The sequence below is a fragment of the Ranitomeya imitator genome, chromosome 4 (assembly GCF_032444005.1).
Source record: "Ranitomeya imitator isolate aRanImi1 chromosome 4, aRanImi1.pri, whole genome shotgun sequence".
Classification (NCBI taxonomy): Eukaryota; Metazoa; Chordata; class Amphibia; order Anura; family Dendrobatidae; genus Ranitomeya; species Ranitomeya imitator.
This window is the reverse complement of record NC_091285.1, coordinates 291,295,273-291,367,361: the sequence shown is the minus strand read 5'-3', so window position 1 is coordinate 291,367,361 and position 72,089 is coordinate 291,295,273.

Genomic DNA, 72,089 nt, shown 5'->3' with positions numbered 1-72,089 from the left:
ACAAGCCTGCACATGTGGTTTCTTGAGAAGGGGGACCTTGCGGACACTACAGGACTTTAAACATTTACGGAGTAATGTGTTACCAATGGTTTTCTTGGTGACTGTGGTCCCAGCTGCCTTGAGATCATTAACTAGTTCCCTACGCGTAGTTTTAGGCTGATCTCTCACCTTCCTCATGATCAAGGATGCCCCACGAGGTGAGATTTTGCATTGTGCCCTAGATCGATGTTGATTGACAGTCATTTTGTATTTCTTACATTTTCTTACTATTGCACCAATAGTTGTCTCCTTCTCACCCAACGTCTTACGTATGGTTTTGTAGCTCATTCCAGCTTTGTGCAAGTCTATGATCTTGTCCCTGACATCCTTAGAAAGCTCTCTGGTCTTGCCCATGTTGTAGAGTTTAGAGTCTGACTGATTAATTGAGTCTGGGGATAGGAGTCTTTTTATAAAGGTGACTATGTAAGACAGATGTCTTTAATGCAGGTTACAAGTTGATTAGAAGCTTCTCACTGGTGTGTAGGAGCCATAATAACTCTTAATGGTTGGTAGGGGATCAAATACTTATTTCTCACTGCAAAATGCAAATAAATTTATATAATTTATACAATGTGATTTTCTGGATTTTATTTTTGATATTCTATCTCTCAATGTTAAAATTAACCTACCCTTAACATTATAGACTGTTCATGTCTTAGTCAGTGGGATCCAAAAAGTATGGTTTCTCCTAACGGAGAGTGACATGTTAAGCATGTCGAGATGAGGAGACTTAAAGCCACAATGCTCCTCTGGGAAATATGCAAATTGTCTCTTCAGAGAGGAAGAGGACTAGAACTCTAATGCCACCTATTGAAGTAGCAATTCTAACAGTCAATGTCGACTCTTTAACAAGCCTTGTCACATGACTTAGGATAAAAGCCAAACCAGAATCTCAATTTGTGTAGTTATGTGTTTCAAAAAATGTCAATTTTTTTCATGACTAAAATAATAGAAAAACTGGACAAAAGCCTTCTCTATGGCCATGTTGATGGAAAAACAAAAAGGTTATGGCATTTGGAACAAGGGAGCATGGGGAAATAAAACCACAGAAACCAAAACGTACTGAGCTTTTAACTGGTTAAATGAAGACTACATGCATGTAACCAATCAATCCTGGTTTGATGGCACGTTTAAACAGACCAACCACAATTCTATGTATGTAGAATAATTGTTAATATAATCGTTTTGGGCACGAGCTTATAACTCATATCCTCTGACGAACGAGCATGTTGCTCATTCGTTGGGTGACCGCCATCTTGTTTAGACATGCAGATAATCTTAGTCATGCCAAAAGACATCAGTCTGACTAGTAGTATTGTGGACATGTAAACTGTACATGTAATACCCTGGAGTTGTAATAATAAGAAACTCTGCGTAAAATATTTATAAGATGTAAGAATTTGTGTCACGTTGCTGCCGCTGTTATGACCTGGTGGTTAGGAGCACCCGGCACGACCTGATAGTTAAACTCACGCAGGACAAGCTCTGGGATGTGGGAGCTCTGCTGACCGCAGGCCCTAATCCTATCACAACAACTAGAAATAGCTGTGGAGCGTTCCTGACTCTCCCTAGAAGCCTCTTCACAGCCTAAGAGTTAGCTAGCCCTAGAGATAGAAAATAAAGCCTACCTTGCCTCAGAGAAATTCCCCAAAGGAAAAGGCAGCCCCCCACATATATTGACTGTGAGTAAAGATGAAAGTCACAAACGCAGAAATGAAACAGGTTTCAGCAAAGGGAGGCCAGACTTACTAAACAGACAGAGGATAGAAAAGGTATCTTTGCGGTCAGCACAAAAAACTACAAAAGACCACGCAGAGTGTGCAAAAAGACCTCTGCAGCGACTCACGGTGCGGAGGTGCCACTCTGCATCCCAGAGCTTCCAGCTAGCAAGACAAAATCATGATAACCAGCTGGACAAGGAAACAATGAACAAATAATAACTATCAGGAACTTAGCTTCTGCTGGAGAAGACAGGTCACCAGAAAGATCCAAGAGCGAACTGAACCAATGCAGGAACATTGACAGCTGGCATGGAGTAACGATTTGAGTGGAGTTAAATAGAGCAGCCAACCAAAGGATAAACCACGTCACCTGTGTAAGGAACCTCAGAAGCAGCAGCTTCACTCACAGCCACCAGAGGGATCCCATAGACAGAACTCGCCGAAGTACCATTCACGAACACAGGAGGGAGTTCAACAACAGAATTCACAACATGCCGCTCCCCAAGTCTTGCAGTACTTATCTTTCCTCGGTGTCCCGATGCACCTCCACAGCTCCTGATCCTCACCTGGCACATTTCTGAGTTCTTCCTGGCGTCTCTCTCTCTTGTCCTCTCTATCATCCTGGAAGACTCCAACCGGAAGTATCGCGCTGCGCTGGCCTTATCTACCTGCCTCTTCCACTTTGCCTTGCCTGACCCTTATTTGTATTTTCAAGTGATTCTGGCTCCACGCCTTGCCCGTGTTCCTAATATTTCTCTCTCCTTGTTTCTCTCCTAGATCCTGTTTGTGTTCTCGTCCAGTCTATTCCCCTGTGTCCTGCCTGCCTGCCTTTGTCCTTCGCCCTGTCCAAGTTTTCCTGTCTCCAGCCAGTCCTTTCCTCCTGTCCATGTTCCCGTGTGTTGCCTTCCAGTCTGTTATCTCTGTCCAGATCATCTGCCCAGGTTCCTGTCTCCAGCCTGTCAGCCCTTTTCCTCCCTCCGGTCTGTGTTCCCGTGTGTCGCCTTCCAGTCCGTTATCTCTGTCCAGATCATCTGCCCGGGTTCCTGTCTCCAGCCTGTCAGCCCTTATCCTTCGTCCGGTCCATGTTCTCCCTTCCTGACCATTTATCTTAATCTTGTCCTTCCCTGCTCACCAGCTGCCGTGACAATAGTCTCCCTTGGGTCTGCCCCTAAAGGTACCTTCACACTCAGCAACGCTGTAGCGATACCGACAACGATGTCGATCGCTGCAGCGTCGCTGTTTGGTCGCTGGAGAGCTGTCACACAGACAGCTCTCCAGCGACCAACGATCCCGAGGTCCCCGGGCACAGCGGCCGGAAAGCAGAGCGGTGACGTCACCGCTCTGCTTTCCGGCTGACCGACGCTCACAGCCAGTGCAGAGGAGTGCAGAGAAGCACAGCGCCGGGGACAGACAGCGGTAGGTAAGTATGTACTGTTTGTTTTTTTTACTTTTACGCTGGTAACCAGGGTAAACATCGGGTTACTAAGCGCGGCCCTGCGCTTAGTAACCCGATGTTTATCCTGGTTACCAGTGAAGACATCGCTGGATCGGTGTCACACATGCCGATCCAGCGATGTCTGCAGGGAGTCCAGCGACGAAATAAAGTTCTGGACTTTCCTCAGCGACCAACAATCTCCCAGCAGGGGCCTGATCGTTGGTCGCTGTCACACAGAACGATTTCCTTAACGATATCGTTGCTACATCACAAAAAGCAACGATATCGTTAATGATATCGTTATGTGTGAAGGTACCTTAACGCTCCCTGTATAGGGGGTGGTCCATCTGGCCAGCTCGCCCGTGGGAGGATTGTTGTCACGGTCCAGTGGGTCCACCCTCTAGTCTCCATAGTATAGTTCTCACAATTTGTATGATTTGCATTGCCTGTTACACCAAAGAAACAGTTAATCTCACCAAGCAGGTTGTTAAGTGACTAGTTGTGGGTGCAGTTATATACATAAAAAGTTATAGCAAGAATAATTCTCGTCAGAGTCCTGATTTCAGAGTCAAGGGCAAGAGTTAGAGTCAGACTCTACAGAGGAGCACCACAGCACCCAGGCAGCTGAAGAAAGCATGTGAGGAAATACATCCCCCTGTTCAAAAAGTCAGATAATGAAGTAGCTAATCAATGGGAAATGTGAGTGATTCTTTAAGACGTCTACTACTGCGATGGAGTTATGCCCTGATTCTCCTGAGCACACAGGTATATTTGCTGTTCAGTGCTTAGAATGCAGGAAGAAGATTCAGGGTGAAACTATGGGGAAAACGTTCTGCTACCGCATCTCACACGACATGAAGATTAGTGAGCCTGGGACCTGGTGGCTATCTAGGAATTGTAGCCCTGACAGGGTGGAAGATATTTCCACAGTGTCAGTATTGGACACCAGATCTAGACACTGGAGGAACTAACTGTCATGTGCTCCTCATGTGTTCCCGGCTGTCTCTGATACTATCTGCTGTCTATGAATTGGGACCTGTTACCATCTGCACGTGTTCCCATTTTACTGTCTATGGCTGTCATCCTTCTGGCTGTGTTGAAGTAAAGTTAACCTGTTCATCGTTATTCTGGCTCTGTGACTCTCCTGTCTCCCTCTGCACCTACATCATGGGGAATGCCACCACCATCATACACGGCGTTTAACAAATGCACATCCACAGCGATGTGCCTCCTTATTGTCTCTGAAGTGCCAGGCATGGCCACCACCGACCGTGTAATAGAAATCACAGGATCCGATCCATACCCGGTGCCCTGGTGGGTTCTGCTCTGCTTTCCAAATGTCACATACACATTAGGAGAACTCTCTAATACATTCACTAAATGCGTATCCTCTGATAGAGCCTAAAGCTTAAGTCACACTAAACGACTTACCAATGATCACGACCAGCGATACGACCTGGCCGTGATCGTTGGTAAGTCGTTGTGTGGTCGCTGGGGAGCTGTCACACAGACAGCTCTCTCCAGCGACCAACGATCAGGGGAATGACTTCGGCATCGTTGAAACTGTCTTCAACGATGCCGAAGTCCCCCTGCAGCACCCGGGTAACCAGGGTAAACATCGGGTTACTAAGTGCAGGGCCGCGCTTAGTAACCCGATATTTACCCTGGTTACCATTGTAAAAGTAAAAAAAACAAACACTACATACTCACATTCTGATGTCTGTCACGTCCCCCGCCGGCATCCACAGGGTTAAAACTGCTTTCGGTAAGAGCGCTGCTAATGCACGCGCTGCTGCCGAGAGCTTCCCTGCACTGACTGTGTCAGCGCCAGCAGTAACAGCGTGTGCTCTGCTTTACGGCCGGTGATGACACAGTCAGTGCAGGGAAGCTCTCGGCCGGAGCACGTGCATTAGCAGCGCTCCTGCCGAAAGCAGTTTTAACCCTGTGGACGCCGGGGGACGTGACAGACATCAGAATGTGAGTATGTGCTGTTTTTTTTTAAACTTTTACAATGGTAACCAGGGTAAATATTGGGTTACTAAGCGCAGCCCTGCGCTTAGTAACCCGATATTTACCCTGGTTACAAGTGAACACATCGCTGGATCGGCGTCACACACGCCGATCCAGCGATGACAGCGGGTGATCAGCGACCAAAAAAAGGTCCTGATCATTCCCCAACGACCAACGATCTCCCAGCTTGGGCCTGATCGTTGGTCGCTGTCACACATAATGAGATCGTTAGCGGGATCATTGCTACGTCACCAAAAGCGTGACGTTGCAACGATATCATTAACGATATCGTTATGTGTGACTCCAGCTTTACACTGTGCTTGACAATATTAAGCTGGGTGATAACCATCTTTTCTTGTCATTGGTCATTTTGTAGTCCAACTCATTAGGAATGCAGTCTCCAAAGTTGAGTTTTTGTTGAAATGCATTGTTTTCTTTGTGTTTGTCATAGAGCAAACTACAATGCTTTTTATTAAATTTTTTGCTATACAGTTAAAGGTTATGCAGTTATAGCAGTGTTTTTGAGTTGCGAGAAGATATTCGAGTAGAACTGAACTCGACAAAATGTAGATTTTGTTTTTATAATTCACTCCTATGCGGATTTGGCAAAATGATGGCCTGCCAGTCACTTTGTTGCTGAACCGTACAGGGCCATCAAAAGATTAAAAATAAAACAAAATACTCATTTCTCCTGCCTCACTGATCTTCACCATCTACATACTGTCCAGGTCACATATTCTTGTCTTGAGTACTAAAATCCTGGGCCTCTCCATGCTAGGCTGGGACTTCCAGCTCTAAGGCTATGTGCCCACAATCAGCATATAGGAGCGTTTAGGACACTGTATTTTCGCAGCATCCAAAATGCTGCATTCTAATCTAATCATGCAGGTACATCCGCATGTGAACCACGTGGATTTACTGCATCTACTGAATGGCTATGGGTGAGACTAGCGTCTCCACTGCAGATAATTGACATGCTGAGGCTCGTAAATTGGTACTCGCGGGCGAGTTTACGCAGCAGTAAATAGAAGCACAGTGGGCATGGGACTTCTATAAATCCCATCCACTGTGCTTGTAACCCAGAATGCAGCATTTTGGAGGCAGCGCATGTGAACCACGTGGATTTACTGCATCTACTGAATGGCTATGGGTGAGACTAGCGTCTCCACTGCAGATAATTGACATGCTGAGGCTCGTAAATTGGTACTCGCGGGCGAGTTTACGCAGCAGTAAATAGAAGCACAGTGGGCATGGGACTTCTATAAATCCCATCAACTGTGCTTGTAACCCAGAATGCAGCATTTTGGAGGCAGCGCAGGAGGGCACATACCCTTAGTTGGCCCAAGACATTTCTGCATATGCGTGTGTAACGCCTCTTATAGGGGTATTATCATCTCCAAGATTCTCTCCCAATATGTAGTAGGTGTAATAATAATAATATTAGCAAATGCCTCCAATTAGAAATGTAGATTCACAATATCGCTTACCCCATGTGAATGGAATATCCATGGTTACGACCACTAACAACCAACTAATTAACTAACTAACAAATTAACTGTTGCCATATTAGTGGTTGTAACCATAGATATGTAAACTACCACAATGCCCTGCACATGGAATAAGAACTATACTACATTTCTAATTGAAAATATTTGCTAATATAATTATTATTACACCTATGACATATTGGGATAGGATCTTGGAGATGGGGAACATCTGCAATCTTCTTTGGCTAAGTTCACATTTGCGTATGTGTCTGCAGCGAATCGTCTGCATGCGCAAATGCATGCAAAAATGCATGCAAATCCATGTGTACGCAGTGTTTTTATTTTAATTTTCCCCCGCCACAACCTCTTCCTAGCACTGAAGGACCGCCAATGCCATATGATATTGTTGGTGATGAACTCTTTCAAATGTCTGGCAACCTCCTAAAACCATAGTAAAGTCGGGACTTGAGTCACACAAAAAGGATTTTCAACTACCGACTGACAAGGGCACGAAGAACTGTGGAGTGTGCCTTTGGTTTGCTGGCATCTAAATGGCGCCTTTTGGGCACAGCCATAAATCTAAAAATAGAGACAATTGATGAGGTTGTGAAAGCATGTGTTGTTCTGCATAACTATATCCTGTCAAAACAGCAACCCTACTTTGAACTTGAGGAAACTGTTAATACCACATTGCACGATTACCAACATTACCCTCTGAGGACTAGAGTCGAAGTTTTCCAGATGAGGGCTAAATTTGCAGCCTATTTTGTTTCTAATAGTGGACGTGTGATATGGCAAGATGAAATGGTTTAACCTGTAAATAAAATGTACCTGTAATGTTTTCTCACTCTAATATTAACACCTTTAATATAACTTGTATAATAAACACCTTAACTGTTACACCTGTTCATACTTCACTCAACAATACACACATAGTTAAGTAAAGAGATAAAGAAAACATAATGAGACCAGTATGGTGAATCAAAACAATTTTTACTAACAGAAATAAAAAAAAATACGATTTTTTTTTAAAAAAGGAAAAATTATTAATTACTTTTGGGGTCTGTGTGAAGGAGTAACATGGTGGACCAGGGGGGTGTCGGGCTGTGATGGTAGGTTAGGAGTGGTTGGGGAAGTTGTTACAGGGGAAGTGTAAGACAATTGGAGGATTGGGTCAGACATATTGGAGGAAGACACATTGGGGGAAGAGGACACATTAGGAGTTTAAAACAAGTTGGAAGGGATTGACACATTGGAAGGGAAAGAACGAAGCAAAGGTGTGGACAGACTAGGAAACACAGACACATTAGAAGGTGAGGGTTGAGGGGGTGCATGTAATATTTTTTTCCTGGTTTTTCTCCTCCGGGACTTTTTTGCTGCTTTTTTCCACTGGTGCTGCATTGGTGCAGGAGAAGTGTGAGCTGCTGCACTCTGCAGGAACAGGATGGCTGGGCTGCTGCACTAGGCTGCTTGGTGATGGATGTGGATGGCTGGTCTTCTGCACTCGGCTGCATGGTGAAGCTTGGGATTCTTGGAAGTGTAATGTCCAGCGGTGGTAGTAGATAAGTCCCTTGGCGAGTCGGTGCAGGCAGATTCTGCCACAGCTGCTGTCCTGGAGCTTGTTGCCCTGTAGGGAAAGAACTTTGTGCCTGCTGATATTGGTACCGGTGCATGGCCTCGGTATAAGCATCCTGACAGGCCTTCATCACAAACACTTGGAGATCAGGACTAAAGTTTTCCATCAAGTCCCATTCTATAGTGGAAAAATAATGTCGCGCTGGTCTATTAAGGTCACCTTCCAGGCAGTGTAGGCTTTTGTGGACTTCCTGGAACAGTGTGTTCACATGAGTGAACCCACTGTCCATCCTATCCACAACCGCCTTCATCTCAGCCTGGAAGACTGAGCTTAAGTGAATAAACTTGGGCATGACTGACCTCTCCCAAGCCCTCTGCTGCTGCTGAGCAGACCCAAGTAAAGTAGTGGCAGAGGGCTGGGAGAGGGGAAAACCAGAAGGACCAGCTTCCTGCTCCCCAACCTGTGAAGCCTGCCTGGCTGCTGCATCACTGGTGGATGATTGGGATGGTGCCAGTTCGTTGGCTGGTTGATGAGGGACCACTCCAACAGAGGAAAATCCAGGTTCTACAGTGCTGCTCCAGGTTCTGTGTGGAAATGAAATAAAAAAAATTATTACAAAAAAGAAAAAATTAAATAATTTTGAAAGACAACACAAAAGATACTCACGTTTGCCGAGCAACCTCTGGCTTCAGAAAAGAAAGCTGGTTATGATACTTGTATTTTCTGGTTTTTCGAGCTGCACCACTTTGGTGCTGAACCCGAATCTCCGCTCTCATGTCCTTATTGAAGCGATCCTTCATCGATTGCCAGCAATCTTTTACTCTCTTCTCTGTGAAGGGGGAAGAACAATAAAATTGTTAAAAACAGCAAAATTTACAGAAAAACAGAGGCGGACAAAATAGCAATACTTACCAAAATCCTTTCTGACTTTTGGCGTTGCATGGTCCCAAGCATCCATCAGCGATCTGGTCACTTCTTCCCAGAGTGGGAGGATCAAGACTGAGACGGAATGATTACGATCACAGGGGTCCCACAACGCTGCTCGCTCTTGCTTCAGCTTCAGTAGGTCATTATCTATTTCACATTGTGGAACCTATAGATGAAATACAAAAAGGGAATTTGTTAGTAAAAATGACAACAAATTTAGTAAACACTCTGATAAAGGATACTTACACCCCGTCTTTCCTCCTCAGCAACTTGAGGCCAACGACCATGAGAAGAATCATTTCCACTTGACTACTCCTGCTCTTCTGCAGTGTCAGGTACCTGTAAAGAAAATATATGATTTAACACATGTCTAGTATTGACAGTAAATACATACCAATCAGTAATTCAAATTTGATTACATAATCGGTGTCATGGCCACATTTGGAACCTTCAGTGGAGGATATGTAAGAGAAGGCAGCAGTCAAGTGATACACTAGAGAGAAAAAAAATGTAACTTGGTAAAAGCAAAATACCATGTAGAAAAAAACCATAAAAATTTGGACAACAATGCTTACATTACAGGCAGTAGTCCAAGCACATAGCAGGCAGGCACCAGACATCAGGAACCGCAGCACTGGAGCGGGTCGGACTGAAGAACAGCACCAAGACAGCAGCATCGGGACCAAGACAGCAGTACTGGGACCAAGAGAGCAGCACCAGCACCAAGACAACAGAACTTAATTTACAAGGAATGGGAAAAAATTATGTACAGGGTACAGAGTGCAAAGACAGAAAGACATTTTCAATGCTTCTCTACTTACATAGACGGCAGCACCGGGTCCAAGACAGCAGCACCAGGACCAGGGCGGCAGCATCGGGACCAAGACGGCTGCACTGGGACCAAGACGGCGGTACTTAGACCAAGACGGAGGTACTGGGACAAAGATGTTGGTACTGGGACGAAGAAGGCAGTACTGTGACCAAGACGGAGGCACCACGGTGGCAGCAACAAACAGTCTAGAAGCAACAGAAAAAAAACATAAATACAGAGTACAGAATGCAGTGAGAGACAGACAGACTTTTCCAAAGCTTCTATACTTACATCCAGAGTCTTCTGCCTTCTTCCAATGTCCTGTGCCCACATCCAGAGTCTTCTGCCTTCTTCCAATTTCATGTGTCCGCATCAAGAGTCTTGAGAGTAATGGGCTTCCTGTCTCCAGGCCCCCTTTTATACAGCTGGCAATTTTCAGGTGGTTACATCATTTCCAAGGCAAAATTAGTCAGAAGTACGCATGCGTATCGAACACAAGCGTACGCATGTCCTTGCGTAACAATGCGTTCCCATAGACAGTAATGCATTTTTTTGATGCAATCATTTGCAATCGTATGCATGTGGATGATTGAGCAATATTTGCCGCCTCAAGAAATGCAACATGTTCCGTTTACTGGACCCCGACGCACACCTCCAAACGTCGCATGTTTAGGCATCTGCAAGTGAACACATGAAAAAACATGCGGATCGATGCGGATCATACGCTGCGCACACAGACGCAAATGTGAACCTGGCCTTAGAGCTTGAAGTCCTGGCATAGCGTGACTGGGCCCGGGTTTTCAGTTGTGATAAGAAGATGTGACCAGGACTGGATGGGTGTCCATAAGGAGTAAGGTGAGTGCAAGGATTATTTTTGTTTTTTACATCTTACATATTATATGCTCTAAGGTCTGGAGAGACCCCTAAGCATTATCAGGGACATTCAATTTGTGGAGAATAGTTTTGTTGTAAGTTGAATTTCACAGGAAAATCCATGCAATCTGGCAAATTTGATTTTGATCCGCTCATCTGCAGTAAGGAACATTATGCCACATTTATATGAACCACTTAAGATGATTAGAACAGTCATCACACATCTGCTGTCATTTTCAGACTACAATTTGGATTGTTGTGGACTATGTACTGTAAATGTCAGATGGGCGATATATATCAATATTACCAATAAGTATTTTGGGAAGTGTATTCACTGTGCCAGTAACTGTTATAGGCTGATGAGACACAAAATCTTTATGACTCACATAAAGTCAATGTTTTAGCATGTAGTCATATCCATATGTATCTCCTTAGCATCATGGTATTAAGTCTGAATAATAATCAGATGTTTTAGACATTGATACTATATCATGGAAGCAATATAGACTGTGTCAGTAAAAGTGATCTGTAGATGGGAAGTGAAAAGTGCATGATTCACGCTATGTAAATATTTTCGCTTCAGGCAGATTGACATGTTTCAGAAATATCTACCACATCAAAAGCAATGTATCTTAGAAAGAATGTGGAAAGTGGTATAAAATACTTGAAAGCCACTTAAAAGTAGTGAAAAATGGAAAAAAAATCAAAAGTATAATGTAAAGTGACATAATAGTAAGAAAGTAGTAATACAAATGATATCCCTTTAAAATGTCTTCTAATCCATGAACTCTGATCTGAGAGGTAAAGCTCATTAGTAATATCACTGACAGCTACTGTGTAATGGCAGAATACTCCGGAGAACTGTATCCAAAACAGCTGTGTAAATACGATTTATGCATTTTTCATTTTGTAGATACCATTGAAATTATGGCATCTTTACAAATGTCACCCAACTATAAGCAAATATAGTTAGCATATAAAAAAGAGCGTTTCTCGCACATTTAACCTCTTAAGGGCAGGGCTACTTTGCATTTTAGGATGCAATTGTTTTTCCCCCTTTAAATCTCTTTTTACTTAACACTTTTAAAGTTCTGCTTTTAGCTTGTATAGCTTTAGCATAGCTTTATTATGTCTTGTGTTCAGAAAAAGGTAAATATTTCATCATTTTTCAAGTTGCATGTAAATTTTCTATATTAGTTTATATTAGAAGGAAGCTAATTTGAGAAAAAAACTGTTTCCCAAAATGTTTATTTCTACATATAGTTTGCCATTTGTCACTAGAGGTGTAGCTCTATGATGCATTATCGGGGCCATTACATTACACACTAAGCCCGATGAGCAATCCCTCTGTGTTAATGTTGGTAATGCTTGTTTTGGTCATTTGAATCCCAAATATGTACACTACCGTTAAAAGTTTACGGTCATTTAGAAATGTCCTTATTTTTGAAAGAAAAGCACTGTTTTTTCAAATGAAGCTAACATTAAATTATTCAGAAATACACAATATACATTGCTAATGTGGTAAATGACTATTCTAGCTGCAAACATCTGGTTTGTAATGCAATATCTTCATAAGTGTATAGAGGCCCATTTCCAACAACCATCACTCCAGTGTTCTTATGGTACTTTGTGTTTGCTAACTGTGTAGGAAGGCTAATGGATGGTTAAGAATACCCTTGAAAACCCTTGTGCAAGTATGTTAGCACAGCTGAAAACAGTTTGGCTGATTAGAGAACCTATAAACCTGACCTTCCTTTGAGCTAGTTGAGAATCTGGAGCATTACATTTGTTGGTTCCATTAAACTCTCAAAATGGCCAGAAAAAAAAGAACTTTCATGTGAAACTCAACAGTCTATTCTTGTTCTTAGAAACAAAGGCTATTTCTTGCTAGAAATTGCCAAGAAACTGAAGATTTCCTACAACGGTGTGTACTACTCCCTTCAGAAGAGAGCACAAACAGGCTCTAACCAGAGTAGAAAGAGAAGTGGGAGGCCCCGCTGCACAACTGAGCAACAAGACAAGTACATTAGAGTCTATAGTTTGATAAATCGACGCCTCACAGGTCCCCAACTGGCAGCTTCACTAAATAGTACACGAAAAAAAGCCAGTGTCAACATCTACAGTGAAGAGGCGACTCCGGGATGCTGGCCTTCAGGGCAGAGTGGCAAAGAAAAAGCCATATCTGAGACTGGCTAATAAAAGGAAAAGATTAATATGGGCAAAAAAGCACATACATTGGACAGAGAAAGATTGGAAAAAAGTGTTATGGACAGACGAATCCAAGTTTGTGGTGTTTGGATCACACAGAAGAACATTTGTGAGATGCAGAACAGCTGAAAAGATGCTGGAAGAGTACCTGACACCATCTGTCAAGCATGGTGGAGGTAATGTGATGGTCTGGGGTTGCTTTGGTGCTGGTAAAGTGGGAGATTTATACAAGGTAAAAGGGATTGCAACGCCATGCCATACCCTGTGGACAGCGCTTGATTGGAGCCAATTTCATACTACAACAGGACAATGACCCAAAGCACACCTCCAAATTATGCAAGAACCTATTTAGGGAAGAAGCAGGCAGCTGGTATTCTATCTGTAAAGAAGTGGCCAGCGCAGTCACCAGATCTCAACCCTATTGTTGTGGGAGCAGCTTGACCGTATGGTAGGCAAAATGTGCCCATCAAGCCAAACCAACTTGTTGGAGAGGCTTCTGGAAGCATGGGGTGAAATTTCTCCAGATTACCTCAGCAAATTAACTGCTAGAATGCCAACGGTCTGCAATGCTGTAATTGCTGCAAAGGGAGCATTCTTTGACGAAAGCAAAGTTTGAAGGAGAAAATAATTATTTCAAATAAAAATCTTTTTTTCGAACCTTGTCAATGACTGGACTAGATTTTCAATTCATTTGGCAACTCATTTGATTAATAAAAGTATGAGTTTTCATGGAAAACACAAAATTGTCTGGGTGACACTAAACTTTTGAACGGTAGCGTACATAATAATGTAAATAAAGCATATTTTATAAGTTACATGTAATGGAAAGTCATTAATATTTTTCTATATTTCATATTTTCCATAAGTAGGTTAATACCAACAGGAGCAGCGACTCCAAAAGACTTAGTCACTATAATTCATTCTGGTGTCTTCCAGAGGGGTAATGGTTAATCACAGGTAAAACAGAAGCAAACACAGTCTGTGATCTTCCAGCAGGAAAATGGTTAATCACATATATCAAATAGAAGTAAATGCAGTCTCTTATCTTCCAGCTGGAAAAAAGGTAATAGCAGCAATATGGGAATTGGTTTACAGTAGGATAGCTGTGTAGTATAGGCCAACCAAAGATTTGCTTTAAGTGATGTGCTACCTTGAATGCAGAAACCAGGTATGAACAAGACCTAAAACAGTTGCGAAACTTGATAATTTGTTAAGAAGTTGGTGTGGATGGCTCCAAGTAAACTGGACTGAGATTGAAAATAACTCTAGTTGTAATAAAAAAAAGTCAGGAGACACTGAGTAGATGACAGACACCTGTATGAAGCTAAGCAAAGAGAAGAAGCAGAACACTTCTGGCAATCTGAACAAAGTTACTTCATGCAAAGCACATTGCCTCTTTAAAGCTGGTCTTAAAAGTCCTTAAAAGGCCTAGGGTGATGATTTCATAGGAGTTCACCAAGTTAGCTTAGAAATCTGCCATAAATTGTTGCAAAGGATGGTGGCCACAGCATAACGTAGCTAGGACCAGCCCAGCTAATCACACCATCCACAGCAAGAGGAATCCAAAATGTAAGAGATTTGCAAGCCTCCCATCTAGGGGCCAGAGACTGATGACTTGGCTGATGGACTGGAGTCATGTGAATTCATTCTCTCATCCCTATTTACTCATTTTGTCAAATCAGTTTTGCCAGCTGGTTTGTTTATATCAACCACTTCTGTTCCTCTGAGCTTCCTGTTGCCACATACTACATTTCCTACAATCCTTTACTTACAGTACATTACTTAGTTCTGTCCACCACCAGGGGTCCAACCCACCCTGCTGTCCAGCACCCTCTTGCTGCTCTCTTTATTGCTTCCTCGGTTCTGCTCCTGACTACATATAAAGCCCCTTCTCCTCCATAGTTGTGTTCAGCATTATGCCTTTAGTAGCATCTAGACCTGCCCCAAGTCTTGATTTGTCAATCCCACAGTCTGAATGAAACATGCTTATAATAAAAAAACTTGTACCATGATACATTTGGGGGAGCACTGACTGGCAGCCCAATGTGCAATACATAATCCAGCTTAATGAGATAAGCTTTGATTATTCAGTCCTGGACAACCCATTTAAATAGGCAGTTCATCAAGTTCATACAGAATTATTAAGTCCTGCTCTCCTTAATGTATCTCAGCAGGCTTAGAAACAATGCACCATTACAAATGAACATGTCCATGAAGATGTTCATGCTTTCTAGTGATGTGTTACATTTTCAAGTACATTTTGCAGTGACAATTCTTCAATGTAATTGTTAGTAATGATGCTGAATGAAGTTTTCAGTTCAAAGTTTTCTCCTCTTTCGTATTACAATTGTAAATTTACATTAGAAACACATTACATAAGGAAAATCATATCCAAACAAATAGACAAGACTCTTGTCATTTACAACATGTATTAGGTCAAATTATTATTTCTAACGTTACCCTCAGCACCAATCGTGGCATTTATTTTCCTGCATTGTCTAGCTCCAGGCGCAACCACTTTTTCGTGCCTTGCCATCTTGGAGCTTGTCAAATTATTATCTATCAAGAGAATGCAATTTAATAAGAACATAAATAAAAGGAGAAGATATATCAAGGGAAAAGTAGAAAATTAGACCATATTGTTCCACCACTTTGGACAGTCATGGATGTATTCACCTTCTTTTTTAAGTGAGGTTGACACTCGCATTTATCAGGCTTTTACAACAGAATATAAAACGTGAATTCTCCTTGAATAATCTTTGATAGAAACTCATGGAAATTCTGAAATGTTTACTATGCGTTTAATTTCTTTCTACAAGTGTATTATAGATCTGTTAATAGAAATTAAGTAATCAAACACATAGTATACATCTATTTTTCTGATTCATGTGCCATATAATAAGAATAATATAAGTGCTCAATATAGTGAGTGTTGGCTGTTTCCACGCACCTGCACTGACTGATTGACTTCCGTCTGTGTAACGAGGCACTGTAAAACCTCTGTCAGCTAGTGCTGCGGTGTGGTTATAGCCAATGATCAGTATGTACTGAATGGTGACTAAAGCCAGGCTGGCTGCACCCCGATGACTGAAACCTGGGCCTTCTGTTAAGGGGCCACATAGCTTTAAAACGTTATTAACCTGCAGATTAAGCCCATATATGAAGGCTAATAGCATTTTTTACATGACAGGTTCCCTATAGTAATTGCTGGAGGCAGTAATTGTCTAAAGGATTTTGTAAATAATTTTTACAAATATTTTCTTGGTGGTCACAGCATAGTCTTTATTTCAGCCTTTGATGAATTGTGAGAGAAAAGTCCAAAAAAGTCATCTCAGCCCTTGAGGAATCCAAAGCCAGGGAAACCAGCAGTGCAGCAGGAATATGAATTGAATTCTTAAAAAATTCCAGCTTCAGGGATCCTTTAAAAGCATAGCTTTATTATATAAATATTAAAAATAAATAGCGATAGCATGAGTGTCACAACCCCTACGAGGGGGAAAAATGGTCAAGCAGACGCGTTTCAGACGGTGAGGTCTTTAGTGATTGCATAGTGTGGTGACCATTAAGTCGGCATTATATCCTGTTTTCCTGGTAAGGACACATGATGTGTCCCAGCCAATCCAGGTGAATTGGATACAAAGTGAAAAAGATATCACAAATTGTTAAAAACTTAGATAGTTAATGCAATAGAGAGGAACACACTTGGCAGATATAAAGTAAATTGGAATGAATGAAAAAATAAATAACTCAATTAAATATATAAATGAGGGAAAAATATTAATGGTAAATAAGATCCTATTTAAGGATAACCTTTATTGGCACACAATTACAAAAAGTGACATTAAAACATAAGTAAAAACATATAGGTACAACCACTCAAGTCCCTCTGCAAATGATTGATATAGAATCTAAACATGGTGCAATTATATATAGCAAGTCTTATAAGAGTCAAACAGTATGGCTCATAATTAATAATGCCCAGAGCAACCTGGGGTCTATCCAACTTGTGAGCACAAAACATATAAACATATGTACTTGGAATATATTCCTGCTATGACCCACACGATCCAAATGAGGGTCTAAGAGCCCAATGCTGTCAGCTGCAGCATGAAGAACCCCCTGCAGGCAAAGTACCCCAAGAGGTCCAAAACCCAGACAATGGTGGGCAATGCTATAAGTAACAATGGACTGGAAATGGGCTGGTGAAAGAAATGATAAGTAGCCTCATGGCCAATGATACTCGAACAAATTCAACAAGAGAACCAAGTATATTGGAGAAACACACACAGCAATACAAAGGGTCGAGTCAATCAGACAGGAAGTTCCAAGCAACGGAGACATGAGTGGAGGACCTGGACGTGGCCCCACGTGTATTGCTGTAAACGGTACGGCTTTGTCAGGAAAAGTGCCGCAATTGTGGACAGGCAAATATAAATACCTGTAAAGCCCGTGCTTAATGACACACCAGTGTCATCCGGTGATCAGCTGACGGAGATGGAAGTGAGCAAACAGGAAGCAAAATGGTCCCGTGTGGGAAGACGTCTCTGCCTGAACAGGAAAAGGGCGCATGCGTGAAGAGGAACGCAGTGCGCATGCTGGAATGCACATGAAGAATGTGAGAACAATAGAGCGTTAATGTTGATGATTGTGACTTACAGCCAATGAAAACACAAAAGTCATTTCTGTTGTGAATTCTGTTGTCAAGCTCCCTCCTGTGGTCATGAATGGTACTTCGGCTGGTTCTGTCCATGGGCTTCCTCTGGTGGTTGTGAGTGGAGCTGCGGCTTCTGAGTTTCCTTCCACAGGTGACGAGGTTAATTCGTTAGCTGGCTGCTCTATTTAACTCCACTTAGATCATTGCTCCATGCCACCTGTCAATGTTCCAGTATTGGTCTAGTTCTCTCCTGGATCGTTCTTGTGACCTGTCTTCCCAGCAGAAACTAAGTTCCTGCTTGTTTTTCTCTGGTTTGCTATTTTTCTGTCCAGCTTGCTATTTTGATTTTTGTCTTGCTTGCTGGAAGCTCTGGGACGCAGAGGGAGCGCCTCCGCACCGTGAGTCGGTGCGGAGGGTCTTTTTGCGCCCTCTGCGTGGTCTTTTTGTAGATTTTTTGTGCTGACCGCAAAGTTACCTTTCCTATCCTCTGTCTGTTCAGTAAGTCGGGCCTCACTTTGCTAAATCTATTTCATCTATGTGTTTGTAATGTAATTTTCATCTTTACTCACTGTTAGGGCTAGCGGAACGCACCAAATAATAATACAGATAGAGTATGGTGCGTTCGCAGCCCGGGGTCCACCGTGCAGAGATGGAACCTGCTGCCAAGTAATGATGGACTATATGGCGGTACTCATAAGTATACACACGTGGGTTAAACTTCACCCAGCGTGAAGGAAGCGATCCTGTTGCGTCACAGGACCGCGGTACCGCACATAGAGCGCGAGCAAGTAGTCAGCGAACTCAACCCCAACTAGGATTGAAGTCCGATTAGACCCTTGCTGGCACAACACCGCAACTGGGTGTGTAAGGAAACTAATTAACAATATTAAGGCACAAGAGTGCATGCGGTGCCGCACTGACGAACACCACTAACCACCCAGGCTTGGGTAAGGAAAGCACAGAGGAAGTGCACGGCGCCGTACTGGCGGTCACAGCAACTGGACGCTGTAATGTGTGATTAGTGCTGTAGGATAAGTCGGGCGCTAGATAGCAACCATACACCTTCCGCGAACAGACATTCAATAGGGTAGGGGTATCCAAGGACGACTTGCACTCACAACATACAAACATTAACAATTGTACACTAGCACATGGCCGTGCGGTCATGCGCAGTTTATATAGTTGCAGCACAGGAAGTGGCCACAGAAACTTTGCCCTTCCAAGACCTGCCAAGAGGACCAATGGAATGTGCTGCAGAGCCTGAGCACATGACCCTCGATCTCCAACGGGAGATCTTGCCCTGGGCATGCTCAGTGTGTGCAGACAAGGACTTAGTCCCAGAGAAGTCCGCTCGCTGCTGACCAGCACTGGCTTTAATGGCAGAAGCTGAAGAAGCAGCAGTAACTCTCTGTACAGAGTGAGAGTGAGCAAGACGCTGGGACCGACGTCCCTGCTGAGCAGACTCCACTGCGGCTGGATAAGAATGGGAGACCGCAGCGGAGGTGGCTCGAGATTCCCCCTGTGCAGAAGCGGGAACTCGAGACCTAACATTACCCCCCCTCCTAGGGCCCCCCCTTCTTGGGCCTCGCTACGCTCAAAGGCAGCAATGAGCTGTGGGGCTCGAATGTTTTCAGCAGGCTCCCATGACCTGTCCTCTGGGCCATAACCCTTCCAATCCACCAGATAGAACTTTTTGCCGCGTACCACCTTGCACCTCAAAATAGCGTTCACCTCGTAATCGTCCGTAGACGAACCCGATGTCCCGGCAGATGACTTGGAAAACCGGGACATGTATACGGGTTTCAAGAGGGACACATGAAAGGTGTCGGTGATACCCAAGCGTGGAGGAAGAGCCAAACGGTAGACCACAGGATTAACCCGTTCGAGAACCTTGAAGGGACCCAAGTAGCAAGGAGCAAACTTAGTGGACTCAACTCGCAGCCTGATGTTACGGGCGGAGAGCCACACCAAGTCGCCAGGAGCAAAGGTCGGAGCGGGGCGCCAATGAACATCGGCGGAGGACCTCATTCTCTCCTTGGAGGCCCGAATGGCATCCTGCGTGCGGTCCCAAATGTCCCGTGCCTCCACAGCCCAGTCTGCCACCCTGGAGTCAGCAGAAGACACAGGCATGGGCACAGGAACACGCGGATGCTGGCCGTAATTTAGGAGAAATGGAGTCTGACCGGTGGAGTCGGCTACGGCATTGTTAAGTGCAAACTCTGCCCACGGTAGCAAGGATGCCCAGTCATCCTGCCTGGCAGAAACAAAATGTCGTAAATATGTGACCAAGGTCTGGTTGGCCCTCTCTACCAACCCATTCGTCTCGGAATGATATGCCGAAGAGAAATTCAACTCAATACTGAGTAGACGACAAAGCTCTCTCCAGAATCGAGACGCAAACTGGGGACCCCAGTCACTAACAATTTTGTCTGGCATACCGTGTAGGCGAAAGATATGCTTGACGAACAAGACAGCCAATGCCCGTGCAGAAGGTAGCCGTGGAAGAGGCACCAAGTGCACCATTTTGGAAAAATGGTCGGTGATCACCCAGATAATGGTGCAGTTACGAGACTTGGGTAAGCCCACCACAAAGTCCATCCCGACCATCTCCCAGGGCCTGTCCGCCACCGGCAGAGGATAAAGCAAAACAGCTGGCCGTTGCCGAGGAGTCTTGTTCTTGGCGCAAGAGACACACGCCCGAACATACTCTGCGACATCACGAGCCATATGCGGCCACCAGTATGTCCTCGCCAGTAACTCAGATGTCCTTTTGGTACCAAAATGTCCACCCACCCTGGACGAGTGTGCCCAAGAGAGAACCTCCGGTCGCAAACTGGATGGAATAAAAGTCTTGCCCGGGGGCACAGACTCTAGCGAAATCGGGGCCACAGTTCTCAACCTCTTGGTGGGGACAATAAGCCGAGGCTCCCCCTCCTCCTCCGCAGATGACACAACGGAGCGAGAGAGAGCGTCGGCCCGAATGTTCTTCTCCCCAGAAAGAAAATGGAGGGTGAAATGAAACCGGGAGAAGAATAAGGACCATCTGGCCTGGCGAGAATTCAACCGCTGGGCTGTCTGCAGGTACACCAAATTTTTATGGTCTGTGAAGACTTGGAAGGGAAAACGTGCTCCCTCCAAGAGATGTCTCCACTCCGAGAAAGCCAACTTCATGGCTAGCAACTCCCTGTCCCTGATGGAATAATTCCTCTCTGCTGGTGAGAAGGTCTTGGAGAAAAAGAAGCAAGGATGCTTCCGACCTTGAGCATCCTTTTGGAAGAGGACTGCTCCAGCACCAACAGAAGAGGCATCCACCTCCATGATAAATGGCTTATCAACATCGGGGTGATGTAGGATGGGAGCGCTAGTGAAGTGTGACTTTATAGAGTTAAAGGCCTTGGAGACCTCCTCAGACCACAATTTGGGATTCGCCCCCTTCTTGGTGAGGGCAACCAAGGGAGCTACCAAAGTTGAGAAGTGCGGAATGAACTGGCGATAATAATTAATGAACCCCATAAAGCGCTGCACCGCTTTAAGAGAATGGGGTTCCTGCCAGTCCATCACAGCCTGTAGTTTGGCAGGATCCATAGCCAATCCCTGGGCAGAGATGATGTAGCCTAGGAAAGGTAAGGACTCCTGCTCAAACATACACTTCTCCAACTTGGCATAGAGGGAGTTTGCCCGTAGGAGGTCGAAGACTTTGCAAACATCTCTCCGGTGGGAGTCAATATCTGGAGAGTAGATGAGAATATCATCCAGATAGACTACGACCGAGGTGGAAAGCATATCCCGGAAGATATCGTTCACAAAGTCTTGGAAAACGGCTGGGGCATTACAGAGCCCGAAGGGCATCACCAGATATTCATAGTGCCCATCCCTGGTGTTAAAAGCCGTCTTCCATTCGTCCCCCTCACGGATGCGAATCAGGTTGTAAGCACCCCGCAGATCTAGTTTAGTAAATACCCTTGCTCCCCGAAGCCTATCGAAGAGCTCAGATATCAAGGGCAAAGGATACTTATTTTTAACGGTGATGGCATTAAGACCCCTGTAGTCTATGCATGGACGCAATTCTCCATTCTTCTTCTGCACGAAGAAGAACCCTGCCCCAGCAGGTGACACTGACTTCCTAATGAATCCTCTTGCCAGATTTTCCTGGATGTACTGTGACATTGCCTCCGTCTCCGGGAGAGATAGCGGATAGACTCGACCCCGGGGAGGCTCAGCACCAGGCAAGAGATCAATAGGACAGTCATAGGGGCGATCGGGCGGAAGGATCTCCGCCGCCTTTTTGGAGAACACGTCTGCATAAGACCAATACTGCTTGGGGAGAGAGAAAAGATCTGCGGGTACCTCTGTAGTAGCAACCTGAACGCACTCCCTCTGACACCTACCCCCACAAGATTCGCCCCATCCCAGGATTCTGCCAGAGGACCACTCGATATGAGGAGAGTGGTACCGTAGCCAAGATATTCCCAACAGGACCTCATCAATTCCCTCAGGAATGATGAGCAGAGATATAATCTCCTGATGAGATGGCGACATGGACAGAGTAAAAGGGATGGTCTGGTGTGTTATCTGTGAGGGCAGTGTCGACCCATTCACCACTCGTACCGTTACTGGTTGAGCTAGCATAACCAGGGGTATTGCGTGACGTTGGGCGAAGGCAGAAGACATAAAATTGCCCTCCGCCCCAGAATCCACGCAGAGCTCTACCGAGAGGGAGAATGAGCCTATAGTAATTGTCCCCTTAAAGGACAATTTAGAGGCAAACGTCGCCATGTCTAGTGTACCTCTACCTACTACCACTAGACGCTGACGTTTCCTCGACCGCTGAGAACATCTGGTGGCTAGATGTCCTGACTGCTGGCAAACATGACAGACCTTGAGTGCACAAGCGGTCCGGGACTTAGATCCCGCTTGTGACACTTCCCTGGCCTCATGTGTCTCAGGAACCAGGACCGGAGATTCCAGAGGTTTGGCGAAGGTAGGAGCCAGCCGAAACCTCTGCCTACACTGGGCTCGCTCTAACCTCCTCTCGTTAAAACGGAGGTCAATTCGAGTGGAGACAGTTATTAACTCCTCCAGTGTGGCAGGAATCTCCCTAGTGGCCAGAGCGTCCTTAACGTGGTCAGCCAGGCCCCTCCAAAATATGGGGATAAGAGCTTTATCCGACCAATCCAGCTCAGAAGCTAAGGTGCGGAATTGGACGGCAAAATGACTGACCAAGGACTCACCCTGAGTTAATGCCAGCAGTTGGAGCGCAGTATCATGGGTGACTTGAGGTCCTAAAAAGACCTGTTTCAGAGTGCTCAGAAACAGCGGAGCACTCTGCACCACATGATCACCACGCTCCCACAGCGGCGTAGCCCATTCCAACGCCCTGTCCGACAAGAGAGACACTATAAATCCCACCTTAGCCCGCTCTGTGGGAAAACGTGCAGCCAGGAGCTCGAGGTGAATAGAGCACTGACTCACAAATCCCCTACAAAATTTGCTATCTCCAGAAAATTTTTCTGGCAGCGGGAGGCGAGAAAATGTCGGAGCAGGGGTGGCAATGGACAGGGTTGCTGCAGCCACGCTAGCAGCCTGTACAGCAACTGTGGTAACATCCACAGCTGAGGTTGCGCTCTCAAGAGCCGCCAACCTACCCTCCAGCTGCTGGATATACCGCAAGGATTGCTGTTTGTCCGTCATTACTAGCCAGACCCTGGCGCTAGTGTAATGTTAGGGCTAGCGGAACGCACCAAATAATAAGACAGATAGAGTATGGTGCGTTCGCAGCCCGGGGTCCAGGGTGCAGAGATGGAACCTGCTGCCAAGTAATGACGGACTATATGGCGGTACTCATAAGTATACACACGTGGGTTAAACTTCACCCAGCGTGAAGGAAGCGATCCTGTTGTGTCACAGGACCGCGGTACCGCACATAGAGCGCGAGCAAGTAGTCAGCGAACTCAACCCCAACTAGGATTGAAGTTCGATTAGACCCTTGCTGGCACAACACCGCAACTGGGTGTGTAAGGAAACTAATTAACAATATTAAGGCACAAGAGTGCATGCGGTGCCGCACTGACGAACGCCACTAACCACCCAGGCTTGGGTAAGGAAAGCACAGAGGAAGTGCACGGCGCCGTACTGGCGGTCACAGCAACTGGACGCTGTAATGTGTGATTAGTGCTGTAGGATAAGTCGGGCGCTAGATAGCAACCATACACCTTCCGCGAACAGACATTCAATAGGGTAGGGGTATCCAAGGACGACTTGCACTCACAACATACACACATTAACAATTGTACACTAGCGCATGGCCGTGCGGTCATGCGCAGTTTATATAGTTGCAGCACAGGAAGTGGCCACAGAAACTTTGCCCTTCCAAGACCTGCCAAGAGGACCAATGGAATGTGCTGCAGAGCCTGAGCACATGACCCTCGATCTCCAACGGGAGATCTTGCCCTGGGCATGCTCAGTGTGTGCAGACAAGGACTTAGTCCCAGAGAAGTCCGCTCGCTGCTGACCAGCACTGGCTTTAATGGCAGAAGCTGAAGAAGCAGCAGTAACTCTCTGTACAGAGTGAGAGTGAGCAAGACGCTGGGACCGACGTCCCTGCTGAGCAGACTCCACCGCGGCTGGATAAGAATGGGAGACCGCAGCGGAGATGGCTCGAGATTCCCCCTGTGCAGAAGCGGGAACTCGAGACCTAACACTCACAGTCATTATATGTGGGGGGCTGCCTTTTCCTTTGGGGAATTTCTCTGAGGCAAGGTAGGCTTTATTTTTCGATCTCTAGGGCTAGCTAGTTTCTTAGGCTGTGTCGAGTTGCATAGGGAGCGTTAGGAGAAATCCTCGGCTATTTCTAGTGTGTGTGATAGGATTAGGGATTGCGGTCAGCAGAGTTCCCACGTCTCAGAGCTCGTCCTATATTATTAGTAACTATCAGGTCATTCCGTGTGCTCTTAACCACCAGGTCCATTATTGTCCTTACCACCAGGTCATAACAGTACAGGTGGCATCTCAATAGAGGGATAAGAGAAGTTCTGAGACCATTTTTTTTCCTTTGCAGTGTGTTTTGTCTCTCTTTTCCCCTTTACCTCTAGGTGGTTCAGGATACAGGTGTAGATATGGACATTCAATGTCTGTCCTCTTGTATGGATAATCTCACTGCAAGGGTACAAAACATTCAAGATTTTGTGGTTCAGAATCCGATGTTAGAGCCTAGGATTCCAATTCCTGATTTGTTTTTTGGGGATAGATCTAAGTTTCTGAATTTCAAAAATAATTGTAAATTGTTTCTTGCTTTGAAACCTCGCTCCTCAGGTGACCCTGTTCAACAAGTGAAAATCATTATTTCTTTGTTACGTGGCGACCCTCAAGACTGGGCATTTTCCCTTGCACCAGGAGATCCGGCATTGCGTGATGTTGATGCGTTTTTTCTGGCGCTCGGATTGCTTTATGATGAACCTAATTCAGTGGATCAGGCAGAGAAAATCTTGCTGGCTCTGTGTCAGGGTCAGGATGAGGTAGAAATATATTGTCAGAAGTTTAGGAAGTGGTCTGTACTCACTCAGTGGAATGAATGTGCCCTGGCAGCAATTTTCAGAAAGGGTCTCTCTGAAGCCCTTAAGGATGTCATGGTGGGATTTCCCATGCCTGCTGGTCTGAATGAGTCTATGTCTTTGGCCATTCAGATCGATCGACGCTTGCGTGAGCGTAAAGCTGTGCATCATTTGGCGGTATTATCTGAGCATAGACCTGAGCCTATGCAATGTGATAGGACTTTGACCAGAGCTGAACGGCAAGAACACAGACGTCGGAATGGGCTGTGTTTTTACTGTGGTGATTCCACTCATGCTATCTCCGATTGTCCTAAGCGCACTAAGCGTTTCGCTAGGTCTGCTACCATTGGTACGGTACAGTCGAAATTTCTTTTCTCCGTTACTCTGATTTGCTCTTTGTCATCCTATTCTGTTATGGCATTTGTGGATTCAGGCGCTGCCCTGAATTTGATGGACTTGGAGTTTGCTAGGCGCTGTGGTTTTTTCTTGGAGCCCTTGCAGTATCCTATTCCATTGAGAGGAATTGATGCTACGCCTTTGACCAAGAATAAGCCTCAGTACTGGACCCAATTGACCATGTGCATGGCTCCTGCACATCAGGAGGATATTCGCTTTTTGGTGTGTCATAATCTGCATGATGTGGTCGTTTTGGGGTTGCCATGGCTACAGGTCCATAATCCAGTATTGGATTGGAAATCTATGTCTGTGTCCAGCTGGAGTTGTCAGGGGGTACATGGTGATGTTACATTTTTGTCTATTTCGTCATCCACCCCTTCTGAAGTCCCGGAGTTTTTGTCGGATTACCGGGATGTATTTGATGAGCCCAAATCCAGTGCCCTACCTCCTCATAGGGATTGCGATTGTGCTATCAATTTGATTCCTGGTAGTAAGTTTCCTAAGGGCCGACTGTTCAATTTATCTGTGCCAGAGCACGCCGCTATGCGGAGTTATGTAAAGGAATCCTTGGAGAAGGGTCATATTCGCCCGTCGTCATCACCATTGGGAGCAGGGTTCTCTTTTGTGGCCAAGAAGGATGGTTCTTTGAGACCTTGTATTGATTACCGCCTTCTTAATAAGATCACAGTCAAATTTCAGTACCCTTTGCCGCTGCTGTCGGATTTATTTGCTCGGATTAAGGGGGCTAGTTGGTTCACCAAGATAGATCTTCGTAGTGCGTATAATCTTGTGCGTATTAAACAGGGCGATGAATGGAAAACAGCATTTAATACGCCCGAGGGCCATTTTGAGTACCTGGTTATGCCATTCGGGCTTTCCAATGCTCCATCAGTATTTCAGTCCTTTATGCATGACATCTTCCGAGAGTACCTGGATAAATTCCTGATTGTATATTTGGATGATATTTTGGTCTTCTCGGATGATTGGGAGTCTCACGTGAAGCAGGTCAGAATGGTGTTCCAGGTCCTTCGTGCGAATTCTTTGTTTGTGAAGGGGTCAAAGTGTCTCTTTGGAGTTCAGAAGGTTTCATTTTTGGGTTTCATTTTTTCCCCTTCTACTATCGAGATGGACCCTGTTAAAGTCCAGGCCATTTATGATTGGACTCAGCCGACATCTGTGAAGAGTCTGCAAAAGTTCCTGGGCTTTGCTAATTTTTATCGTCGCTTCATCAGTAATTTTTCTAGTGTTGCTAAACCGTTGACTGATTTGACCAAGAAGGGTGCTGATGTGGTCAATTGGTCTTCTGCGGCTGTTGAAGCTTTTCAGGAGTTGAAGCGTCGTTTTTCTTCTGCCCCTGTGTTGTGCCAGCCAGATGTTTCGCTTCCGTTTCAGGTCGAGGTTGATGCTTCTGAGATTGGAGCAGGGGCTGTTTTGTCGCAAAGAAGTTCTGATGGCTCGGTGATGAAACCATGTGCCTTCTTTTCTAGAAAGTTTTCGCCTGCTGACCGCAATTATGATGTTGGCAATCGAGAGTTGTTGGCCATGAAGTGGGCATTCGAGGAGTGGCGTCATTGGCTTGAAGGAGCCAAGCATCGCGTGGTGGTCTTGACGGATCACAAGAATTTGACTTATCTCGAGTCTGCCAAACGGTTGAATCCTAGACAGGCTCGTTGGTCGCTATTTTTCTCCCGTTTTGATTTTGTGGTTTCGTACCTTCCAGGCTCTAAGAATGTGAAGGCTGATGCCCTGTCAAGGAGTTTTGTGCCCGACTCTCCGGGTGTTCCTGAGCCGGCGGGTATTCTCAAAGAGGGGGTAATTTTGTCTGCCATCTCCCCTGATTTGCGGCGGGTGCTGCAAAAATTTCAGGCTGATAGACCTGACCGTTGCCCAGCGGAGAAACTGTTTGTCCCTGATAAATGGACTAGTAGAGTTATCTCTGAGGTTCATTGTTCGGTGTTGGCTGGTCATCCTGGAATCTTTGGTACCAGAGATTTGGTGGCTTGATCCTTTTGGTGGCCGTCTTTGTCGCGGGATGTGCGTTCTTTTGTGCAGTCCTGTGGGACTTGTGCTCAGGCTAAGCCCTGCTGTTCTCGTGCCAGTGGGTTGCTTTTGCCCTTGCCGGTCCCAAAGAGGCCCTGGACGCATATCTCTATGGATTTTATTTCGGATCTCCCTGTCTCTCAAAAGATGTCGGTCATTTGGGTGGTTTGTGATCGCTTCTCTAAGATGGTCCATTTGGTACCCTTGTCTAAATTGCCTTCCTCCTCTGATTTGGTGCCATTGTTTTTCCAGCATGTGGTTCGTTTACATGGCATTCCGGAGAATATCGTTTCTGACAGAGGTTCCCAGTTTGTTTCGAGGTTTTGGCGAGCCTTTTGTGCTAGGATGGGCATTGATTTGTCTTTTTCCTCGGCTTTCCATCCTCAGACAAATGGCCAAACCGAACGAACTAATCAGACTTTGGAAACATATCTGAGATGCTTTGTTTCTGCTGATCAGGATGATTGGGTGTCCTTTTTGCCTTTGGCTGAGTTCGCCCTTAATAATCGGGCCAGCTCGGCTACTTTGGTTTCGCCGTTTTTTTGCAATTCTGGTTTCCATCCTCGTTTCTCTTCAGGGCAGGTTGAGTCTTCGGACTGTCCTGGTGTAGATACTGTGGTGGGGTGGATAGGTTGCAGCAGATTTGGACTCATGTGGTGGACAATTTGACATTGTCCCAGGAGAAGGCTCAACGTTTTCCTAACCGCCGGCGCTGTGTGGGTCCCCGACTTCGTGTTGGGGATTTGGTTTGGTTGTCGTCTCGTTATGTTCCTATGAAGGTTTCCTGTCCTAAGTTTAAGCCTCGTTTCATTGGTCCGTATAAGATTTCTGAGGTTCTCAATCCTGTGTCGTTTCGTTTGACCATTCCAGCTTCTTTTGCCATCCATAATGTATTCCATAGGTCATTGTTGCGGAGATACGTGGCGCCTGTGGTTCCATCCATTGATCCTCCTGCCCCGGTGTTGGTTGAGGGGGAGTTGGAGTATGTGGTGGAGAAGATTTTGGATTCTCGTATTTCGAGACAGAAACTCCAGTACCTGGTCAAGTGGAAGGGTTATGGTCAGGAAGATAATTCCTGGGTCTTTGCCTCCGATGTTCATGCTGCCGATCTGGTTCGTGCCTTTCATTTGGCTCGTCCTGGTCGGCCTGGGGGCTCTGGAAGGGTCATCCCTCCTCAAGGGGGGGTACTGTTGTGAATTCTGTTGTCAAGCTCCCTCCTGTGGTTATGAATGGTGCTTCGGCTGGTTCTGTCCATGGGCTTCCTCTGGTGGTTGTGAGTGGAGCTGCGGCTTCTGAGTTTCCTTCCACAGGTGACGAGGTTAATTCGTTAGCTGGCTGCTCTATTTAACTCCACTTAGATCATTGCTCCATGCCACCTGTCAATGTTCCAGTATTGGTCTAGTTCTCTCCGGGATCGTTCTTGTGACCTGTCTTCCCAGCAGAAGCTAAGTTCCTGCTTGTTTTTCTCTGGTTTGCTATTTTTCTGTCCAGCTTGCTATTTTGATTTTTGTCTTGCTTGCTGGAAGCTCTGGGACGCAGAGGGAGCGCCTCCGCACCGTGAGTCGGTGCGGAGGGTCTTTTTGCGCCCTCTGCGTGGTCTTTTTGTAGTTTTTTGTGCTGACCGCAAAGTTACCTTTCCTATCCTCTGTCTGTTCAGTAAGTCGGGCCTCACTTTGCTAAATCTATTTCATCTCTGTGTTTGTAATTTTCATCTTTACTCACAGTCATTATATGTGGGGGGCTGCCTTTTCCTTTGGGGAATTTCTCTGAGGCAAGGTAGGCTTTATTTTTCTATCTCTAGGGCTAGCTAGTTTCTTAGGCTGTGTCAAGTTGCATAGGGAGCGTTAGGAGCAATCCTCGGCTATTTCTAGTGTGTGTGATAGGATTAGGGATTGCGGTCAGCAGAGTTCCCACGTCTCAGAGCTCGTCCTATATTATTAGTAACTATCTGGTCATTATTGTCCTTACCACCAGGTCATAACACATTTCTCAGTAAATTAGAATAGTTAACAAAAAACACCTGCAAAGGCTTCCTAAGTGTTTAAAAAGGTTCCTTAGTCTGTTTCAGCAGGCTCCACAATCATGGGGAAGACTGCTGACTTGACAGATGTCCAGAAGGCTGTCACTGACACACTCCACAAGGAGGGTAAGCCAAAAATGGTCATTGCTAAAGAATTTGGCTGTTCAGAGTGCTGTTTCCAAGCATATTAATATAAAATGAGTGGAAGAAAAAAGTGTGGTAGAAAAAGGTGCACAAGCAACCGGGATAACCGCAGCCTTGAAAGGATTGTTAAGAAAAGGCCATTCAAAATTTGGGGGAGGTTTACAAGGAGTGGACTGCTGCTGGAGTCATTGCTTCAAGAGCCACCACACACAGACATATCCAGGACATTCGCTACAAGTGTCCCATTCCTTGTGTCAAGCCACACATGACCAATAGATAACACCAGAAGCGTCTTACCTGGGCCAAGGAGAAAAAGAACTGGACTGTTGCTCAGTGTTGTTTTCCAAGGTGTTGCTTTCAGATGAAAGCAAATGTTGCATTTCATTTGGAAATCAAGGTGCTAGAGTCTGGAGGAAGAGTGGAGAGGCCACAGTCCAAGCTGCTTGAGGTCTAGTGTGAAGCTTCCACAATCAGTAATGGTTTGGGGAGTCATGTCATCTGTTGGTGTAGGCCCACTGTGTTTTATCAAGACCAAAGTCAGCGCAGCCGTCTACCAAGAAATTTTAGAGCACTGCATGCTTTCCTCTGACGAGAAGCTTTTTGGAGATGGAAATTTAATTCTCCAGCATGACTTGGCACCTGTCCACACTGCCAAAAGTACCAATACCTGGTTTAAAAAGAACAGTATCACTTTGCTTGATTAGCCAGCAAACTCGCCTGACCTTAACCCCATAGAGAATCTATAGGGTATTGTCAAGAGGAAGACGAGACACACCAGATACAACAATGCAGACAAGCTGAAGGCTGCTATCAAAGCAACATGGGCTTCCATAACACCTCAGCAGTGCCACAGGCTGATCGCCTCCATGCCACTCCACATTGATACAGGAATTGATGCAAAAGGAGCCCCGACCAAGTATTGAGTGCATTTACTGAACATACATTTCAGCAGGCCAACATTTACTGAGATAATGACTTTTGGGTTTTCATGGTGTTTTCATAATCATCAACATTAACAGAAATAAACATTTGAAAGAGATCACTCTGTTTGTAATGACTATATAATATATGAGTTTCACTTTTTGTATTGAAGAACTGAAATAAATTTACTTTTTGATGATATTCTAATTTAGTGAGAAGCACCTGTAAGTCTGCGATTCAGAATTCAAATTGTTTGCTCATTTATTATTTAGTTTACAAGACAAAAGTAGTCAGTAAACCAGTTTATTGAATGCTATAGATTATTCATCATGTAATTACAGGATATTATGCAATAATGTCTTACTCATTATCTTTACTGAAAGGACATAGTTTACATAACAAATAAAATGAGCCACAATCATGATAATGTGCATGGTATTCAAGACTGATATTTTTTTTCCAAATTAGAATCTTGCCAATTAAATCGAAATTAAAAATAAACTCTGAGTAGCCCATGATAATAAATTAGGAGTAGAAAAAGAATGTAATTCCCTTGTGTCTATTCACAAGTGACAGCTTGGACGTTACATTTGTTGTTTATTAAATCCTCTTCCTTTATTCTCTTTGGACTCTACCATACCATTATGATTAAAGACTCTTGTCTTCGCTGTAATTATGTGAATATACAATGAAATTACTAGACAAAAAACATTTATCATGAAAAACAATTGCCACAAACAATTTGCACTAGAAAATGAACTGCATGGTGAATTAATTAAAATAACTTAGATTTTCTGCTATCTTGCTTCAAAACAATGGGCTTTTATGCCGCTGCTATACAGTTAGTTCTAGAGCAAATCTAGCTAATTATCTATCTACAAACATCAAAAAACTGACCAGCACCTCTGAACAGAGTAAAGCAAGTGTGAACAGCTACGAGCTGCTATGGCTGCATAATGCACAACAAAAGAATACAGAAGCCTCTGATGTATGCAAACATTGAATATATGAAATTTGGACTGCATTACTGCTATATAGAATATAGTAATAAAATGAAGGTACTTAGTGCATATATTGGCCAATTCATGAGAGCCCACCAGCATCAACAAGGTGACCTTTCTTTGATGGAACCTTACCCCAACAGATACCAGAAATGCTTGGGCTTTACTCCTACATAATTTTTATCAGTGCTAGATCCTACCTGCCTTTAAAATTTGTAGGATTTTAGCCCGGGAGATGCATGTTTGATAACTATTAGGCTTCGGTCAAAGGTAAGTACGCCTTGTCGCTGCTGATGGGCTCTCATGAGTTGACCAATTTATGCATTAAGTACCTTCATTTTTTATAAGTATATTCTATGTAGCAGTAATGCAGTGCAAATCTCATGTATTCAAAATTTGCACACACCTTAGCGCTTGCAGAGCGCTGCTGTATTTATCTGTCTACCTGTCTATTTTTCTACTGATAGCATCTTCCTGCTGATATTTAAGTGTCAAGGTATAATGAACAGTCTGTGAGGAAGTCTTCAGAGACATGTGATATCTATCTTTATAAAGCATCATAACTGGTAATTGTCTTTAGATTCCTTCTACAGGGATAGGCATAGACAGTATACCCGCTAGGGTATAGGAGGTACAGTTGTAGCAGTCACATATAGACTCTAATTCCTGGGATTCTAGAACGTTTGTAACCTGATGTCTACATATTAAGCTGAACATCTACAGTTCCCATATTAGAGATGTTTGTGATGCTTGTTATTTTGCTCATTTCATACACAATAGATTTTGTAGGAGGCTTTTTTGAATAGCTTTGTTAGTTACCGACTTTATATCGGGAGTCTTTAGGAGCACTAGGGTATTGGTCTAGTGGAGGTATGATGTAAGATTTGTAGTAGATGTGATGACGTTCTTATAGGCTTAGGTGAATTGTTGAAGCTTTGTTGATGGACGGAATAATGTAAATACATAAGTTACTGTACCATGTCTATTTTGTACATACACTCTGGTCTGATGAATGGAGACAGAATTTAGTGCTTTGTATTTACAGGGATTTTCCCACAAACGCCTCTCCAACCCTGAGGCCTAAAATAAAGGGAAGCTCCTCCTTCTGTACATTGGCTGCACATCGCCACTTATGGATTTTGACCATTTAGCAAAACAATTAACTGGGTAATACAATAAGTTGGACTTTTACAGTTCATCCTGCTAACCTTGTAGAACTGAACTGACCTATTCAGTGAAACAATCCATGGCTCTCTAATGGCAGCTATATAAGCTGAGCAATTGTGCACTTATTTCCCTCTTCCTTATGCGACAGGAAAGTCTTTCAGATTTCTTTTTAAAGTGAATGTGTGTCATACTGGATATGATATTATGTAGTTAAAACATTATAAATAAATAGACGCAACGTGTGCAGATTAAGTACACTTCATAGCTCTTTTCACATTTGGGATAATGAGTGGATTTTGTCACTTTTATTGATTGAAGTACTGTGTAAGCAGGATTTGGAGATAGTTCTTCATTGACAAAATTACAACCATAGGATTTCTGACAATCAAAACTGTTCTTTTTTAACTCAAAGAATCCAACATGAATTGTCTTTCATTATGCCAGAAAATACAGAAAATACAAAAGCAAAAATATTACACACCATGCAGTAGATAGGTCTTTATGAAACCTTTAGGCTGGGTTCACATTGCGCTATGGCTCTACGTTTAACGGACTACGTGGCATAACGCGGTGTAACGTAGTCCGTTAACGCCGCCATAGACTGCAATGTCGGATGCATCTCTAGCGCACGCCCACAATGGGTGACTGACCCGAGACGCGGGCTGCAGCGTTTCCGGGTCCGTCACTGCTAGCGCAGATAGAGCTAGCAGAAGCTCCATCTGCGCTAGCGCTGTGCAAGCGCTGGCACTTGCGTTAGTGCAGTCCGTTTAATGGATATGTTGAACGGACTGCACTAACGCAGCGTGAACCTAGCCTTATTCAATTAGGCGTGAAATGTTACAGCTCTGTATGCCTGTTTTCAGCAGAATATTTATTTAACGGCCTTCGGTTTGATCTCAATCCATAGGGACTTGTTGGATGAACGATCTGTAGGAAGATCAGTCTTGTGCAAGCCGAAATAGATCCAACAAGGTCTTCTCCGCTGCTATCTTGATAGTATCAAGCCATCGAGTTCTTGGTCTTCCTCTTCTCCTTGTTCCTTCTATTCTTCCGACCATGATGTCCTCCTCCAGTGATTGCTCTCTTTGTATGAAGTGTCCAAGACAAGTGGTAGCTTGGTGATCCTTGATTCGAGTGATGTGTTCCAAAATGGATTCATGTGTTCTTCTTGCCATCCATGGTATTGATAGCATTCTTCTCCAGCACCACATTTCGGAGGCGTCAGAAGAATAAAAGGCTATTTGTAGTCGACTCTGTGAATGGGATTTTGACATAGTCTTTCTTTACATCTTGGGGATGTCTTTCAGTCTACATTGTCCTGTTCTTCTGTGCAGGAACAACTTGATCTGAAAACAGTTTCAACATACTCATCATAGCTACACAATACATGAGACAATGAAGATAGCACAACTAATTGGATCAGGTGTATTCATTTTGTCTAGCTATAGTATTGGATGGCATCACCCTTACATAAAAGCATCACTGGCATAATGACAATGTTTAATTTTATGTTTAGGACAATGCAATCCAGGTGTTGGAACTTAGTTTTACGAACCTTTACCTTTTTTTTATGCCAAGAAGTACAAACTGTGAGGAATGTAAGATGATACAGAAACCTTTTAGTCACACAAATTCCTTTTGTTTTATCGCGATCTGGAAGAGATCATCCTTGAGCAGGTTTCTGCATTATATATACTATATATGGTATATAAATCATAAGTATTGCTGTAAATTTAACATGAAATAATATTTATCTGGAATATCACCATACTCAGACCATACAATACAGTCGTGTTATGGTCTCCTATGACCACCTGTTGCTAAGAAATCATTGTACAGATAAATATTTACTGTGAGTTAATACTATGCTGTAGCCCACATTCCTTGAAATCTGATCCCTTACTTTCCCTGTAATATCTGAGTGTATTTGGCAAAAGGATAAACAGTGCTTGCATTGTAAAAGGGAAATAGATGATTTGTTAAAAAAAACTGCAGGTTGAAAAAAAATCTTTGATTTTGTTTATCAATTACAAATATAAAGGTATACTGTATTGCATGGCAATATATTAATACCCACATGCTGACTGTCTAAACTGGTACCCTGCTACATGCAATCACTGTTCTACTAATTTCCTCCAAAATAAAGAGGTCATTATTATGTACGAGTGTTTATGTAATACATGTATTTATTGTATAGACGTGTGCAAGTCTGCATATATATATGCCATTTATGTCCGTAAACATTGTATATATATATATCTAATATATATAGCTGAATGTGTGTGTGTGTATGTATGTATGTATGAATGTACAGTATGTATGTGTGTATGTCCGGGATTGGCATCTGCACCGTCGCAGCTACAGCCACAAAATTTTGCACAGTCACATGTCTGGACCCCGAGTGTTAGGACTGGCGGAACGCACCAAGAGAGATGTAATGGATGCGTTCGCAGTCCGGGGTCCACCGTGCAGGTGAAACCTGCTGCTAGGACATGACAGACGATATGGCGGTACTCATAAGTATACACGCATGGGTTAAACCTCACCCAGCGTGAAGAAAGCGATCCTGTTGCGTCACAGGATCGCGGTACCGCACATAGAGCGCGAGCAAGTGGTCAGCGAACTAGACCCCAACAGGGATAGTAGTCCGATTAGACCCTTGCTGGCACTACACCACAACTGGGTGTGAAAAGTATATACAATAGAGGCACCGAAGTGCAAACTGTGCCGTGCTGGCAGGCACCACTAAGTACCCAGACATGGGTCAGGAAGCGCACACAGGCGCGTGGCGCCGCACTGGCGGTCACAGCAGAGGACGCTGACACGTGTGTGACACGTTGAGTGTTAAGTCGGGCGCTAGATAGCAGCCATACACCATACGCGAAACAATCATACAGTAGGGTAGGGGTATTTAAAGGACGACTTGCACTCACAACAAACACACGTATAAAGTTGTACACTAGCGCATGGCCGTGCGGTCATGCGCAGTTTATATAGCTGCAGGACAGGAAGCGGCCACAGAAACTTTGCCCTTCCAAGACCTGCCAAGAGGACCAATAGAATGCGCTGCAGAGTCTGAGCACATGACCCTCGATCTCCAACGGGAGATCTTGCCCTGGGCATGCTCAGTGTGCGCAGACAAGGACTTAGTCCCAGAGAAGTCCACTCGCTGCTGACCAGTATTGGCTTTAAAGGCAGAAGCTGGAGAAGCAGCAGTAACTCTTCTCACAGAGTCAGACTGAGAGAGACGCTGGGATCGACGTCCCTGCTGAGCAGGCTCCACTGCGGCTGGAGGAGAATGGGAGACCGCAGCGGAGACGGATCGAGATTCCACCTGTTCAGCAGAGGAAACTCGACTCCTAACACCGAGAGCGTCATAGGCTATGCTGTGAGGTGAAATTTTAACCCCGCACGTTCCAATTCACCAAACAATTTTGCCCCTATCTACATAATGGGGAAAAAGTGAAAGGAAAAGTGTTGGAGGCAAATTGACAGCTGCCAGATGTGAACAAGGGGGACTTAAAGAGTGAGAGCGATGGCACAAAGAGTACAGTTAGGTCCATATATATTTGGACAGAGACAACATTTTTCTAATTTTGGTTATAGACATTACCACAATGAGTTTTAAACAAAACAATTCAGATGCAGTTGAAGTTCAGACTTTCAGCTTTCATTTGAGGGTATCCACATTAAAATTGGATGAAGGGTTTAGGACTTTCAGCTCCTTAACATGTGCCACCCTGTTTTGAAAGGGACCAAAAGTAATTGGACAGATTCAATAATTTTAAATTAAATATTAATTTTTAGTACTTCGTTGAAAACCCTTTGTTGGCAATGACTGCCTCAAGTCTTGGACTCATCGACATCACCAGACGCTGTGTTTCCTCCTTTTTGATGCTCTGCCAGGCCTTCACTGCAGTGGTTTTCAGTTGCTGTTTGTTTGTGAGCCTTTCTGTCTGAAGTTTAGTCTTTAACAAGTGAAATGCATGCTCAATTGGGTTGAGATCAGGTGACTGACTTGGCCATTCAAGAATATTCCACTTCTTTGCTTTAATAAACTCCTGGTTTACGTTGGCTTTATGTTTTGGGTCATTGTCCATCTGTAGTATGAAACGACGACCAATCAGTTTTGCTGCATTTGGCTGGATCTGAGCACACAGTATGGCTCTGAATACCTCAGAATTCATTCGGTTGCTTCTGTCCTGTGTCACATCATCAATAAACACTAGTGACCCAGTGCCACTGGCAGCCATGCATGCCCAAGCCATCACACTGCGTCCGCCGTGTTTTACAGATGATGTGGTTTGCTTTGGATCTTGAGCTGTACCAAGCCTTCGCCATACTTTTCTCTTTCCATCATTCTGGTAGAGGTTGATCTTAGTTTCATCTGTCCAAAGAATGTTCTTCCAGAACTGTGCTGGTTTTTTAGATGTTTTTTAGCAAAGTCCAGTCTAGCCTTTGAATTCTTGATGCTTATGAGTGGCTTGCACCGTGCAGTGAACCCTCTGTATTTACTTTCATGCAGTCTTCTCTTTATGGTAGATTTGGATATTGATATGCCTACCTCCTGGAGAGTGTTGTTCACTTGGTTGGCTGTTGTGAAGGGGTTTCTCTTCACCATGGAGATTATTCTGCGATCATCTACCACTGTTGTCTTCCGTGGGCGCCCAGGTCTTTTTGCATTGATGAGTTCACCAGTGCTTTCTTTCTTTCTCAGGATGTACCAAACTGTATATTTTGCCACTCTTAATATTGTAGCAATTTCTCAGATGGGTTTTTTCTGTTTTTGCAGCTTAAGGATGGCTTGTTTCACCTTCATGGAGAGCTCCTCTGACCGCATGTTTACTTCACAGCAAAACCTTCCAAATGCAAGCACCACACCTCAAATCAACTCCAGGCCTTTTATCTGCTTAATTGAGAACAACATAACGAAGGGATTGCCCACACCTGTCCATGAAATAGCTTTGGAGTCAATTGTCCAATTACTTTTGGTCCCTTTAAAAACAGGGTGGCGCATGTTAAGGAGCTGAAACTCCTAAACCCTTCATCCAATTTTAATGTGGATACCCTCATATAAAAGCTGAAAGTCTGAACTTCAACTGCATCTGAATTGTTTTGTTTAAAATTCATTGTGGTAATATCTATAACCAAAATTAGAAAAATGTTGTCTATGTCCAAATATATATGGACCTAACTGTATATACCGTACAGTTGCTAAGGTGGGGCCCCGACATGGGATACTCACCACACACGGGGATATGAACACATACACAAAATGCGCCACACACTACCACGTGCTTCAACACATATACCACCCTCAGCACACATTTCATCACACATACACCAACCTCGCCACATAAAAGTTGAAACACAAAAGTCGCCACTCAAAACTCGCCACGCGCAAAACTCGCCACATGCAAAACTCACCACATGCAAAACTAGGCTCACGCAAAACTCGCCACACGCCAAACTTGCGTACGCGGAAAAATTGTCACATGCACAAAACTTGCAGCACATGCAAAAGTTGCCTGACACAAAACTTGCACATACTCAAAACGCACCACACATAAAACTCGCCACTTGCAAAACTCACCATGCGCAAAACTTGCTGCACACAACTTGCTACACTAACCTGTCACATGCAACTCGACACACAAAAAGTTGCTACACGCATGTCGCCACACAAAACTCACCTCATAAAAGTTGCTACATGCATGTCGCCACACGCAACTCAACACACACAACTTGACACATGAAACTCACCCTAAAACACACACAAGTCTGGTATTATCCTTCAAGATTAAAAATCTGATTAATAAGCAGACAAACTACAAGAGCAACAAATGTACCATATAGGAAATACGGCAGCTGTCAGTCACATGACCTGTCTATTATGTGTATGTGTGAGGTAATATATACTGCCAGGGGGGAGGGCTTCCTGTTGGCTGGGGATTTATCAGGTTGCCAATAGCAACCAATCACAGCTCAGCTTCTATTTTGCTATAGTTAATTAATCTGAGCTCTGATTGGTTAATATAGGCAACAAAGGACATTCTCAGTATAACAAAGCTTGTGTGAGGTAATAGCATGTCAGTTAGTGTGTGTTGGTGGAAAGGCTGATGTCAGTCACATTACCTCTATGTGAGAGGATACGGAAACTGCCAGTTGCAGACTATTTTTACCACAATAATGCCTCATAAGAAAACGAATTCCATGGCACGAATGTCAGCTGATGCGAAAAGAAAAGCTGCATTACGGGCCAATGAAAAATGTGAAGACCGAGAAACAAGGCTGGCACACATGAGAACAGCAGCTGCTTCCTCAAGAGCCAATGAACTTTCTGAGCAGAGGGAACCGAGGCTTGCAGACAACAGAACTTATTTAAATCTCTATGTTTGTCTCTATGTAAAGTCTTGTCTAAAGTCCACTTTAAGGGAGGATATTAGCGAAGGGAATGAGGATGTCGAGTCCATATGGGTTGAAATTCATGGAGGGAAAAATGGTAACAAAATTCTCATTGGGGTCTGTTACAAACCCCCAAATATAACAGAAAGCATGGAAAGTCTACTTCTAAAGCAGATAGATGAAGCTGCAACCCATAATGAGGTCCTGGTTATGGGGGACTTTAACTACCCGGATATTAACTGGGAAACAGAAACCTGTGAAACCCATAAAGGCAACAGGTTTCTGCTAATAACCAAGAAAAATTATCTTTCACAATTGGTGCAGAATCCAACCAGAGGAGCAGCACTTTTAGACCTAATACTATCTAATAGACCTGACAGAATAACAAATCTGCAGGTGGTTGGGCATTTAGGAAATAGCGACCACAATATTGTGCAGTTTCACCTGTCTTTCACTAGGGGGACTTGTCAGGGAGTCACAAAAACATTGAACTTTGGGAAGGCAAAGTTTGAACAGCTTAGAGATGCCCTTAATCTGGTAGACTGGGACAATATCCTCAGAAATGAGAATACAGATAATAAATGGGAAATGTTTAAGAACATCCTAAATAGGCAGTGTAAGCGGTTTATACCTTGTGGGAATAAAAGGACTAGGAATAGGAAAAACCCAATGTGGCTAAACAAAGAAGTAAGACAGGCAATTAACAGTAAAAAGAAAGCATTTGCACTACTAAAGCAGGATGGCACCATTGAAGCTCTAAATAACTATAGGGAGAAAAATACTTTATCTAAAAAACTAATTAAAGCTGCCAAAAAGGAAACAGAGAAGCACATTGCTAAGGAGAGTAAAACTAATCCCAAACTGTTCTTCAACTATATCAATAGTAAAAGAATAAAAACTGAAAATGTAGGCCCCTTAAAAAATAGTGAGGAAAGAATGGTTGTAGATGACGAGGAAAAAGCTAACATATTAAACACCTTCTTCTCCACGGTATTCACGGTGGAAAATGAAATGCTAGGTGAAATCCCAAGAAACAATGAAAACCCTATATTAAGGGTCACCAATCTAACCCAAGAAGAGGTGCGAAACCGGCTAAATAAGATTAAAATAGATAAATCTCCGGGTCCGGATGGCATACACACACGAGTACTAAGAGAACTAAGTAATGTAATAGATAAACCATTATTTCTTATTTTTAGTGACTCTATAGCGACAGGGTCTGTTCCGCAGGACTGGCGCATAGCAAATGTGGTGCCAATATTCAAAAAGGGCTCTAAAAGTGAACCTGGAAATTATAGGCCAGTAAGTCTAACCTCTATTGTTGGTAAAATATTTGAAGGGTTTCTGAGGGATGTTATTCTGGATTATCTCAATGAGAATAACTGTTTAACTCCATATCAGCATGGGTTTATGAGAAATCGCTCCTGTCAAACCAATCTAATCAGTTTTTATGAAGAGGTAAGCTATAGACTGGACCACGGTGAGTCATTGGACGTGGTATATCTCGATTTTTCCAAAGCGTTTGATACCGTGCCGCACAAGAGGTTGGTACACAAAATGAGAATGCTTGGTCTGGGGGAAAATGTGTGTAAATGGGTTAGTAACTGGCTTAGTGATAGAAAGCAGAGGGTGGTTATAAATGGTATAGTCTCTAACTGGGTCGCTGTGACCAGTGGGGTACCGCAGGGGTCAGTATTGGGACCTGTTCTCTTCAACATATTCATTAATGATCTGGTAGAAGGTTTACACAGTAAAATATCGATATTTGCAGATGATACAAAACTATGTAAAGCAGTTAATACAAGAGAAGATAGTATTCTGCTACAGATGGATCTGGATAAGTTGGAAACTTGGGCTGAAAGGTGGCAGATGAGGTTTAACAATGATAAATGTAAGTATACCACCAAAAAACCGCCTTCACACAAGGTCAGTAAAACTGAAGTAACTTTATTAACCAATCAAAAAAATAAAAAATATACATATAAAATACAGTGGGAATACACCAAAGCACAGGAATAGGTGGGCAACCCAGATATAAGCCCCATGAAGTAGTAACATCATATAAACATCAACCCAATCATATTTTGACGCAAAGAAGTAAATAAATGTGCAAGTGACCATGTACAAAATATGCAGACAAATGATAAGGTAATAGCTGTAACACATGAATATATAACAAAAGTAATGATATATAGTTACCAAATGGGGCACTCCTGGGGGACCCACCAACACCCGACGCGCGTTTCGCACCGAAATGCTTCGTCTAGGTGCGAAACGCGCGTCGGGTGTTGGTGGGTCCCCCAGGAGTGCCCCATTTGGTAACTATATATCATTACTTTTGTTATATATTCATGTGTTACAGCTATTACCTTATCATTTGTCTGCATATTTTGTACATGGTCACTTGCACATTTATTTACTTCTTTGCGTCAAAATATGATTGGGTTGATGTTTATATGATGTTACTACTTCATGGGGCTTATATCTGGGTTGCCCACCTATTCCTGTGCTTTGGTGTATTCCCACTGTATTTTATATGTATATTTTTTATTTTTTTGATTGGTTAATAAAGTTACTTCAGTTTTACTGACCTTGTGTGAAGGCGGTTTTTTGGTGGTATAATTATATTCCTTCATGGTCTTTCTTTGGTGGATATATTTTTGGTGTTGTAATGATAAATGTAAGGTTATACACATGGGAAGAGGGAATCAATATCACCATTACACACTGAACGGGAAACCACTGGGTAAATCTGACAGGGAGAAGGACTTGGGGATCCTAGTTAATGATAAACTTACCTGGAGCAGCCAGTGCCAGGCAGCAGCTGCCAAGGCAAACAGGATCATGGGGTGCATTAAAAGAGGTCTGGATACACATGATGAGAGCATTATACTGCCTCTGTACAAATCCCTAGTTAGACCACACATGGAGTACTGTGTCCAGTTTTGGGCACCGGTGCTCAGGAAGGATATAATGGAACTAGAGAGAGTACAAAGGAGGGCAACAAAATTAATAAAGGGGATGGGAGAACTACAATACCCAGATAGATTAGCGAAATTAGGATTATTTAGTCTAGAAAAAAGACGACTGAGGGGCGATCTAATAACCATGTATAAGTATATAAGGGGACAATACAAATATCTCGCTGAGGATCTGTTTATACCAAGGAAGGTGACGGGCACAAGGGGGCATTCTTTGCGTCTGGAGGAGAGAAGGTTTTTCCACCAACATAGAAGAGGATTCTTTACTGTTAGGGCAGTGAGAATCTGGAATTGCTTGCCTGAGGAGGTGGTGATGGCGAACTCAGTCGAGGGGTTCAAGAGAGGCCTGGATGTCTTCCTGGAGCAGAACAATATTGTATCATACAATTATTAGGTTCTGTAGAAGGACGTAGATCTGGGTATTTATTATGATGGAATATAGGCTGAACTGGATGGACAAATGTCTTTTTTCGGCCTTACTAACTATGTTACTATGTTACTATGTAAATCTGTGTGGAATATTTCTGGTGTTGAAATATATGTTGTGAAATGCTTCTATTTGCTTAGTTTTTGCCTTTGAATAAGTACAATTCTATCTATTTGTTGTTGTTTTTGTGGTTTTTGTGTGCAGAATAAATTTTTGTTAACACATTCTACTTTGCTAACAGCAGTTATTAACCCTGGGTAGTACAGCTAGTAGAACACTTAAACAACAGAACATAACTCCAAGTAAATCAAACTTCAGTGAAATCACACTGTCCGCTTAGGAAGCAACACTGTTTGACAATCGATTTCACATGCTCTTGTGCAAATGGAATAGACAACAGATGGAAATTATTGGCAATTATTAAGACACACTCAATAAAGGAGTGGTTCTGCAGGTGGTGACCACAGACCACATCTCAGTACCAATGTTTTCTGGCTGATGTTTGGTTACTTTTGAATGTTGGTTGTGCTTTCACACTCGTGGTAGCATGAGACGGACTCTACAACCCACACAGAGGCTCAGGTAGTGAAGCTCATCCAGGATGGCACATCAATGCGAGCTGTGGCAAGAAGGTTTGCTGTGTCTGCTAGCGTAGTGTCCAGAGGCTGGAGGTGCTACCAGGAGACAGGCCAGTACAAAGGAGACGAGGAGGGAGCCGCAGGAGGGCAACTCAGCAGCAGGACCACTACCTCAGCCATTGTGCAAGGAGGAACAGGAGGAGCACTGCCAGAGCCCTGCAAAATGACCTCCAGCAGGCCACAAATGTGCATGTGTCTGCACAAACGGTTAGAAACCTACTCTATGAGGATGGTCTGAGTGCCTGACGTCCACAGAAGGGGTTGTGCTCACAGCCTAACTCCGTGCAGGACGCTTGGCATTTTCCACAGAACACCAGGATTGGCAAATTCACCACTGGTGCCCTGTGCTCTTCACAGATGAAAGCAGGTTCACATTAAGCACATGTGACAGACGTGACAGAGTATGGAGACGCCGTGGAGAGCGATCTGCTGCCTGCAACATCCTTCAGCATTACCAGTTTGCCAGTGGGTCGGTAATGGTGTGAGGTGGCATTTCTTTGGAGAGCCGCACAGCCCTCCATGTGCTCGCCAGAGGTAGCCTGACTGCCATTAGGTACAGAGATGAGATCCTCAAACCCCTTGTGAGACCATATGCTGGTGTGGTTGGCCCTGGGTTCCTCCTAGTGCAGGACAATGCCAGACCTCATGTGGCTGGAGTGTGTCAGCAGTTCCTGCAAGATGAAGGCATTGAAGCTATGGACTGGCCTGCCCGTTCCCCAGACCTGAATCCGATTGAACACATCTGGGACATCATGTCTCGCACCATCCACCAACGTCATGTTGCACCACAGACTGTCCAGGAGTTGGCGGATGCTTTAGTCCAGGTTTGGGAGGAGATCCCTCAGGAGACTATCTGCCGCCTCATCAGGAGCATGCCCAGGCATTGTAGGGAGGTCATACAGGCACGTGAATGTCACACACACTACTGAGCATCATTTCCTTGTCTTGAGGCATTTCCACTGAAGTTGGATCAGCCTGTAACTTCAGTTTCCACTTTGATTTTGAGCATCATTCCAACTCCAGACCTCCGTGGGATATTAGTTGGGATTTATGCTGATCATTTTTAGGTTTTATTGTTCTCAACACATTCCACTATGTAATGAATAAAGATTTACAACTGGAATATTTCATTCAGTGATATCTCGGATGTGGGATTTTAGTGCTCCCTTTATTTTTTTGAGCAGTGTATATACACAGTGGGAAGAGAGAGAATTTAGACCCCTTTAAATCTTTCACTCTTTGCTTCATTGCAGCCATTTGGTAAATCTAATCTAATACGTACAGGGGTTTGTGTCACCAGACATCGCAATCTTTTGGCCCCTCTCTGTTGTGGTATCCAAGTGACAGGAATATGTAAATGGTTTCAACCCGGTCAAGCTGACTATATTGGAATGTAGACCATAGAGAGTTGAATAAAATGATACATTGATGTTTGCAAACCAACCAACGTCTCATTCCTGAGATATCCATGGTTTTCTAAATATGTAAATGACCTGCTAAGATTTATGTGCCAGACACTAACTCTAAATCATATTTTAAATGATATTTTAAATGATAGGTGGTGTTACCAATGTGAGGTATATAGATCAAGAGCGCAGGCTGTCATTGATTACAAGTCTCAATGAGTCATTTAAAATCAACATCGAAGTTTCTTGCTTCCAGCTAACCACATATATTTAAAGGGAACCTGTCTCCCCGAAAATCGCGGGTGAGGTAAGCCCACCGGCATCAGGGGCTTATCTACAGCATTCTGTAATGCTGTAGATAAGCCCCTGATGTTACCTGAAAGAGGAGAAAAAGACGTTATATTATACTCACCCAGGGGCGGTCCCACTGCTGGTCCGGTCAGATGGGCGTCTCTGGTCCGCTGCGGCGCCTCCCATCTTCATTCCAAGACGTCCTCTTCTGATCTTCAGGCACGGCTCCGGCGCAGGCGTACTTTGTCTGCCCTGTTGAGGGCAGAGCAAAGTACTGCAGTGCGCAGGTGCTGGGAAAGGTCAGAGAGGCCCGGCTCACCTCACCCGGGATTTTCGGGGTGACAGGTTCCCTTTAAGGAATAATGTGCGCTATTTTTTTGACTATATATGGACACCTTAGTGGCACTATGACATAGACTGTTACAAGATAGTGGATGGTTAAAAAAAGAAGCCACAGTGCAAATGTGCAATGTCAATCTCGTGAAAATTTTGAAGAAACACATTAAACAAAAAAAATTGTGATTTCACCTACTTTCATTGATTTCATATTTCCAAACTTGTACCCCATCCTAGCTAATTGTGCATGCCTTTTGAACCATGTGAGATTTTTTTTAAAGCTACATCTTTATCTTGCACATCATGTCATAATAAAGCATTATCATGTCAGCCACTGTAAAAGCAATGGCAAAAATAGAAAAACAGTTAACTCTCTCCAGGTTTTTGGAACTGACAAAGATAGACGTCATACATGGCTATGTTTTGTCAGCCTCATGGACTTTGAATTTAGTGGATAATCGATTAATGTTGTTTATGGGGTAGCCCATTCAAATCAAGGCAAGAATTTTTGTTCCTGTCTTATCCTGTTTCGTAAAAGCAAAAATCTGTACAGCCATTTTTTATTTATGCCATTATTTCTGTTTTGAATGGCCTCTTCTATTTGGTTTATAAAATGTTAATTAAAGTCTGTCATCTCGAAATGACTATTCAAACCAAGCACAGATGCTCAATGCTCTCTTGTTCTGTGCACTTGCCCATCTACTCGTTTGACATATAACTTCCAACTACCACCCTCCCGCTCCTTGATTGACAGCTCTCATAGGAGTCCATCGGTAGATGGGAACAAGTAGGTGTGAAGATGCACCGACCAAGTTGATTTCTTCTAACAGTATCTCTTTAAAGGGGTTATCCATTTGAAAAAATAGGTCAGTTTTTTTAAACGAAGGTAATGAGAGAGCCAGCTCACCTTTGAAGTCCAATATAGTCTAGGTGGACGGGTCACTTTCCTCATCCGACGTAATAAGTCAAGGAAAAGCAAATAAGGTTTGGCCCCAGCTACTTAGATAAAGTTCCAATGTTTTATTTTGACAATTATAAAATATTCCTTGGCACTCTAAGGCAAATAATCAACAAAGTGGAGAGAAATACGTCACATTTCGATCGCAGTCTGTGATTGAAACGCGACAATTTTTTTTAGCCTAGAAACACCACCTTTTGTATGGTTGTGTCTTGCATTGCAGCTCAGCCTTGTTTGCATAAGCTCAGAAACTTGAGGCGTAACCACTATATCTAGCATTGTTTGTGTAAAAGAAAAAATCTGATCTTTTGATTACTCTCACGCAACAATTCTAAGATCTTTAAACTATTATTTTATATAAATGTACAGCTAGGGTATCTTTATTCTATATATGAGAACTCTATGGGCCCCACGGTCTAACATAAAAAAATAAATATTCATATGTAAGAAATACCTAATGGTAAAGCTCATAAAGATGCAGGCAAATATTTAGGAACTGAGGGCTGGAAATTTATTCCATACAGGAAATAAATTTGTACATGCATACCAGACTTTCTGTTCCACAGGTCACATTAGTAAATTACGCAGAACCGCAGAATATATCAGACAAGTACTTGTATTCAGCTAGCTAATGAAACTGCATCCAATTTAAATGCTTCCAGTTTAAAGGTAAGATATCATTACTTATGGTCTATATGTTTCTTTAAATAATATCATTATTAGGAAAACATGTAAGGTAATAAAAAAAAATAAGAAAATATTACTAAAGCCCCTCAATATTGAAGGATTGTCCACACAACTTTTCTGAATTCTTTTTGAAATTAGAGAAATCCCAAATCATTTTAGAGTATGAAAGCTTTTCAAAGCTTTTTTTTGTTTATAAGAGTCTGGTCTTTATAATTCCTTTCCATATTTCACAATTTCCATAGACAGACTGATTAAGAGAATAACCTACTAAGGCTATAACTATATTTATACAGCACTCTATGTTGAGCCCTGTGTTGGGGTTTCTGTCTAAGCCACCAAAAAAATGGTATTTAGATAGAAGTGCAGATGGAGCCACTCAGTACAATGGGGCGCATAGAGTCACTTTGGCCTCCGTTTTGCACATGCTTCTGCAATCTTAGTATTTTTAAGTGGAAACAAAAGCATGGTTTCCTTTGCTATTTTGTCTTCCTAAAAGACAGACACTGTCAGAAGAGAGCCCAAACAGGGTCCAAAGTAATTCCGTCTGCCCCGTATGCCAGACTATGTAGTCGTGGGTCCATCTGAACTGTTTTCCTGGGATTATGCCACATATTCCTACACAAGAGCTCAATAGTGAGTGCTGGATAAATGTGAAATAGGCCTAGCACACAGGAAAATCACAAAGTTACTGTATAGCACTTGACACTGAATAAAATCCATGGGTGTGAGCAGGGGCCTAACAATTTTGGTTGCAGAGGGTGCGTCCATGACTGGGACCATGCTGCAGGGGGGCCACCAACCCCAATTTTACCTGGATATCCATTCTCGATTCGCTGCTCTGCAATACATGCCGCCAGCTAAATAGAGGCCGATAGGTGACATCAGCTTGCCAGTGATGCGTGGTGCATGGCAGTGACGTCATGTGCTGCCCCTGTCATCACACCGAAGTCAGCTTTCATCTCCTATGCTGGCAACAGAAGAGGACACCATGTGACGTGGGAGAGGAGTAAGGTGAGTAAAAAAAAATCTGCAGGAGTAGAGCGGAACGGGACCAGGATGATCACAATACACCAGTATGGGTATATTATACAAGGATGAAGGCATTTCACCTGGATGGGGGACATTATACCAGAATGGTGATATTATACCAAGATGAGAGACATTTTACCAGGATGTAGACATTATACCAGGATATGGACATTATACCAAGATGGGGAACATCATACCAGAATGGGGACATTATTCCAGAATGTGGATCATTATAGCAGTATGAGGGACATTTTACTATGACAGGGAACAGTACACCAGAATAAGGACATCATACCAGGATGGGGTATTTACACTAGGATGGGGGACATTATTCCAGAAGGGTGACATTATACCAGGATGGGAGACATTTTACCATGATGGGGACATTATACCAGGGTACGGATCATAATACCAGTATGAGGAACATTATACCAGGAAGGGGGACAGTACACCAGAATGGGGACATTATATCAGGGAGGGGCCCAGGATAGGGGACAATATTACAAGATAGAGCCTGGTTTTGGGATGTTATCACATGGATGGCAAACATGTATGAATTTATAGGATCTATAATGCTACAAGGTACAAATTTTGCACTGAGGCCCCTTCGGATGCTAGTTATGCCACTGGGTGTGAGTTCACTTTAGTGGAAGCTGAGTAATCACAGAAAAGTTATTCAGACAAGACATGCCCTTTAGGTTGATTTGTATATACAGCTAAGTGGGTTTGTACTTCGACTAATGGTGAAAACCAGGTATCAGCATGTTTTGACTGATCAAGTCCCAGTGGAAAAAGAGTAAGAAAGTTTGTCCTAAATCTTTTTTTAGTTTGGATATTTGACATTTAAAAATGTTTGCTGTCAACAAGTTTTCAAATGGTTGAGACAGACTTATGCATTCATTTTCTGTAATTAGCTTTGCCTGTACAGAGCTCTGCATTGAGCACGCACACTTTTTAGTTCTAGCTCATGCCAGGTCTGACGTATGAAATTCTCAGGAGAATGGAGAACACCATAAAAATTGCTTTTTCACACATTGCGTACTTTTATTTCACTATATTATCCCCAATTGACACTGAGCAATCCACACGTTCTTACAGCTTTCCTTCATAAACATAACTGGAAAGTGTGAATTCAGCAGGGAGCCAAGGTAAGATATTGCTAGAGAAATAATGGACAGGATGAAATTAAATGTAGCCCAGATTTTGTACTTTATATCCACCCTCGGCTTTCTGAAAACGAATGCTTCACATTTTATTGGAACAGCATAGACATAAAGCTCGCGGACCAATGTGAAACTGGTAATGAACGTAACACTCAAGTGACGGGGTCATTACTGAAAATACTGTTTAATTACTGCACTAGATCTAACATAATAGTACTACCATCCTACAGTGCCTTGCGAAAGTATTCGGCTACCTGGAACTTTTCAACCTTTTCCCACATATCATGCTTCAAACATAAAGATACCAAATATAAATTTTTGGTGAAGAATCAACAACAAGTGGATCACAATTGTGAAGTTGAACAAAATTTATTGGTTATTTTAAATTTTTGTGGAAAATCAAAAACTGAAAAGTGGGGCGTGCAATATTATTCTGCCCCTTTACTTTCAGTGCAGCAAACTCACTCCAGAAGTTCATTGTGGATCTCTGAATGATCTAATGTTGTCCTAAATGCCTAATGATAAGAAATATAATCCACCTGTGTGTAATCAAGTCTCCGTATAAATGCACCTGCTCTGTGATAGTCTCAGGGTTCTGTTTGAAGCACAGAGAGAATCATGAAGACCAAGGAACACAACAGGCAGGTCCGTGATACTGTTGTGGAGAAGTTTAAAGCCAGATTTGGATACAAAATGATTTCCAAAACTTTAAACATCCCAAGGAGCACTGTGCAAGTGATCATATTGAAACGGAAGGAGTATCATACCACTGCAACTCTACCAAGACCCGGCCGTCCCTCTAAACTTTCATCTCAAACAAGGGGAAGACTGATCAGAGATGCAGACTAGAGGCCCATGATCACTCTGGATGAACTGCAGAGATCTACAGCTGAGGTGGGACAGTCTGTCCATAGGACAACGATCAGTCATACACTGCACAAATCTAGCCTTTATGGAAGAGTGGCAAGAAGAAAGCCATTTCTCAAAGATATCCATAAAAAGTGTTGTTTAAAGTTTACAACAAGCCACCTGGGAGACAAACTAAACATGTGTAAGAAGGTGCTCTGGTCAGTTGAAATCAAAATGGAACTTTTTGGCTACAATGCCAAATGATATGTTTAGCGTAAAGACAACACAGCTCATCACCCTGAACACACATCCCCACTGTCAAACATGGTGGTGGCAGCATCATGGTTTGGGCCTGCTTTTCTTCAGCAGGGACAGGGAAGATGGTTAAAATTGATGGAAAGATGGATGGTGCCAAATACAGGACCATTCTTGAAGAAAACCTGTTGGAGTCTGCAAAAGACCTGAGACTGGGATGGAGATTTGTCTTTCAAAAAGACAATGACCCAAACATAAAGCAAAATCTACAATGGAATGGTTCTCAAATAAATGTATCCAGGTGTTAGAATGGCCAAGTCAAAGTCCAGACCTCAATCCAATCGAGAATCTGTGGAAAGAACTGAAAACTGCTGATCACAAACGATCTCCATCAAACCTCACTGAGCTCGAGCTGTTTGCCAAGGAAGAATGGGCAAGAATTTCAGTCTCTCGATGTACAAAATTGATAGAGACATACCTCAAGCGACTTGCAGCTGTAATCGCAACAAAAGGTGGCACAACAAAGTATTAAGTTAAAGGAGCCGAATAATATTGTACGCCCCACTGTTCAGTTTTTAAATTTCCACAAAAATTTAAAATAACCAATAAATTTTGTTCAACTTCTCAATTGTGTTCCACTTGTTGATTCTTCACCAAAAATTTACATTTGGTATCTTTATGTTTGAAGCATGATATGTGGGAAAAGGTTGAAAAGTTCCAGGGGGCTGAATACTTTCACAAGGCACTGTATGTCCACACAGATAACTGCATTGTTAGTAAAGATCTTCTCAGTTTCAAAAATAAAATAAGAATTTAGAGAAATAAAAAAACATAATCTTTCAAAATGTTCAAGCCCCCTTAAACTATAAAACAAAGGATATTATGCAATAGAATTTTTTAGATTTCCACACATTTATAAGAATCTCTATAGCTCCTTGGATTCAGAAGAAGAGGTCTCATTGAAAGTTTGTATTGCCATGACTTACCAAACTAAAATATGGCATATCATTTGTGGTAAATTTCTCCAGGACCTATGATAATGTGTATGCTTTTTTGTGCCTAAGGACATGTTGTCACATGCCGACTAGATGGACGTGTATTGAGCGAGGCCAGACACAGTCTAGTTGGAATGTATCTGAAAGTATGCAAATCGCACGTGTCTGCTGTTCCCAGCACCAGAGATTTCTCAAAGCACACAGTGCATATGATGTGAAGAATAACAAGTCTGCAGTCACATAGAGCGACTGCAGACTTACAACCTAAGACCAGACAACCCCTTTAAGGACGCTACATTCAGACTTCTCACAGTTTATTAGAACCAAAGTTGAAACACCATAGAATCCTATAGTGCTCTAATCCTCCAGGTATTGCACTCTAATGACCACTGTCATTCAGCAAAGTTTTCACAAATCAATAGTAAAATCAGGTGAAAATAAAAATTTCTGTAATATGTTATCAGAGAAAACGGTTTCTTTCTCTACCTATTAGACACTTCTTCCTCTCCCTCCTGCCTCCTGATCTCATCATTCATTCTGGAAAATAAAAACATCTCAAATCCATTTTGGTCAAAGCAAGGCAGACTGCCAACACAGTGAGGTGTCAGGTTACAGCTCCTACTGTACTCTATAGAGAGAGGAGGGGGATGAGAAATGAGGAGTAATCAGCACACCTCTCAGTGTATGTATACAGACAAGGGCAAACAGACAGTTTAAGCTACAACTTCAAGTATTTGTTTTATCTCACCACAAACCTTGATTCACATCTACACTGCTAAGTACCTATATGTTCTCTTTGTGCTACCGAGGAAGAAGAGTAGAAATCTCAATTTTTCTGTGTATTCTGTACGGGAGACATCATAGCAATTAATCTTTAACTACTGGCCCGGAATAAACTTAAATTGAGAGAGAGTCTGCAAAGGGGAAACTGGTGAAAAATGCCGAATACAATGTTAGTGTAGTGTGATTCCTCATGTTCTCCTGTTTAACAACTTATTCTGAAAAGTTACCTGCACTGACGAGGGCCAACAGCCCGAAACACCGTGTCTGCAAATTGAGATACTGATTTGGCTTTTATCCTAAGTCATATTACAAGACTCGTTAAAGGGTTGATTGTAACTTGTAGGATTGCTACTTCCAGCAGGTGGCGCTATAGAGTTCAATCAAGTCCTCTTTTTCTCTGAAGAGGCAATTTGCATACTGAAACAACAGGTACACTTTAATATGGTGCAAGAAAGTACCAAGTTTCTCTCTCTCTTAAAATGGCCTGTGATGAACCCGCACCTCACCACCCCATCTGACGTCACTATTACATGAGAGGGAACACACGGTATGGTCTCCTCACTTTCAATAACCTGACATTCTGCACCTCCCAGAAACATGTAAGGTCAGCTGGGCACAGTTTTACACAGACATGCCCTGTCCACATGGGCTCAGGTAGGCATGGGGAGTGAAAAAAGGTTGCCCAAATAGCCACTGATGTGGCACCACATTTGCTCACAACCTGGACAGGCTCAGAAGCCCCTTTCACCAGCACCAATGAAACAGAGCCCTGCCAGCCTGGTAGGACTGCCACCTGTTGTTCATTAAATATAAGCCCAGTCTGTTAATAGGATTATATTGGGCCAGAAACCAGCCATCGTAGCATGTGAAGTTAAAACCGAGAACACAGACGTGTGGATTCATGGACCGAGATAAAAGAGCAGCCTAAGGTTAATTTATATATTTAATCGCCTTAAGTGCACACTACAAAATACCATATATACATAATAGTTATACATATACAATGGTCAGATATGCAAATACAGGTGAAGTACAAAAGATATAAGCAGATGAATTATGTCAGTTCCTGGTTTGATGTTTGACCATGTGTGCAGGGCTGTATGGGGGCATGGGCTGCCAGCTGGTTTCAGTTCATCCCAGCACATTACTCAATGTGGTCTCCCCTTTAGAAGTGAACAGCCAGCATAGCAAAGAAATAGCACATGGCCTTATCCAGGCCTGTAATCTCTTGGTTGATCACAACCTTTTCTGCTCCCATGATGGTCCTTATCTCCCTCCCCTGGGAGGGGACTAAATCTCCCAAAACCTATGAAAGGTCATAGGTTCCCAATGAAAAGTCATAGGGAGGCGGTATTGGCACCATCAGATCTGGATGGGCCTCCTTTTTGCTTGGAAACCAAACACAGCTTTGTTACCTGGCTTCTACTAGCCATTCTGCATAAATTTCCACCCAAGCGTGCTAGAACGGATTGAGACCATGGAATGTGTTCGGCCCATTCCAGAGAACTAGAAAATGTAACCGGTGTGTTACTAGGGCATACAATAAATCAATTTTCTCCTTAAATATCTTTATTAAATGCTATCTGACATTGACGATACAGTTACACAGTGTAGACTTCACATGAGGTCATCCTACTTGGATATTAGTTATGGTGGTGGGGGTGTTAGTACTCACTTAGAAGCTAGTGAGGCTGGACCACCTGCTGAGCCTGGTGTCATATTACAGCTACACATGCTGAAGGAGGATTGTAATCTGCCATTAAATTCCACCATATTCTTCACATCGCCTAAGGCAAAGTACAACCTCCCAAACCTGAAAAAACTACAGGAATGTTGTCAATATCATTTACGTTTCTTTCAGTACCATGAAAATGAGCAGAAAAAGTTTTTTTGGATTTTGAAAAATGAAAATTTAGGAGTTTTACTCAATAAGATGTACGAAGGCTGAAACATCAATTGTTTACATTTCTAAATGTTGTCTTTTAAATTTATACCCATGTTAAGACTGAATGGGTCTCAGCATCAACTATGCTGTATATTCTATAATATTCAATGGCTCCAAATAACTGGTGCCTAGAATATGGTCAGATCCTGTCAGTACAAAAACAGCATATTTTTACCTAACAATAAAGAAGGGCAAGCTTAATTTAGATTGACATTGTGCACGTCTTTCTTAATGATGGACATGTTGGAGTAAGAAGAGCCCAATTTATTAAGAGGTGCATGCCACCTAATGAATTATGCGTATCTTACAAATGGTGTTCACCTCTGTGTGCTCCTTCCAGATTTTTTTACTCCAATCAACTTTTGAGTAACTTGACTCCAATACAACTTTCCATGATTTTTTTCTGGTGGGCTTTGCCCTGATCCACCCAAGTTCCTCTTATTTTGGCTGAGCTAGCTGAAACTATTGTGAAAAATGCCTGAAGATGCTACATTTTGCGAAACTTTGTGAATTGGTTTAACTTTTTTTTGTTTGCTTGATTTTGGTTTCCCCAACTAATTAAATCTGGTAATGTAAATGCTGGATTAAAATGTAACTAATTCATTAATAAGTGCAAGTATAAATTTTCATGAGGTTGCAAAATTCTTACTCAACTTCCACATTGCATAAAAATTTGCAACATTTGAAGATGTTTTATGCCAAAGTTGTATGGCAAAAACAACCTTCATGACTCAGAGCTTAAAAACGTGATTCATACTTTGAAAAAGTATTCATACCTTGTGAATTTTTTCACATTTATTCATGTTACTCCCATAAATTTAAATGTTTTTTTTTTAGATTTTATGTGATACCAAGTATCAAATATTTGTGAAGTGTGAAGGAAATGATACATGTTTTCTAATTGTTTTAGAAATATAAATATTGTAACATGCATTTGTATTCAGCCACCTGTAGTCTGATATGCCTAAAAAAAAATCCTGAGTGACCGATTGACTCCAGAAGTCACATGGTAAATTGAATCAACCTGTGTGTAATTTTTTTCTCAGTATGACTATAACTGTTCTGGGGTTTGGGGTTTGTTTGAGAATATTAGGAATTAAACAGCATCAAGACCAAGGAACACACCTCCTAAAATGACATCCAAAACAAAGAGAGCATTAATTAGATAAATAGACCACGGGCACATGGTCACTATGAAGGAGCTGCAGAGATCCACAGCTCAAGTGGGAGTATCTATCCACAGGATAACTATTAGCCATATTCTCCACTGTCAAAGAAAATGTTCAGATCTCTGAAGCCATGAGGAGGGCATTCACACCCTCCCTCCTCCCCTCTCACACAGATTTTCAGTAAGGATTCAAGAAATGACATGTTGAGTCTCTTAGAAATAGAGTGGTACAATAGACATAAAGAAGTAGGAAATTGGGTATAGTTGGGTAGTGACAGCTATTGTTCCCCCAGACTTGGTATCTCCAAAAGAATGTTATGAATATTGGAGTTCATGTAGATCTGATAGTGATGGGACATACATTTTCGACTTCAGTGCTAATTGATAAAGTATATGCATGTTTTCTCCTAACTGTAACACCTGCCTATAAGCCCCAAATCAATAATGGCCAGATAACTGACACCAGCAAAGTCATTGTTTACTATCCTTGCATGAAAAGGTAAAATACCGATAAAAAAAAAAATATGGTATGGCAGCAATCTCAAACATCTACAATCATCCGGAGTGAAAATATCTCATAAGTTGTGAATTTCATAAAATTTTCAATTTTGTATGCATGGAGAGTCTGTATGTTGGGCTCTCCATGCATGTGTTATGACTGTCACACAGCCGTGACACATGCAGCTGCGGCACTGAACATCTGATCAACAGGAGCGATCTGGGTACCCGCGGCAGCTTGTTCAGGAAGCACTACAGCTTGTCAAATAAGGAGGGAGCCAAAGATATTTGATCATGTTTAGTCATGATCACATTTTTGCTTCAATTTTTTAAATTTTTTTTTCTATTTTCCTCCTCTAAATCCTAGGTGCGTCTTATAGTCTGGTGCATCTTTTAGTCTGAAAAATATGGTAATAGCAGTATTTCTAAAAGCCTAATAGTCTTGAATACTGTACATATACTGAACGTAATTTAATGCTTATTCAATTTTTTGTTGTCTAGAACCCAGAAGTACACTAATATCAGTCAAAAGACCAACATCTGATTCTGGGATTTACAGTGAGTTGTGAGTTGTGATTAAGGAAGTTATTGTGGAGTGTTAGCCTCCTAAGTATAATCACTTGGTATATAAGTGCCCTTCTTGGCTTATACTTGAGTCTTTGTCCCAGGCGGTTGGCGGGGGAGGGGGATAGGCAGGAGTTGGCAGCTGTCACATCATACTCACCTGCTCCTCGCATGATCACTGCAAGTCCTCCCTGGATCACTCTGTTGTCCTGGCGCAGCAGCTCTTCCTGTGCTCCGCGGTCACATGGTATCGCTTATTAAAGTAATGAATATGAATGCGACTCTACTCCCATAGGTGAGAAGCGCATATTCATTACTTTAATGAGCGGTACCATTTGATCGCTGAACACAGGAACAAGCTTCCGGCACCGGAGACCATCAGAGAAGCAGGGAGGTGCAGAGACTGCACTAGGAGGGTGAGTATAATGGGGGAGGGTGAGCCATGTGATATTCATCTGTCCCCATTCCACCGCCGGGCTCTGTCTTCCACGTCCTCTGGCTGTGACGCTCAGGTCAGAGGGCGCAATTATGTGTTTTGTGCGCACCCTCTGCCTGAACAGTCACTGCAGAGACCCGGAAGACACAGAGGCGCGTGGAGGTGAAACAGGGACAGTTGAAAATCGCAAGTGTCGGGGGCCTGAGCCAGCGGCGATATCGGCACCTGCCCCCCGGCTGGGGGTGAGAGGTGAGTATACAATTTTTTTAATCGCAGCAGCAGCATGTAGAGCATATTATTCTAACTTTATGGAGCATTATATGGGGCATATTATTCTATGGAGCATCTTATGGGGCCATCAACCTTTATGGAGCATCATATGGGGCATATTATTCTATGGAGAATCTTATGGGGCCATCAACCTTTATGGAGCATTATATGGGGCATAAAATTCTATGGAGCATCTTATGGGGCCATCATTATTCTTTTATGCAGCATTATACTGGCCATATTTTAATATGAAGCATCTTATGGGGCCATTATTAAGCTTTATGCAGGATTATATGGGGCATATTTTAATATGGAGCATCTTATGGGGCTATCATTATCCTTTGTGCAGCATTATATGAGGTATATTTTAATATGGAGCATCTTATAGGGCCATCATTATCCTTTGTGCAGCATTATATGAGGAATATTTTAATATGGAGCATCTTATGGGGCCATTATTAACCTTTGTGCAGCATTATATGGGGTATATTTTAATATGGAGCATCTTATAGGGCCATTATTAACCGTTGTGCAGCATTATATGGGGCATATTTTTGTATTGAGCATCTTATGGGGCCAAGCATGAACTTTATGGAGCATTATATGGGGCTCCTGATTTAATATAGATATTCAAAAACATTTAACCTACTGATGTCTCAATCAATTTTACTTTTATTGGTATCTATTTTTATTTTTGAAATTTACCAGTAGCTGCTGCATTTCCCACTCTAGACTTATACACTACAGTCAATAAGTTTTCCTAGTTATTTGTGACAAAATTAGGGATCTCGGCTAATACTCGGGTTGGCGTATACTCGAGTATATACGGTAGGTCACATTGATAAGGTGTTTTACATGGTCCAGAAGTAGTTATTATTATCCTTTTTATTTCTAAAATCAACTTTAATGTATTTTTTTTAATTTTTTTTTCAAAAGTATATAAATTAATACATTGTAACAGAAGGGTAAGATTATGGGGAAGGAAGTGTGTGGTGGTGTAAAGTGTGGGGGAATGAAAGGGAGAGGGGAATAAGAGTAGAATATGATAAAGTATAATGAGAAGGTTATGAGGGATGGGAAGGAAAAAACAAGGGGGGTCTACATAAAAAGATCTTCTGCATGTGTATATCATGTCTTACTATTATAGCATTTCAAATATCATCACAATTATTAATACTTTTAACTTTTTGTAATTAACTTTAACCAGTGAATGAGTCTTTTAGGTATGAGAGGTCAGAGATTTTAGCCTAGTAAGGTATACTTTGTACAAGAGGGAACAGGTATTCGAGCACTTTTGGAATTTACCATTCCTGATGGAGCACTGTAGTTGTATTAGTTTATGTTGTGGAAGGAGATTTTTTTCTATGACTTTTGCAGTATAAGGGTAGTTTATTTGCTTCCATTTGGATGCTATAAGAATTTTTATGGCTAGTATTATGTGAATAGTGATAGTTCTGATTTTCCTGGGGAGTTTATCAATGTTGAGGGATAGAAGTGAATTTGCGTTTTGTTGTTTTTTTGACTAAGGTTATGAACATCTTTCCTCAATTGTTGGATTCTTGAACATTTGCAAAAAAATGTTTAGTGCATCACTGGTCTGAATACAATTCTGCCAGCAATTCTTGGAATACGAGAATAGAATAATATTGAGTTTAACTGTTGTAAAGTAAAATCTTGACATTATTGTCCTTTTTCTAATCAGCTACAGTTATACTATCTATTATTTTATTCTGGTTGTGACTAAAGGTTTTAGATATTGACTAGCCGTCATTGGAATTGGCAAGTATTTAGAAACGACACCTCTATAATCAATATATTTGTTTGCATGTGGTGAAGACTCAGTCCTCTTAACCACCTTCACAGCGTTACCATAGTTCTTGCATAACAGAAATGTATTTTTATCACATCCTTTGGAATGGGGTATAGTCTTTCCTATGATCTAATACATGACAGCTGTGAACTGAGTGGAACTTGCTGCCTACGTTAAAGAACGTCTTTGCAATAACTATCACACTTATCAGATCTCTCTTACTATGGCTCAAGACTGAGACATATATTACGGCATACATGTTATAATATGTTTATGACATGTCTGAAAGCTGAGCTTGGAGAATACTATGTCTCTGATCTGGTGACATTTATACAGTAATATAGCCCATAAAATGAATATTCACCTAAGCAGCTGAAAACACATTAGCGCAGATTTACCAACATGTCACAGCTGTACAAATGTAAGAAAATTATAGCAAATGTCTTTTTTCATAGTTGTCAACCAATTCCAACAAATATCATGAGGACTTCTAAGGCTTCACTCACACAATATTGCTGGATAATGGTCTTAGCTGCATTTGCTGCAAAATCATAGCAAGAAAACAAGAAATTAGCTTGACGAGTAAACACAGCCTAAAACACCATTTTGCAATTTAAATTTAACAACAAAGGGAATGTATCAGCTTAATTTTTTTACAAGTTTAAATCGTATAGTTATAAATATTCTTTTATTGTTCTGTTTTTATTTACTGATTGTAGAATTTTTATTCTATTTTCTGTATACGATTAAAGAGATAACCTTGCCTAAGGTGGTGTTTACATTATTAAATATTAACTTTCAGTCTGCAGAGCTGAATAAAACATGGTTTACATTTTTTAATTTCTTATCTCAGTTGCAGAGATATTAGATTGTAAAGTTCTGGTTATAATTTATGATAAACCTAACATTAGGTGTCATTCGGGAAAAAAAGAACATACCCCAATAAGGTCAGAAGAACATGTTTTCTCCCTGCGAGATGTAATAATAGCCCTTCTCTTAACATTGATTTCTTCAACGACTGTGTAGAGAAGAGTTGAACTGGCCATAATTAGAAACACCTCTCGCTTTCATCTCAAGGCAGTAAGTGAAGAGTAAATGGGTTACAGCAGAGCTGACAGCCCTGTAAGGAGAGAGCTGCAGCTGCAATAGGTGTTTGTAATGACAGTCAACTGGGCTGTATTGTTCCTCCCCCCACACTGACTGCAACAAGATGAAAGTTGGGGATGTAATGGCACACAGCTTTGCTGTACTGTTGGAAGTGTTTGTAATGACACTCAGCTCTTCACAGTAGCTGCAGAGATTAGGGATAAGAGGAGGGCTCTCTGTTAGTTCATGTCTCACAGGAGAAAGCATATACTGACCTTTGGGGGGCAGAAAGGAAGGAAGGGGCATGATCTTTTTCTCCTCCATGAAGCCTCCTGCTTATGCTTGATCAACATCAAGCAGGGGAAAGAGTACCCACCCCAGAGACAATCTTTCTGGTAGCGACCCTTTAGGTTTATCATAAATTAGAATCCAAACTTCATAAGCTAATAACTCACAACAGAGATAAGAATTTACAAAATGAAAACTTCATTCTTCTGCAACCACTATTCCAAGACGTGGATATTTCAAAGTGATAAAACTGCTGAAAAGACTGAGGACCACATGGACCGTGCAGGAGACAGCGCTAGAGTTAAGCACTGTCCCCTGCGTGCGGTGCTGAAGCCAGTATTCATCCCTTCTTCCCAGCAGCGTTCGCTGGAAAGAAGGAATGAATAATCTTTTTTTTTTTTAAATTTATTTTTGTTTTTATAATAATGTTGCCGGTAATCTGCCCCCTCCTACCCCCTGTACGCCCCCCCGCTGGCATTAAAATACTTACCCACCTCCCTCGGTGCTTACATCCTCTCAGCGTTGCTGCTTGTCCTGTATGAGCGGTCACGTGGTGCCGCTTATTACAGTAATGAATATGCGGCTCCACCCCTATGGGAGGTGGAGCCGCATATTCATCACTGTAATGTGCGGCACCACGTGACCGCTCATACAGGACAAGCAGCGACGCTGAAAGGATGTAAGCGCCGAGGGAGCTGGGTAAGTATTTTAATACCAGCGAGGGGGGGGGGGGGGTTGGCGCACAGGCATCACGACTACAGTCCTTGTGATTACTGCCTCCAGTCACTGGGCCAAGCGGCTTGCAACATCTACACGCTGTGCTGAACCTAGTGATTGGCTGCAGCGGTCACATACCCTTGCAGCCTGTCAACAAGGATCAACGTCAATGGCATAGAGACATCGCTTGACCGATGGAGGGTGATTGACTCTGACTTTATTTTTTCGTACAGTAAACCTATTTTTAAGCCATTCTTCGTCACGGTGAAAGAGAAATATTAGCAATTTTCATGCTTTAAATATTTGAGAGGCTTCGATCAAATTTTATTGTAGGGACTTAAGGAACTATTCATCTGCATTAAATAATATTAGAAGATAATAACAGGTGTCAACAACTGAGAACTTTCAATTTTTATCTTTTCTGACAAAAAAGGAATCAAAAGAGTCAAGGACTGTGTTAGATGTTTGCCCGCTGGCTAGTGTCTTCTAAGGAAAGCCTGCAGTATAGGTTTACTTTACCAGCATAGGGATGGAAACAAGGTCAGCACATCTGATATTGTCTGCAGCTCAGGGGTTATTTATTCTCCAGTATGCCGGCTTTGTTGTTACTAAGCTGTGTGGATCCTACATGATTTATGATATTTTACAAGAACACAAAGCCGCTGCAGAAACCATGATCAGTCTTCAGTTTACATTCCCTTACAAGGGGTTTATCAGAAGAAGTCACTCGAGGCCTAGGCAGGTTTTTCTCGCTCCTTTTCATTAGCGTTTGTAGCAAAGTAAAACAGGATCACTCATTGATCACTGGATAAGTGTTTCCTAATAGTCTGTCAGAATAAGTACAGGTTAACTAACATATTAAGTGTCATACGATTCAACAGCTGAGCCTTTTGTTCAGGACTTGCAGTAACTTAGTTGAAAGCGATACCTGAGAAGATGAGGGTGATAAAAAGAGAGACAGAAGGCAAGGACAGGAATAAATCACCAGATTAGAAAAAACGAAATTATGTCCACTGAACTAGCTATAAAATCACAAAATATTACATTTCCACGACAAGAGGAAATACTCTTTTTAAGTCTGATAAAAAAATAATATAGAAATGTGACCAAGAAACTAACAGAATTGCATGTGCATAGTAAAAGCATAAAGAACAATAAAGAACTATATTGTTTTTATAAGGAGGCTAGGTTGGACTAAATTCCAGAAAACACAGGGGCGGCGGTGCAGACCTAGGTATACAATAATACCTGAAGTATAATCATGCTATGAACTATATATGGTTTTATTGAATATCCTTAATAACGCCCCAAAAGAAAAAAAATTGGTGACCATTGTGATCATTCAACTAGACCTCGTTTACTAATTCACTTATAATCATAAAAAAAATAACATGGATAGACACTGCAGGGCTGGCTCCAGGTTTTCATGTGCCCCGTGTGAAAGAGTCTCAGTGGGCTCCTTTAACACATACCACAATTCATGATGCACAGATACGGCAGAGAAATATAGGTATAGTACAATGCCAAAGATTTCACTTACTTCTTACATTACATGAGTGATATCTATTGTAAATTCTACAATAGCTCAGAAACCGGCGAAACCTGACAGTGCTCAGTACTTGACCTGGGGGGGTTGAAAAGTTTTCATTTTAGACCGGACAGTATAGTCACCCATATATTGCTCAATACAGAATAATGGGCCCCATTTAATGCTCCATGCAGAATAATGGGATCCCATGTAATGCTCCATATACAATGGGCCCCATATAATGCTCAATAGAAAATGGGCCCCATATAATGTTCCATAGAGAATGGGCCACATATAGTGCTACATATAGACTGGGCCCCACATAATATTTAATAGAGAATGGGCGTCATATAATGTTCCATACATAAAAAAATCAATAATCAAATACTCCTCTCTCCTTAATCCTTGCAGGCTGAAGCTATTGTCTTCCTCAGTGACTACTTCTGACTTCTTGCACTGCTCAGCATAGAGGACACGCTGTAGTGACGTCATCGTCACACCAAGGCATAAACTCAGCTGACCCATACATAATTCCTACAATTAAACTATTAAACAGAAAACACCAAACGCCCCTTCTGAGAAAGCATTAGCGAAACGACATCGTCAGGGATGGTGGCTTGCTGCACGGGATCCCTAAGTCACTTGGCACTTTGTAAGTAACTCTGTTTAGTTTGCCTATTTCCTACTTTGAACTGTGTACCTACTCTAAATACCTATAGCACCTTTGCGGACCTGTTAGCCTTTAGAATGAGCACTTGCACTTTATATTAGGCTTAGAGATACATTTTCTGGTGTTTTTCTGGTTAATAGTTTAATTGTAGGAACTATGGGTCAGCTGAGTTTATGCAATAGTGAGATATTTTTGCCTTGGTGTGAATACGCTACATGGGATGCATTTATATATTTATTTAACTGGATTGTAAGCAAGCCACTATTGTTCTATCTGCTTGAATTTTTAAATATTATTTTAATATGATTTAATAAAATTACTAATTTTTATATTGTTGGAATGGATCCTCTTTTCCCTAAAAAATAAACCTCTTTAGGGATGTATTTGGTTCATATACAGATGTAACAGTAAAATATCCTCCACAAGTTACTGACTTCCATGTACAAGCAGCTCACCTGTAATTTAGTTATAATAACATACAATTGTCCTTCTGGAAGTCTTTTTAGACTATGCACATGGGAAACCATAAATAAGAAAAATCAACATGTTAATTCCTAAGAGATTTTCCCAGAGCAGAAAACTGGGCTGATCATCTTTATACACACTGCATCAATTTATGAGACATGTTATGGCTAGGGAAGGCACCTGGTGTCTGGTACTGAACCTCAAACACGGTCTTTTTACTGACAGTTCGGTTTACTGTTCGGGTTCGGTGCTGAATGAAGTTTGATGAAAGGCTGCAAGCTTTTAGGCTGTGGGCACTTCCGGAGCCATCATAGGCATGTCAAATATTGGCATGGCTGTGACTGGCTGATTCACTGCGTCACCCGGCCTGTATAAATGTCTGATCATGGGCGCCATCGCCATTCTGCTCTGGTTAGAATAGGAACAGGAAGCAGCTGGAGTTAGGGACAGTGATTAGTTCTGTTTGTACTCTGCAAAAAAGACTGGGTGTGTATTCTGCACATGTGTCTGTGGGAGTACTATTTCAAAAAGCCTCTGTGTGTACTCCGTACCAGTGTCTGTGGGAGTATTGTGCATATAAGCCTTGTGTGCTCTACACCCGTATCTGTGGGAGTACTGTGCCAAAAAACCATTGTGTGTACTCTGCACCCATGTCTGTGGGAGTACTGTGCATCAAAGCACATTATCTACTCTGTGCCTAAAGTAGTGTGCCTAAAAACAAATTCTTCTGCTCTGCACCCATGTCTGTGGGAGTAGTGTGCCTAAAAACATATTTTTCTACTCTGCACCTATGTCTGTGTGAGCAGTGTACCTAAAAACAAAAGCTTCTACTCTGCACCTATGTGTGGATAAAATTAAACTGTTCTACACTGCACCCATGTCTGTGGGAGTAGTGTGCCTTTAAGATATTTTAACTCTGCACCCGTGTCTTTGGGAGTATTGCATGTAAAAATTTGTTTTCAACTCTGCACTTGTGTATGTGGGAGTAGTGTGACTAAAAACAAATTGTTCTACTTTGCACCCATGTCTGTAGGAGTAGTGTGACTTTAAGCCACTTTTTTACTCTGCAGCCGGGGGTGTAGGAGTACTGGGTGTAAAAACATTTTATTTTACTCTGCACTTGTGTCTGTACCCGTATCTGCATGAGTATGATGCATAAAAACAAATTTTTCTGCTCTGCACCCATGTCTGTGGGAGTAGTGTGCCTAAAAACAATGTTTTACTCCACACCTATGTCTGTAGTATGCCTTTAAGCCACATTTTTACTCTGCACCGTGTGTGGGAGACTTGTGCGTAAAGCAACGTTTTCTACTCTGCACTTGTGTCTATAGTGTAGTGTGCACAAAAACAAATTCATCTACTCTGTTCCCATGTCTGTGAGAGTAGTGTGTGTTTAAACCACTATTTTTTTACTCTGTAGCCATGTCTGTGGGAGTAGTGTGTGTAAAAACACATTTTGAACTCTGTGCCCATGTCTGTGGGAGTATTGTGTCTAAAAACATTTTGTTCTACTCTTTACTTATGTCTGTGTGAGTACTGTGTGTAAAAATATTTTTTTCTACTCTGCACTCATGTCTGTGGGAGTAGTGTCTCTTCAAGTCACTTTTTTATTCTGCATCCATGACTGTGGGAAAATTGTGCATAAAAACAAATATTGCTACTTTGCACTCATATCTGTGGGAGTAGTGTGCATAAAAACAAATTGTTCTAAACTGCACCCATGTCTGTGGGAGTAGTTTGCTTTTAAGCAACATTTTTTACTCTGCACCTGTCTCTGTTGTTCTACTCTGCACCCGTGTCTGTGGGAGTAGTGTGTCTTTAAGCCACTTTTTTACTCTGCAGCCGTGTCTGTGGGAGTACTGGGGTAAAAACTATTTTTACTTTTCACCTGTGTCTGTGGGAGCAGTGTGTGTAAATTTTTTTTCTAATCTTCATCCGTGTCTTTGTGAGTATGATGCATAAAAACATATTTTTCTATTCTGCACCCAAGTCTGTTGGAGTAATGTGCCTAAAACCAAAGTTTTCTACTCTACATCCATGTCTGTGTTAGTACTGTGTGTAAAAACAAATTTTTCTATTCTGCACCTGTCTGTGCAAGTACAGTCCGTAAAAACTGATTTTTCTACTCTGCACCTGTGTCCTGTGTCTGTGGGAATACTGTGTGTAAGAAACAATTTTTTTTACTCTGCACCCATGTCTGTGGGAGTAATGTGCCTAAAATATTTTTTTCTACTCTGCACCCGTGTCTGTGGGAGCACTGTGAATAAAAACAAATTTTTCTTCTCTGCATCGGTATCTATGGGTGTAGTGTGGCTAAAAACAAATTGTTCTACTGTGCATCGGTGTCTGTGTGAGTACTGTTCGTAAAAGCAATTTTTGTACTCTGCACCCGTATCTGTGGGACTAATGTGCCTAAAAATAATTTTTCCTGCTCTGCACCAGTGTCTGTGGGAGTAGTATGAATAAAAATATTTTTTTCCTCTCTGCATCCATATCTGTGGGTAGTGTGTCTAAACACAAATTGTTCTACTGTGCACCTGTGTCTGTGTGAGTACTGTGCGTAAAAACAATTTTTGGATTCTGCATCCGTGTCTATGGGAGTACTGCGTGTAAAAACATTTTTTTTACTCTGCACACGTGTCTGTGGGAGTAATGTGCCTAAAAACAAATTGTTCTACTCCGTACCCGTGTCTGTGGGAGTAGTGTGCCCTTAAGCCCCCTTTATTTTTATTCTGCACCGTGTCTGTTGGAGCAGTGTACCTAAAAACAATGTTTTCTACTCCTCACCAATGTCTGTGGGAGTACTGTGCATTAAAACAAATTTTTCTACTCTGCACCAATCAGAGGCGTATCTAGGGTTTCTGGCACCTGGGGCAAGAATTCATTTTGGCGCCCCCACCAGGACACATGCGATTTTCACACTTAGTCATGTACCAACGAGCCTCTCTCCCTAATGCTCTCAATATTTAGTGAAAAACTGAGAGAAGCAGGAAGAGCAGCTCATTGTCACAGGACCACAAGTATGAAAGTCGCATATGAGTGAAGTGTCCATGTGACAACTTCTGGAACCTGCAGAGCTGAATCCTGACATCGCAGGCTTCTGAATTCTCACAACTAATGCACTGCACACTTTTAGGATTCTCCCTTGCTGGTGGACAGTCATGTCAGCACAAGCATGTGATTTCAATACTTCTGACCACATTCCAACTGGACGTGCCCAGCCTCGCTCAGTTCATTTTCATTGAGCGATGCCTCACATGTCTAGTCAGCACGTGACCGCTTGTATGTAAATTGCCAGCATGACAGATTCCTGACAGCATGCAGTGCGCACTCTGAGAAGTCAGAAGTCTGCAGTCACAAAGAATGACTGTAGACTCATTACAAACCTGGACATCCCCTTTAATGCTCCTAACATAAATAAAAACATGAGAGTTAGTATCACAAATAACATTTCCATCCAGGTACCTTATAGATGATGTCGTCTCTGGAGTCGTTCTCTTTCTTTTCTTCATCTTGTCCAGACCCCAAGATGAGTTTTCTCATCCACAGCTCGTCGCTGCAGACTTCCATCTTCTCCGCTCTTTTGCAGAAAATCTCCACACGATACCCTTAAAGATATGTGTCATCATAATGCTCCTGAATAAGAAATTGCCCCTCACTATATTGTCTGCACAAAATATGACCCCACACTGTCCCTCTTATGGTACATGCTCTTCACACTGATCTCTCCTTTCCATACCGGCCCCCTCTTCGCACTGCCCTCTCATACTGTGTCCCCCTATAGGGCTCAATATTTATACTGTACTCTCATCACACTCCCCCTCCTTGGTATACTGTCCCCTCCTGGCTGTGCCCTTACACTGTCCCTCCATGCTATGCCCCCACTACTCAGTTTCTATTCTGTGCCCAATCACTTTTCTACCCCGATACTGTCTCCTCACACTATTCCCCTCCCTCCTCATACTGTCTTCTCTCACATCCCCCTGTTCACCATACTGTCTCCTCATATGTTTACCCCCTCACTTTCTACACTGCCTGCTCACCTGACTGCCCATACTGTGTCTGCACACATCCCATCACCCTCACTCCCCGTACTCTGTCCACATACATTTTTCACATCGCTACTCATACTGTGTCCACATATATTCCCCCATTCGCTCCTCATACTGTCTGCACCCATCCCCCATACTGTTTCCTCAGATATGCCCCCATTCCCCAGTACTGTTTCCTCATATATGCCCCCTATTCCCCAGTACTGTTTCCTCATACATGCCCCAATTCTCCGTACTGTTTCCTCATACATGCCCCCATTCTCCTGTACTGTTTCCTCATATATGCCCATTATTTTCCTCTACCCCACCCCATCATTGCTCTCTTCACCACCTCCATCTTTGCCTTCTCCACCACCACTATCATTGCTTTCACCCCCACCACCCCATAATTTCCCATTCCACAACCTCCATCATTTCATCCTTCCCCTGCACTCCCATTATTGCCCATTCCACCACCTCCATCATTTCCTCGTTTGCCTTTTTCACCACATCCATCATTTTCTCTTCCCCCACCATCCCCATCATTGCCCTTTCCACTACCATCATCATTGTCCTTTCCGATGCCATCACCATACTTGCCCATTCCACCACCTCCATCATTTTCTCCCCCTCCAATATCATCAGTGTGCTTTCCTCCACCACGATCCTTGTCCATTCTACAACCTCCATCATTTCTTCCCACCCTCATTATTGCCCTTTCCACCACCTCCATGATTCCCTCTCCCCCACCATCATTGCATTCTCTCCCCACCCCCTTCATTGCCCATTCCACCACATCCGTCATTTCCTCCTCCCCCTCCATCCCAATTATTGCCTTCTCCCCGTCAGCCCCATCATTGCCCTCGCCTCTCCTCCCCATACACACACACAAAACCATTTACCTCTCTGCACATTCACCCGCAGCGCTACACATGCACGCATGCACACACACAACACACACACAGCACCTCTCACCTATTTACACACATGCACAACACACACACAGCACCTCTCACCTCTATATATACACACACACAACACACATACAGCACCTCTCATCTCTCTATACAGACACACACATACAACACACACACACACAGCACCTCTATATATACACACACACACACACAACCTCTCACCTCTCCACACACTCTGCCGCAGCATCTGATCGCCTTCCTCTGACACAGCCAGCCGCTGAATGATGACGTCATCCAGTGGTGCTGCCTGTGTGAGAGGAAGCGCGGGCAGGAAGACAGATCGCTGCAGCTCCGCTGCTATTTTCTCTTGTAGGCAGCGGAGCTGCAGGGATTTCTCCCTGCACGTCGCATCACCCTGCAGGGGCCCCCCTCCATCTCCGCCGAAACCCGGTGCAGCCGCACAGGCTGTCAGCTTGACAGTCGGCACAGAGAACAGCCGACTCTCAATCCAGGGGCAGCAGAATGCAGCCGCCGGGGGAGATATTGCGGACCGCTGAATTAGGCGGTCCAACTGCGCCCCCTGCCGGCTGCGCCCGGACCACATGCCCCGGCTGCCCCCCAGATACGCCACTGGCACCAATGTCTGTGTGAGTACAGTGCATGAAAACCTCTTCAAAAAATGAAGAGAGCATCAAATAGGGGATATGGACATGATGCTGCTGGTGGTAGTAGTGATGTAGCTGCTGCTTGCTGCAGGGAGAGGATGTGGTCATTCTGTGCCTGCTACATGTCCAAATGAAATATCTTCCTCTGGTGCACACAGGCGACAGGACGTTTTCCATCATGTTATGGGGCCGAGAAACACTACAAGAATGGTGAGGCCAGAACATGTTGAGGCGGTGTTAGACTGGATGGAGAGTGACTCCAGTTTTTTCACATTATCTTTCACCTAGTCCACTGCAGAAAGAGCAGAGTTAGCACCTGAGGACCAAGACCATCCAGCTTCCACCTCACCCTCTTGCAAATCAACCAAGCAGTCTGAGCCCCAAGTCATGCAGCAGTCTCTTCCTCTTTTTGATGAGTTCAGTGGCTGGGGTTCCATGGCCCATCCACCTGGCCCTGCCCCAGAGCTGGAACAGGTTGAGTGCACTGATGCCCAACCACTTGTTCACTTGTAGTATGAGTATATGAGAAGACTAGTGCACATGGTCAGTGGACCACCGCAGCACATATCAGAGGATGACAAAACACAGTTGCCAACTGCAGTGTCTTTCTGCAGTGTGCAGACTGGCAAGGAGGGCAGGGAAGGAGTGGATGGAAGATGATGTGGGGGATGATGGGATCCTAGACCTCACATGGAATGAAGACCATCCTAGTGACGTGTTCAGTTAGGGAAAAGGAGGCAGTTACGCTACCCCAGCAGCACAGAAAAAGAGGAAGCATTGTGTAAAAGCACAGCGGCCAGCCCCTAGTTAGTACATCATAAAAAAAGGAAGTTTTCTCCAGCGATGGTTAATCAAAACCATGACTAAGACCTAGCTGTTGAAATGTGTCGGTTTTGCCTCCAGGGTATCACTGGTATGCCAATGTCCTTGCTTTTATAATGCTAATGCAATAAACATGAAGTTTTATTCATAAAGTGCATCGCTAGAGAAAACGTCCTTTTTTTATTTGTGACTCACACCCCGGACCAAAGCCGCTCCGCGCGAGGATCAATTGCCACACTTTGCTACCTATACTGTATTTGTGTGTTGCTTCTGACTGGCTTTATTCATTTGCAGCTATTCTCCTGCTCTTGTAGCTTCCAATGTATCTTGCTTCGATTACTTATCTGCTGTCCTGAATAGCCCGTGGTGCAAGTCTTTTCTCAACCACGCTCCTTCTAGCCTGATATGTCAATAGTTTGGTTCCATGTGTCAACCCTGACGTGCAACTCTGTGAATCCACCTCACCAGATGAGCATACGAAGAAGGAATTACGCCATCTAGGAAATGAAGGAAAAAAGTTGAGGTAGAAGAAATAAATCAAGAGATGGGTAAAAAAAGTGAAAGAGAGCATCATAGGATAACTGCTCCTCTATTATTTTAACATAAAAGTAAGACTAGGTTCTCACTTATACAGTGAGTACTCTATGGTGAACACTACCTCTTATTTTTCAGATTCCTTAAAAAATTCTGATGGTAGCCCCAATAGAGCCCTGACAGGATGTTTTTTTTTTTTTCATAATTATATACTACCCTGTGTGCATAACAACAGATTCCCTTTAAGATGTTTGCACTAGGGTTGAGCGACTTTTACTTTTTTAGGGTCGAGTCGTGTTTCGCGAAACCCGACTATCTCTAAAGTCGAGTCGAGTGAAATCGAGTGATCGACTGAAACACGAAACCCAATGCAAAGTCAATGGAAATTTTTTTATTTTTTTTATTTTCTTATTTTTATTTTTTTATTTCTCTCTCTCTCTCTCTCCCCTCTGTCCCTGAACAGAAACGCTGGTGTTACACATTTCAAATCGCTACAGCGCACAAGCGACAAGATGATGATAGGCGTCCACGCCCCTAAGACCTATGTCATCACTCTGCCCATGCTCCTTCATTGGCTGAAAAAATGGCGTCATACGAAACGTGACTTTGGCGCGAAAGTCGCGTACCGCATGGCCAACCCCACACAGGGATCGGGTCAGGTTTCATGAAACCCGACTTTGCCAAAAGTCGACGACTTTTGAAAATGAACGATCCGTTTCGCTCAACCCTAGTTTGCACCTCATTATGAACTTGATGCTTCTTTAACTATCGTGTGTCACTGCAAGATACGTACTGGAGTACATAATTTATGCCACTTTCTATAAAATAAATTATTATGAATTTGATGACCACCCTTGCTCATGTTCCTTCTTGGCTAAGTTCCAGCCACTTTTCAAAAAGTTTTTGCACCTGGCTGCGACTGGCGTATATATGCTAAAAGTCATAAAAGTTGTGACTTTTCAAGCAGCTTTACCATGGAAAACTCCTTAAAGGGAACCTGTCAGCAGGATTGTGGTGCTTACAGTGATACCTTGGTTGATGAAATCTGTCTTGTGGTTGTTCTTTAGTCTTTATTTTAGTTTTGCAGTTAATGAGATTCTTGTGCCCTAAGGCAGGGTTCATGTGGTGCTCTGGTAAAAGCGGTGTCGATAGATGTGACCCGATAGCTGCTACTGCGCATGCGCCGGCAGCGCCATCTTACTGGAGAAGAAAAAAAAAAAAAATCCTCCTCCAAAATGGCGTCACCCATGCCTATGCAGTAGCAGTTCTCGGATCATGGCTATGGACAGAAGAGTTTTTTGTCTCTTTCTTCAGTATGCTAGGCATTCATTATGCAAACTAGGGGGCAGGACACTGAGGGATCAGTGACCTGTCAGCAGTCTGCATTATGAATCAGAGCACCACATAAACCAAACCCACCTTAGAACATGAGAATCTCATTAACTACAAACTGAAAATTAAGATTAAAGAACAAACAAAAGACAGATTTCAT